The sequence below is a fragment of the Calypte anna genome, chromosome 1 (assembly GCF_003957555.1).
Source record: "Calypte anna isolate BGI_N300 chromosome 1, bCalAnn1_v1.p, whole genome shotgun sequence".
Taxonomy (NCBI): Eukaryota; Metazoa; Chordata; class Aves; order Apodiformes; family Trochilidae; genus Calypte; species Calypte anna.
In genome coordinates, this window is record NC_044244.1 from 174,081,374 (window position 1) to 174,153,170 (window position 71,797).

At 39.7% G+C, this 71,797-nt stretch overlaps 2 protein-coding genes across 8 annotated transcripts; both read left to right on the top strand.

The window, feature by feature from the left end:
• The first annotated feature begins 4,880 nt into the window (after positions 1-4,880).
• SPART (spartin) lies at positions 4,881-20,980 on the top strand. Of its 7 annotated transcripts, none has more exons than XM_030456768.1 (9): positions 4,881-5,056; positions 9,259-10,091; positions 11,081-11,278; positions 12,277-12,381; positions 13,958-14,087; positions 14,839-15,033; positions 16,199-16,357; positions 16,437-16,527; positions 19,391-20,980. In XM_030456768.1, the coding sequence occupies exons 2-9, from the start codon at positions 9,261-9,263 to the stop codon at positions 19,575-19,577; spliced, it is 1,896 nt and encodes a 631-aa protein (XP_030312628.1). In that variant the 5' UTR covers positions 4,881-5,056; positions 9,259-9,260; the 3' UTR covers positions 19,578-20,980. The 7 variants fall into 7 exon arrangements, with proteins under 7 accessions (XP_030312628.1, XP_030312615.1, XP_030312620.1 ...); XM_030456755.1 differs by having other exon boundaries at positions 4,881-5,051; XM_030456760.1 differs by having other exon boundaries at positions 4,881-4,979.
• Positions 20,981-24,809: 3,829 nt separating this feature from the next.
• On the top strand, positions 24,810-55,873 carry LOC103536924 (coiled-coil domain-containing protein 169-like). Its single transcript, XM_030460596.1, has 9 exons — positions 24,810-24,886; positions 25,193-25,243; positions 31,350-31,432; positions 31,877-31,987; positions 32,080-32,120; positions 43,830-43,928; positions 44,135-44,188; positions 48,235-48,311; positions 55,330-55,873. The coding sequence occupies exons 1-9, from the start codon at positions 24,810-24,812 to the stop codon at positions 55,427-55,429; spliced, it is 693 nt and encodes a 230-aa protein (XP_030316456.1). The 3' UTR covers positions 55,430-55,873.
• Positions 55,874-71,797: the final 15,924 nt, after the last annotated feature.

The following is a 71,797-nucleotide window of genomic DNA, read 5'->3' on the forward strand; positions in this document are numbered from 1 at the left end:
TTCTTATGAAAAGATGAATAGACTACATAAAAATCAAATGACTAATCCAATTTATCACAAAAATGTGAAGCCACTCATTGCCACTGAAAAACAACAGGAAAAACAATACTTGCTATCACTAGGGCTATACATATTTTTCAGCTTGACATATGAGTGCTTGATGGTGCTGTAAGTGATGTAAACCACAAAAATGCCAAGATACAAACAGAAAGTTATCTTTCATACTCCCAGACAAGCTAATTTACAGTGAAGTGAAATCAGCATGCAGACATCTGTTTCTCCCCAAAATCAGGATCATTAAAAAGAAATGATTCAATATGGACACCACGTGAGATACACTGCTTTCTAATTTTGCAGTTTTCATTTTGCATTCTTAATAGTCTGTTTAGAATCACCAGGAAAAACAAAACAAAACAAAACAAAACAAAAAAAAGCAAAAATCCCAAACCAAAAAAAAAAAAAAAGCCCAAACCCACAAAACACCAAAGAAACCCAAGATGTTATGTATTAATTGTGTAAAAATTCACTCTCAGTCCATGAACTGCAAAGTCTTTGTTCCTTATTCCCGACTTGTGCCTCTTTTTTTGATGGCAGCATACATTGCAACTCTGGTGCTAAAAGAAAATAAATTTATTTCACCACCTCCGCTTCCTTCTGCAGTCTGGCAGTATGTCAGATCATTCTTAAAAACACCTAGCTGCTATCTAATAAACTGACCACTATTCCAAGTGCCACAAAGGGGCATGACAAAATACTCCATCAGAATTTTAATTTATTTTTCCCCTGAACTGAGCAAGCAGCTTCTCAATATTGTAATCAACATGTGTAAATAACTCGAGTTCTGTGGTGCCCACTTTTCCTGTGATCTGTCCCAGCAGGGGCGCATTTAGCTACAAGCCACCCACGGAGAATAGCTTTGTTACCACTAGTCCTTAAAGAGACAAATGTTTACTTGGTAGCATTCTCTTCAGATCACTTTTGTTAACTTATTTCATACACTATTGAATTTAAAAAATGAACTCCAGTCAAGTTAAGCTGGTCCATCATCTGTCTCCTTAGTTCTTACACACATACCTCCTCTACTGCAGCCTGTGCCATAGCAGATCTTCCAAGGGCCCTTTCAGTGCTTTCCAGAAAAGTTTCCCTTAGGCTTGACTTGAGGACAGTGCTTGTAGCATCTCTGTAGGCAGGAAATGTTAAATCTGAAGTCCCATAACATGGTCTGGCTTTGCTGTGTTTACTCTGTGGTAGCCCTATGTGCCACGGGAATGCAGCAATCAGGGAGACAGTATTTGATAATTATACACATGCAAATGGCTTTGCACAGCAAAAGGCAGGGAAAAACCTTACTCAAGATGGCTTCAGGCTGGCAAGTGGCCAAGCATCACACATTGTATCTGGACTTGCATCTATTTCTGAATTAGCAAAGCCTCCTCCTTCCCAGGACTGTATTAGCATCCAGGTTATTCTGTCAGCCTTTGGGATCAGGCATCCCACACAGGATCTTGAGAGCCTCCTACCCTTTCCAGATGTTTCACGGTCATCTCTCTAGGCTGTTAAGTGCATTAACTCTATTTCTAGTTCAAGCTTATCAGCATTGCACATGCAGACTGGAGATATGAACCTGAGCAAAGTGCCAGATCATTCTGATGTCAGCAGGTGTCATAATTTTAGAAAGCTGCATTATTACTGCCATTTCCTCACATGACTTGAGGACAATTTATCTATAAATGATTATTGGATTTGATGGCAGAAGAAAGGAAATAATCAGATAAGAACACCTACTCACCTACCACAAAAGTAACTCTTGTTACAAGCTGCAGAATAATTATATATTCAATTGTACTCACACCACAATGATTTATTGTGTTTCCATTAGTGTTTCAGGGGTTGCTGACTAAAAGCACTCTGCCTACACAGCATGATTCCTATCAGGAATATTCTCATATATTTTTTATTCACAGCCTCCCTCCCCATGTTTGCTAAATTTTACAGACCAGTTTGACATCCCTCAATGATGTTAATGGTTGAATGACAATGTTTAAATAACTTAGATATATGCACATGCTTATATACCTAGATACATATATACAAAAATTTCCCTAGCTTATGTAGAACTTATATGCTATTAAAGCATTAAAAAAGGAGATTATCTGGGGGAAAAATATGTTTATGAAAGTGCATACAGAAATTAAGCAAACCCACAGTGGTTTCTTATTATATCATAGAATGGTTTGGATTTGAAGGTAGGCTAAAGATCATCCAGTTCCAACCCTCCTGCCATGGGCAAGACTCCTCCCACCAGACCATGTTGCTCAAAGCCCCATCCAACCTGGCCTTGAACACTTCCAGGGAGGGGGCATCCTCGACTTCCCTGTGCCAGTCAGGAACCACAGGGCTCACCACAAATGGAGGTATTATTTGCAAATGTGAGACCTCACCTGGGATACTGTATCCAGCTCTGGAGCCCCTAGCACAAGAAGGTTGTGGACTTGTTGGAGCATGTCCAGAGGAAGACAACAAAGATGATCAGAGAGTTGGAATACCTCTCCTTATGAAGATAAGCTGAGGGAGCTGGGGTTGTTCAGCATGAAGAGAAGGCTCTGGGGGGACCTCATAGCAGCCTTACAATACATGAAGGGGCCTACAGAAAGCTGGGGAGGGATTTTTACAAGGGCTTGTAGTGAGGTGACAGGGGGTAATGGTTTTAAACTGGAAGAAGGGAAGTTTAGGCCAGAGATTAGGAGAAATTCTTTCCTGTGAGGGTGGTGAGACACTGGAACAGGTTGTCCAGGGAAGTTGTGGAACCTCCATTTCTGGAAATGTTCAAGGCCAAGCTGGATGGGGGGCTCTGAGCAACCTGATCTAGTGGGAGGTGTCCCTGTTCATGCAGGGGGGTTGGAACTGGATGAGTTTTAATGGTATTTCCAAATCTAACCATTCTCTGATTCTATGAATACTTGCAGAATAAACACACAGTTCAATTCTTGCAGATTCAGGTGAGGCAGATAAAGTGTATTTCTACAGAACAAGTCCATGCAGTGCTACAGGCTGGGGACAGAGTACTTGGAGAACAGCCAGACAGAGAGAGACCTTGGACTTTGGATTGACAGGAAGCTGAACATGAGCCAGCAGTGTGCCCAGGTAGCCAAGAAGGCCAATGGCATCCTGGCCTGTATCAGGAACAGTGTGGCCAGCAGGTCCAAGGAAGTGATTCTCCCCCTGTACTCAGCCCTGGTGAGGCCACACCTTGAGTACTGTGTCCCGTTCTGGGCCCCTCAGTTTAGGAAGGATATCGAGGTCCTGGAGCAGGTCCAAAGGAGGGCAACTAAGCTGGTGAAGGGACTTAAGTGCATATCCTATGAAGAGAGGCTGAAGGAGCTGGGGCTGTTCAGCCTGGAAAAGAGGAAGCTCCGAGGAGACCTCATCACTCTCTACAACTCCCTGAAAGGAGGTTGGAGCCAAGTGGGGGTTGGTCTCTTTTCCCAGGCAGCTCTCAGCAAGACAAGAGGACACAGTCTTAAGTTGTGCCAGGGGACGTTTAGGTTGGATATTAGAAAGAATTTCTTTACGGAGAGGGTGATCAGACACTGGAATGGGCTGCCCAGGGAAGTAGTGGATTCTCCATCCCTGGAGATATTTAAAAAGAGACTGGATGTGGCACTCAGTGCCATGGTCTGGTAACTGCAGCAGTAGTGGATCAAGGGTTGGACTTGATGATCTCTGAGGTCCCTTCCAACCCAGCCGATTCTATGATTCTATGATACAGGAGAGAATGCTTAGAGACAGAGGTTCAGCCCTGTGCTGAGGCAAATTCTGACTTAAAGCAAAAGCACAAGGGTTTACATAAATTCACAGCAGATAGAAGCTGCCTTGGGGGGAGGGAGGAGCCACAGTATGTCAGAGCAGCACCTGCATGGAAGGAAACACTGTCATGGAGGTTTGTGCCAGTGTGTTCCTGAGAGCTCAGAGTGTGCAGCCAGCCAGCCCCCTCAATACCTCTTGCTTATCTCACATCCTCCTGTGATGCTGCTGTGCCCTTCACCAACTTACAGAATTGAATTAGCAAATCCTGTTTCCACCAAAAAAAAAAAAAAAAAAAAAAAAAAAAAAAAAAAAAAAAAATTGGTAAAAGGGATTATTTAGGCCTATATCCAGAAAACACTGAACACCTGAAAATACTGCAGTCTATTGACTGATAAAAATAATGTAAATCTTTCTCTTTAGTAGTCATCCTCTCAGCTGATCCATAGAAACTACTTGCAGCTTCTGCTCTTACAGAAAGAAAAAATTAATCTATCTATTAATCTACCTTATCACCAACATCTCTCACTACTGACCTGTGTTTTAGCACTACTTCTGCCAGTTTATTTAATCTATATCTACATTCTGATTAAATCATGCATTTAAGAAGGAACCAGGCTGAAGAAGAGCCCTGAGATGAAGAATTGTGTGTTGTTCCTTCTCCTTTCCAAGTGTTCCTTCTCCTTTCTAAGAATCCACTATTTTCAGGCCACTATTTTCAAACTGTTAGCTTTGGGGTTTTTTTTTTCTCTGTTTAAGTATGAGACCAGCATTTAACACAGATATATGGAAAAGTTGAGGTTTGAACAGTCCACCGAAACTCATCTGGCCCAACCCTCCACTCAAAGCACAGCCAATTCTGAAACTACACCAAGCTGCTCAGGGTCTTGATTGGGTTCTGAGCACATCAGGGATGAAGGCTGCGTGGCCCCCCTGGGCAATCCATGCCGCCAAAGCAGGGACCCCGGGGCCGGGGCCGCCTCCTCTTCCTCCTCCCCCTCAGCACCGCACCGCCCCCGCGCGCGCGCAGCCCCCAACCGGCGCTCGCCGACGTCAAGGTCGCGTGCCGGCGGCCCCGCCCGCTGCCGCCTGATCCGGGCGGTGGTGGCACAGGAAGGGACCGAGCGGTTCGATTCGGTCCGGTCCGGTCGGGGCGGGCAGCGGGGCCTGGTTCGGTGAGCAGCGCGGCGGCGGTCGTGGTGTCGGGCCCTGCCAGGCTTGTCGGGGGTTCCTCCCGGCGGGTTGCGGTGAGGTAGTGTGTTCGGCCGGGGTGGGGCGAGCGGGCGGGCTGGAGGTCGCGGGGTGAGCGCTCCGTAGGGTGTGAGCCAAGGGGAGACGGGAGGTGGGTCGGGGCTGGGTCTGGTGTCAGGTACACAGGCGCCCGGCCGGCTTCGGTGTGTCTGATCGCCCCGGAGAAGCCCAAGGCCCCGCCGGCAGGTGTGGAGCCCCGCGTCTGGGTCGGGCTGAGTCGGGAAGAGCGGGGGTGCCCGCGGTGGGCAGAGCTGGGGTGGTGGAGGTGCGAGCTCCGGTGCCATGGGGAGATAGGCCGGGTTAAAGTAGCCATGATAATAGATAATGTTTTGTGTGTCTTCTTATGGAACTGAAATAAACTGCAAGTTTATTTGCCAAAATACTGTGAAAAAAGTGCTCCTGCCTTTTTTGAAAAGATTCATGCCAGACAATCGGGGCTTGAGTTGTTTTTGTATGGAAAATCTGTTGGCAGAGATCGACAACTGGCAGGGGTACACTGCTAATGATAAAGTATTAAATTGCTGCCTTACATAACCTTACATTTTCCACGATAATGTTAGTAGCTTTGGCCACAGAACTGTAGATTCACTTCTCTTTTTAGAGGTGAGCCAAATAGATGCTCAGAGCCTAAAAGCACTGAGAACATGTGATGGAAATGCATACCAAGGATTCAGAAGGAAGGTAATTTATTCAGACAAAAAAAATTAAGGGTAGATCACCACTTAATGAAAAAAAAAAATAAAAGGGCTACTTCAAACAAACTAAAACTAAAAACAAATATCCCATAAAATTATCAACTAGTACCTGGCTTGTATTAATTTACATAATTTAGAATATTTGTTTTAATCTGGTTTGTTCTCTAATTTTCTAAAAGTTGCTAATACCTTAATTGCTCTTTCCCTATAGAAATAAGGCTTAATGTTGTCTGCATGGTAGCTTTCTGTCACCCTCTTCATCTCTGAGATCAGTGGCTGATAGATAAACAGCTGACAAATAGTGGATAAAGGGTTTGGTTTGGTTTTGGTTTTTTCCTTCCCTATACCACCAGGTTTCAAAAACTGTGAGTTGGTAATACTGTCCTTCCTCTGTCAGGTTATTTAATCCTATTAGAAAGCTTTAGGCTTTGTTTTTACCTTGGCAGTAAGCTGTATTTCTTACATATACGTTGTTTTTTAATGAGGTAGAGTTTGTTGCTTCAGAGGAAGGATGGTCAGACAGGTAGTTGAGATGGCAGCTCACAGTATCGAATTGTACTCAAGTTTCAGTGTTGCATCCTAGCCTCCCTTGGCTGAGTTACTTAAAACCAGAGTGTATCTGTACTGATAAATGGAAAAGGGCCAAGGAATTAGCTCAAGCACAGAACTGATCTGTGATTATCCACAGTGCCTGTTAGCTCTTTTCCTAGCTCTGTTTTTTGGATGAGCTTTGTGCAGGACAAGTTCTTCAGAGTCCTACTGACCATTGGATCAAAAGTTGGGGTTTGCAGGATTCTCATATTTAGTAACATATACTTTTCTCATATTTAGTAACATATACTTTGCAATTTATTCCAGCTTTAGAAAAGAGGAAATGAGACTCTCTGCTTTGTACAGAAATGGATTACAGATAAATATTGAAATAGGCAGGGCACTTAAATATTGTATTAAGATCATACACTGAAAATAAATAATGACAAAGGATCTTCCTTGCATGTGATCAGGTTGGCAGAATTTCAGTGAGTATTTCTCAATGTGCTATGAGGAAACAGTCCAGTCATTGCTTTGCTTTCTACAATCCATTATTCCATACTCAATTTAATATGTTAACAAGAACAAATGAAATTCAGGTCTTTGGCCTGACTTTCAGTTATGTTGAAGTTAAAATGTATGATGAATTCCTTCTTCCATTACCAAGTGCTTAGCCACTCGAATGCACAGTTTAGTGTATGTACACATAAAGCATTTAGTGGTAATGTACAGTTTAGTGTATGTACACATAAAGCACATTTGGAATGCTCCAGAGATGAGCTGTAGCACTCTCTTCTGAGTTGCTGAGCCAGCTTCAGTATCTTGCCCATGCACAGCCACACACTAGTGCTGTGTATACACAGATGGTGCTGACATCTCTTTTTCTTACAAACCTTTTTTAGTGTCAATAGAGACTGAGCTTTAGCAAGGACAGCAGTGTTGGTAGTATGATGACCATACAGTAAATGGTAAATTGACTGTAAAGTTGAAATGTAGCTAAGACTTTAGGATTTTACTTGATGTCTCTTCTTTTTATATACTAACAATAGCTAGCAAAACAATTATTTTAAAATCTGTAAACTCTATTTGCCTTAGCCTGCCCCTAGCAAAAACAAATAAAAAAATCCATTGAACAAAGTGGACTCTGGTACAGCAATGGTGTTCACACAAATTGATTGTTTACTTAGAGCTTTAAGATGGGTTTTGTTACAGAACTGGATACACAGACACGAATAATATCACAATGCTAAATTGTGCTCATAAAGAAGTAACCTCTGCTGTTAGGTTAAACTCTGTCTTACTCTTCTAAATGCTTTTTGTTTTTTGGAAACCTACATATTATATAATACATATTATAATTTTTTACTTTATTGATAGACTAAAATAAGAAGAGACATTAAATAAACCTAAATCACAGAATCACAGCATGTCAGGGGTTGGAAAGGACCTCTGAAGATCATCAAGTCCAACCCCTTTGCCAGAGCAGGACCAAAACTAGGGCATATCAGTCAGAAATGTGGGTACTATTTCAGGATTTTGATAGAAGTTTGGATTTCAGTAGTTCTTCTTTCATGATTTACTTTCTTCTTTTCATCTACTTTATTTATAGACACTGATCTAATCTCTTAGCCTTTTGCTTATTTGATCAGTAAGCCAAGCTCTGTCTAGGGTAAATAAAAGTAACTGATTCACTAAAAAATTTCAGTAGCCTTTTGCACGCCTTTTCCTGTTCTGGTGCAGCTTTCTTGAAAGTGGCTCAACATTGTGAGAGGACTCACCAGGTGCTTTGTACAGTGGCATTAAAGCCACTATGTGTAATGGAAGGATTTTTCTTTTCACACTTTAGATTTTACTTGCCCTCATGTTTTTTATAGCTTGCCATTATTGTGATTGCTAGATGCCTCTAGATTTTTCTTCTTTCTTCCATCCAGCTTACAGCACAGATTCATTGTTGTTCCTAAAGTGCATGCTGGTTCATTTTTAAATGGTATCCTGTTTTTGTTGTCCATGATCATTACTCTTTTCTGAATTGACAATGCTTCTCAATACTGTCAGCAAAATACCTCACTGGATTTTTTTTACATTGTGTGTTGTAAACACTATCTTAGTTCAGGAATTATTTGTGTTTGCTGCATTTGGCAAAGACTGAAAACTTAATTTCAGTTAAAACATTTTAAAGTTCAGATAGACCTATTGGATTCTCTTCTGCTCTTCAGTTGTTGGAATATATATGAGGCTGTTTGAGGAATACATTTCACAATAGAGGTAGAACCTGCTACCTTTTACACATACTGGTATTTCAGGTTTTAATTACATGGGAGAAAGGAAGGGAAAACGCCAGTTGTCTTCTTACTTCATAAATACTATAAAGCAAATAAGTTATTCCCTGTTTTAATTTTGTAAGGCATAGCTTTAACTGCTCAAAGTGTTTCTTCCCATTTCTGTGTTGATCTTGGAAGTCTATCAAGTCTGTTGAGTGCTTTTCTTTAAACTATTTTAAGAAAAATATACTTAGTTTAAAAATACAGCCTTTATTTATATAGCCAAAACTAACTGAATTGTTTAATAACCTGGAGATTTTTTTTTAGTATGTATTATCAACAGTAAAGTTAATTTTTTTGTTGTGTTGGTTTTTTCCTCCCCATCTTCTGCTACTCATCTTAATATTTTAAGACTGAAAGACTGGCATCAGAAATATCGATATTCTGATGCTTAGCTTTGAAGAAATACCTGTCTGTAATGTAACTAGATGTGATGATTATAGAGTCCAGTTCCTTGCTGATTTGTAATCATATGTTCAAAATCTGAAGGTTAATATAAGACACCCATAACATACCAGACACTGTACAAAGCAACTTGTTAACTTTCTGCTAATACGCAGAACATAGTAATTATTAGAAACCAGAGATTTTATTCTAAGGTAAATTTTGTTTTGCTTCATCTCTGAATACTCTTATTAATCTATTTCAATTTGCAGTAATGGAACCACTACAGAATCCGGTTGTGCAAGAAGATGCAAATCTTAAAGCTATTAATGAAGAGTACAAGAAAGCTTTTATTTTTATCAATAAAGGACTGAATACAGATGAACTGGGTCAGAAGGAAGAGGCAAGGGATTATTATAAGCAAGGACTTGATCACTTGCTTCGAGGACTTAGCATTCCATCACAGGGTCCTGGATGTGTAGGGTCCCAGTGGGAGTCTGCAAGGGAAATGCAGCAGAAGATGAAGGAGACTCTTCAGAATGTTCACGCTCGACTCGGTATTCTAGAACAAAACACTCCACCTGTTCAAGCAAGTCCTGTTGTGATGGATGCCCCTCCTGGGGTGCCCAAGTTGTACCCATCTATTCCTTCCAAAGAAAAGCCAGAAAGACCCCCGCCCCCTGGTTCTCTGTTTGTACCAAGTCGGCCACCTGCAGGAAATGGAAGTGTTACAGCTGTGAGCCAGGGGCAAATACCAGCCATGAGTCCATCATCTGCAAAACCCCTTTGTCTGCCAAATGAAGCACCTCCTGCCTATACTCCCCAGGCTACCAATGGCCATTTCACTGTGTCTTATGGCACCGACTCTGGGGAGTTTTCTTCTGTTGGTGAGGACTACTACAATAAGTGTACTCGGCCACCTCCCCTTGAAAACCTGGGAGTGGATGCAGATGAACTGATCTTGATTCCCCAAGGAGTACAAATCTTCTTTGTGACTCCTGATGGGCAGGTCAGTGCTCCTTCATATCCTGGATATCTCCGTATTGTGAAGTTCTTGGATACAGGTAATGAGGCGGCACAGAATCGTCCACCTGCGTTTCTTCAGGTAACAAGAACACAATTTTCTCCTTTAATTAAATTTCAAGGGCTGTCATAAAACTTTAAAAGGCAATCTTCTTAGTCTCTTGCTCTTCTGAGCCTGAATACCTGTGTGATAATATGAAGGATGTTGTTGCTGTTAGAAAAACGTTTTCTTCAAATATACACTGCAAAGTTATTTAGTGCTGACTGTTCCAGTGAATTACATTTTCTACAGGAGCTAACATGTCTTTTTGCTTCATAAAGTTAACTTCCCTTTTCTCACACAGAAACTCAGTTTCAACTAGTTATAAGCATTGCAATTAGGACAACAAGTTTGGAATTCGAGGGCCTATGTTAATCGAGGCTCTGAGCTACAAATAAAAAAGATGCATTTTGGGGGTTTCTTTCAGTCTTTGTTTGCTTCATGTGAGCATGTTCTGTAATGTACACTGCATTTCTGGCCTCCTTGCTGACTTCGAATCTCCTTGTTGCTGCCAATGTTGGCTGTTAGAAGTCTCATCAGTGAAGGAGAAAGTTGGAGGAACCAATGAAAACTCTTTCCTAGTTTTGGAAGCCTGGCTCACCTCCAATAGTCAGGCAGTGACAGCCAGATGTTGTCTTTATCCTAGAATATAAATCTGTCCAAAGATCTACAGGAAGTTACAGATACCCAACTTGTTTAGCAGAGCTTTTCATCTGCTTCTACACTTGGCCCTCAAGACTACACCTCAGTTAAGAGCCTACAAGCCTGAATTATAGTCCTGTGAAAAATAATATGTTCTGTATCTTATACTTCAGACTGTCTGAACTGATCAAGAATGGTATTTCCACAGTCATGTGGAAATTATTTCCTTTTCGTTGTTGGTTTTTTTGTTTTTATGATGACATAAGGCTTTTCTAGTTTTCTTTTTAATTTTTATGGAAAATCAAGATTTTGGTGCTTATCAGTACGTTCTACTTGCCTTTCTTTTTAAAAAGATCCTTTAATTTTTTTCATGCACTTACCTTTTCTAGGTCTGTGACTGGTTGTATCCTCTAATGTGTAACCAGTCTCCTGTTCTGTGCTGCAACACTGGAGTCTACATGTTCCCTGATACGATGTCCCAGGTACCAGGGTCCTATGTGGGAGTAGTTCTGTCCTCAGAACTTCCAGCAGCTGACAGAGAGCTCTTTGAGGATCTCTTAAAACAGATGTCTGACCTTCGAATCCAGGTAAATTCCTGGGCTGCCTTTTTAAAGCCAATAAGGAAAGGTGGTGATCATCAGTACATTCTCCCATTTCCATTCAGTTGTGTAAAATTGTGAAGTTCTGTGTCTTGCTTGGGAAGCTCCCCAGTGAGAAAAAAATAAAGTATCAAGATTAAGCAACCTAGAAATGAAATTATGCTGTGTGAGATGGGAGGACGGAAAGTTTTGAATTGTAAGCACACAGAGGAATCACAGACTGTTTTCTGTATTTTCTATATTTTTCCAAAAGAAATAGGACCCAAAGTGAAATTATCTGTTGAGGAGAAAGCAGGTTGTTTACCAGTCTGTGTACCCACACAAAGAAACAGTCTCTGTGTAGTTTTGATGACACCATTCATGGAATATTGTGCCCAAAGTTATTTACCCTTCCAAAATATTAAGCCACTTTGGAGAAAAGCTGTGAAAATAGTGTGTACCTCAAAAATCTGCCTTGAAATGGGATCTCAAAATAGATAAATCTGGTGCATAATTGCAGTCAGATATCAACTGATAGAGAAAATAGGAAAAAAATACCTACAGTCTAACAGAGGTGAAATAAGATATGGTGACTGTAAACATGGTAAAAAATATTACTCAAAGAGCACTGGTGCGCCATTTTAGCAAAAATGATAATCTATAGCTATTTAAAAGTTCTTAGCAAATTTATATCTTTTAATGAAATACACGGTCTTGTTGAATCACCAAGACTTGAATGCAGTGATGGTGAAGGACCAGTTTGCAGTGTGCCATGTAGGCAGAGTCCTGTGGACTTCAGCAGAGAATTTCACTAGCACAGGAGGCCACTAATTTTTACTTTAAAGGGAAAAATACTAAAGAATTGTGTGCTGTTTCAGTGCAGGACTTAATGGATAAAATTCTGTAACATATCCTGCATAGAAGTAGCTCAAATTGGATATCTCATTAGTTCCTTGTTGTCCTAAAATTCCATGTTTTTGTTAATGTTCCCTGATATGATGTCACAGGTGCCAGGATCCCATCAGAGAGTAGGGTTATCTTCAGAGCTCCCAGCAACTGAGAGAGCGCATTTTGAAGATAAATTTAAACAGATGTCTGGCCACAAAGTCCAGGTAAATTCCAGGACAGTGATTCCATAGTAAAAAAAAAAAAAGAATTGTCACTGAAATACATATTAGAACTGCTGACTCAGTTGTAAGCAGCAATGTATGCTGTGCCCTGTGTTTTGGGTTTTTTTAATTTTTTTGCACATTTTGCATATTAGTTGCAGATTTCTGGAGTGTAAAAAAAATATGATAGAGCACAACTATTTCAAAGCTTAGTCTGTTGGCCATTTAAAGTATATTTTATATAGTACTCATGAGGATCTAATTAACAAGTATATTTAATGTAGTTATAGTATAGAATCACCTTTTTAGAGAACCCATTTCTGTTCCTTAGAAGTCTCAATGTTTCTCTATGTAGTGACCCAAGCTGCTCTTAGTTGTAGCTGTGTGTTGAGGTAATTTCTCCTGCCCAGCCCCCAAAGTGTTTTGGTCCCATGCTAAAGACATTTCTTAAACATGAAATTCTGTGCTGCTGTCAAGCAGGAACTGATGGTACAGGACAACTCAGTAATACATTGTTAACCTAGCAACTTTCCAAAACTGACTATACTCTTTTCTATAATGTTGTTTTTGTTTTATTCTACTGACACAGCCATTTTTATGTAATACTCGATTTCCAGGAAATATTTCAGAACAATCTAAGGATTCCATGCAGTGTCAAATATTAATCCATATTGTGTGTTCTATTCTGTTCATAGGCTTCATCTATGAATGCTTTCATATAGAGTCTTCAAGCCTAAACACAAAGGGGTTTCTTACTGTCCCTCATTAACAAGAAGTTTTCAATAACTGAATTTTGGTTTTTTTACGTTTACTCTTGGAAAAGTCTTAAAAATAGAATCCTAACCAAAACCTAAATCTGTTACTTTTTTTACTTTCTCTAGAGTTTAATTATACATTGTCTGTGAACTGTGTAAAGTGATGGTCCAGTTTCTAAAACTGCTAACCAGAATGTGGTGGTGGTTGCTGTGTTGCAATAATCAGAAACTCTGGTCTTTGACTTGAAATCACACCAGGCCTAGCCCCTCGATGTTAAATGGGAAGCAGTATCATGTGTTCTTTGGCTGTGCCAGTCTGCAAAAGCATTGACAGCACATAGAAAGAATAATCTCTTTTATTCTTGAATTTGGGAGGGCAGGATGAGGAGCAAAACAACCAGAACAGCTGCATTCTTGTAGTGCAGCTGGATTCTCAGGCTCCAGTTCCCATACTGAATAACAACAGAGTTGACTTCCCTCTGAGAACATAGAAATACTAGAGGGACAAGTCTCTTACTTTTAGTTATATTGTCCTGTAAGTTTTTTCTACTTAGTTAGCTGATCACATGGCCATGTTGGAATGAAAACTGCAGCATTGTTACTGGGTGAAGAAAACGTAGAGAAAGTGCTGAGCTCTGATCAGCTTTTTTTGAATGTACAGTAGCTGAATCACAAATTTCCTTTGAATTTCTGTATGCTTATTGGAATAATACATTGCATTAGTGTTTTCTGAAAATGGATCTCTATGATTTAAACCATGTAAAATAGAAATCCTGATGTTATGTGTCTAAGTAGATTCTCAGGTGTTTACTTTCACTTGTTAGCCTCCAGAAGCCTCTGGTGATGCATTTAACTTGCCTCAAACTGTACATATCCAACCACAACCTGAAGAAGAAGGAAATAAGAAAGAGTTGCCAGAATGGAGTGAGAAAGTTGCTCATGGAATCTTATCAGGTACTGTTGTAGTAAGAGAATTGTGTTGACTGTAAACCTGAGTAACATTTAACCAGTGTTTTCACCTAAATGCATGTGTGTCAGGTGGTCAGAAGTTGATGTTTACTTGCTCTAATTGTAATCTAAAGGATACTTTAGTGGGCTGTATGAAAACAGGGCAGAATATAAATCCATTGGCACCAGTCTTGTTCACTGCAAGTGAGTTGGGCTATTTATTTGACTATATTTTAGGATGGTAACCCCTGTGACTCAAACTGCTGTGTTAGAACAATTCTAGTCCTGTTTGAACAGGACATTAAAGCAGGCATCTGTTGTGATTTCTACAGATGAACATTTTTTTCCTCAGAGAACCTTTGGCACATAACTAATGACCACCAGCTGGTTGTAATATATATGAATCTGCTAGGAGGGCCAACAGGCTGGTTGTACATTTTCAAATGTTAATAGCATTGAGAAATACAGTTATATCACTTCTGACCTAGCTGGGGCTTGGATATCTGTTAAAAAACTCTGTTTGTATTAAGCTGACATTTGGATGAGGGCTGACTTGATTAAACTTAAATAAAGTCAACTGAAAAAACATGTGTGGTGTACGAGCAGAAATTACTGCAGGAATTAATGCTCAGGGAAGAGTGTAATTGCAGACTGTGCCATCAGGAATGTTTATAAAGTCAGTGTTGGAGGGAAAAAGCTGCAGGAATCGTAATCTGTAAAATGACACATTCTAAGAAAAACAATTTTTGCCTTGAAGGTGCATCTTGGGTAAGCTGGGGCCTAGTAAAAGGAGCAGAATATACTGGCAAAGCTATCCACAAAGGAGCTTCTAAACTACGAGAACACATTCAACCAGAAGAAAAACCTCTTGAAGTCAACCCAACTGTAGCAAAGGGGCTTCATGTAGCAAAACAGGCCACTGGAGGAGCTGTGAAAGTCAGCCAACTCTTAGGTAAAAATTCCCATGCCCATAGTATATATTTTTGCCTTAAATATTCTGTAAAATGAGAGATGGTTTCTTCAGCCAGTGACCTATAGCAGGGACTGACCTGATGAAATCCAGTGTGCCTAGCTGCCTCCTGCAAGAGACATGATTTGGGACCATTATGTGACCTTGAGGCATATTATTTTACTTTCTTAAAAGAGTATGTCTGTACAGTCTTAAGTTTGAAATGTTTTATAAGTTTTATAGAGTTAATTCAAAATAGTCTCCCTCTTTCTTCCTAAGTTGATAGCCATGTATTTTAAGAGCTGTACATATTAGGCCACTAGAGAATGTGTATGTGCATGGTTTTAAATATGCACATTTGAAACAGGTATATATAGACTGTGTAGTGTAAGGAGGCAACCAGGTGCCACTAATTGCCAGGGAGTGAGCATGAGCTTGTGTCAAGCCCAACTGTGCCTAGTTAGGGTGGGCCCCCACTGCACATGAGCAGGACCAGGGGGCCAATTAAAGGTGAGTCCTGAGACACAAGCTCAGCTCAGTCCTGAGCACGCTTTGCAGAGAGGTCAGTCGCTCTTGGAGCGCTGTATTATCTTCAGCTATGTATAAAACTTCATCTGGAAGTGGCTTGATGTTCAGAGGTGCTTGGTAACCCTAACAGCTCTCAGTAACTTCATTCTGTTATGTATTTGCATTAATGTTTATATTTGGTGTCCGGTTACTCCTCTGAGTTTAAAAGCAAATTGTGCTGGATGATTTAAAATACTTCCAAGAGCTGGAATTATGGAAAGAGATTTCTCCAGAAGACAAGTCAGAAAAGAAAGACAGATTTTTCCCTATGTACAAGTTTGGGGATAAAAAAGCAATTAAAGCAGATTCTTGAAGTTAAAAAATATGATGTGTATTTATTTCTTTTAAAGACGTTTTTAGTTGTAAGTCCAAACTTACTCATTTCTTGGGAACTGGAACTGCAGAATCTGAAAGATAAAGTTGATTTTCTTTCAGTTGGATACATAAGCATGGATTTAAGTCTGTCTTTCAAATAAGCATATTTAAATAGAAGCAACACTGATGACTTCAGTGAAGTTTATTTTTAATTATAAGTAGGGACTTTTAAAGAAAGGTGTTCTGTTATCACTAAATAATCTGCATACTGTTTGTTTTATGGTAGTTGAGGGAGTGTGTTCTATAGCAAGCTGTGTTGGAAAGGAGCTGGCACCACACGTGAAGAAGCATGGCAGCAAATTAGTTCCAGAATCCCTTAAGAAAGATAAAGATGGCAAATCTACTTTTGATGGTGCTCTGGTGGTAGCAGCAAGTGGAGTTCAAGGTAATAAAAATCCCATATACTCCTTTTTAAGTACATACTTTTCAGTGCAATGAACTCAAACAAGCTGTTCATTTTACAGGGTTTTCAACAGTGTGGCAAGGTTTAGAAAGTGCAGCAAAATGCATTGCTAAAAGTGTTTCAACTGAGACTGTGAAAACTGTCAGATACAAGTAAGTTATGTTTTTGTTGATTTCATCTTCCAAAACATACTGTTACTTTGAATACTGGCAAAAAAAATCTGAAAGTGTGGGGAAGTGAACTGAAACACTTGCTTTGCTCTAATTGTGCAGCACATGATAAGCTGCTAAGTGCAAGAAAAATGTGTAAGGAAATGTATGGAATAAATAGGAATAATAGAATAGCCTTGACTTGCAAAATACAAATGCTCTTAGAAGAAGTTAATGAGGGGGAAGAGGACAGCAATGTTTGTTACTTGGAGTTGTCACTAAGATGATGAAAAGAAAAAGAATTGAGTACAGTGGAGAGTAAGGGAATATAATGATGAAATAACTGCAAAATGTAAGAAATGCACCCCTGAAAAAGTGTAGTGGGTAATAACAGAAAGTGAAGAGTAAGCAAAGGCATGTAGGTTAAATGGAATCCCTGATAAGTAGCAAAAGAGATGTTAAAAAGGATTACTGAAAGTGCATACAGGCTGCTAGAAGGTAACAAGATAAGCATCAGCAGTATTAAGTGGATTGGCATTCAGAGTTGGGTTGGGATACATTTCAAATAGGAAACTTGATTGTGCAGTTCTGGTTAGTGGTGCTTTATTGCTAATGTTTGTTTCCAGGAGGAATTTCAGGAAGTATTGTACTGCTACTCATCACAAATTCAGATTAATGTTAATGTTTTAGATATAAAAATAGAAAATACAAGGAACAGTCAGCAGCCTCTATGAGTAAAAAACAATAAGTAATGAAGTATTGTAGTTAATTACAATTCAATTGAAAATACTTGATTTTTGATCTTTAGAATTTATCTATATAAATCTATTAAAATTCTACTTAACACCCCTTTTGGAAGCTGGTTTCTGTTTCAGTGACAAAGATCTCTTACACTCAAAATGCTTCAGTAAATGAGCTAGATTCCACTTAATAGAAAGAAAGCTAAAGGGGCATCATCTAAACATCTCTAAATTACCAAAAAACCCTCAGCTACAACTTAGCTGTGATACCTCTGCAGGTTAAATTATAAAGAGATGCTTATTGTATGTTGCTCAGAATCTGGGGATGTGTAGGCCAACTTTTTTCTTTAAAAAAGAAAAGGAAGTTACAAATGATACAATTGAGAGAGGTAAACTGAAAAATCAATGATCAAGTTTGAAATTGTCAGTGTAACACAATGGACCACCTGTAATGGATCAGTTTTAATTCAAATAGCATTAGCTGCTTTGCTGATGTTAAATGAAACTGGCTTCTGATGTTTCTGAGGTGAAAATAACCAGTCAAATTGACAAATACTACACTTGTGCTGTGAGATTTATTCTGTGATCTGCAAACCCAATGTCAGTGAGTCAAGGCTGTTACTCTATCAGAGAATTAAGAGCAAAACAAAAAAGCACTAATTCTTCTTACTCAGTTTTGTTCTTGTTTCAGCCATAAGCCATGGCTGCTGTACCAATAATTAAATAGATTTTTTGATTCTTTGATATTGTGTGCTTCTCTCTAGCCTTATTTTGAGATCCTCAAAGAATCTCTGGTCCAAAAAAGCTCAGGGAAAAAGAAACTCCCTTAACTGCTGGGGTTCTGATACTGCCAGAAATACTTTCCTTTGGCCTGGTTTGTGTGACTGTAGTGCTCTCTGGGGAAGCATCTGCCTGCCTCGAATAGAATCATAGAATTGGCTGGGTTGGAAGGGACCTCGGAGATCATCGAGTCCAACCCTTGAATCACCATTGCGGTTGCTAGACTATAGTTGGAGTTGCTGCTCTCATTGTGCTTTCATCCTCCTTCAGTATGCTCTTTCTACTGGTGTAGGTGTATCTTTCTTCACACTTGAGTAATTAATACAAGAGTTCTGACTTTCCCCTAAAACAAAAAGCTGGATTCAGCTCATTGGATAGACCAGAGTTTTTATCTCTTGGTAATTTTCAACAAATCCTCATGATAGCTTTGAGTGTTTCAGGTTACTTTTCCTCCTCCTTCCCCCCATCCCCTCTCCACTTTGCCACTGTTTTGATTACTTCTATTACTTCAGATAAATTTTTACTGGAAAAATTTTTTGGTAGGGATCTTGCTGTCAGCAAATCAGCCATTCTTTTTATGTGGGCAACCTATTAGACTGTCTGGGTTAATTTACTTGAGCATAGTGGTGGACTACTTCAGTGAGTCTGCTTTTGGGATTTAGAAATAACATGGCAGTGTGGTGCTGTTACACCACACACATTGTATCATATTATGCCAGTTAGACACAGGCAAAGGTGATAAAGGACAAGTACTAACCAAGCACTATTCTGGCAGTGGTAGAACCAACTGAGAAAAAATACACCTGAGGTGATTCTGGTCCCTTTTTCTCTTAACAGGTGGGAAGGCAGGACAGTGTTTGCCCTCCCTCCTCTTCAGTGGTGCCACCCATGGTACAGACTGGGAAGGTTAAGGAGCTGGAAGAGACTAGCTGTGAGGACCTAAATGGAAGAATAGAGAGAGGGTAGTAGGAGTTCTACCTAAGAACATAGGTTAAAAAGTATTTAGGGGTTATTGCACACAACTCCCTACCTCCCTTCTTGTGGTTCTATAGACAAGCTTTCTGCTCTTCAAAACTAGAGGGGAAGGAGGGAGAAAGACAGGAAGGTTGTGGGGTTTTTGAGGAAAAAGAAGAGAATCATATTGGTGTCTTTAAAGAATAATCCATGTGATAGAGGAGCAGCCCTCACTGAGATGGTTTGATAATTTACAGTTTTATTCTTTAAGCATTCAGACTGTGTGCTTGTTACTTGTTCTTAGTAATGCTTAAATTCTTGCTTTCGAGATAATTCTACTAAAATGGACAATATTAAATATACATATTGACAAAACTGCTGTCTTTCTTAAGGTATGGAGAAGATGCTGGCCATGCTACAGACAATGCTATGAATTCTGCAATCAACGTTGGTGTGACAGCATTGAACATCGACAATATTGGTATCAAAGCTGTTGTAAAGAAAACTGCAAAGGAAACTGGCCATGCTGTGTTAGATGAATATAAAGTATTGGATAATGAGAAGAAGGGTAAAAAATGAAAGCAATGAAGTATTTCTCAAAGCCTTACACTAGACAGGAAGCTTCCTCTTTAGAAGTGACTAATCCACAGTTTAACACAAATCACGCCGCGCTTTTCAAGCAATTGTTAATTTGACTTGAAAATGTAAAAGTAGGGAGAGCACTCCTAAAAAATGAAAGTTGTCTTAACTCCTTTTTTTTATATTCAGCAAGGGTCTCAAATAGTTGGACTGGGGCTTTAGACAACTGGAAGGCTTTGAGTTTGTGGTTAAGAAACTTGTCTCTGTAAGCACTTTTTCAGAATATAAAGTGGAATAATAGAATAATACTATGAATATTTTTTTATGCTTTATATAATTGTCAAGAAGATGGCCATACAGAGTAAAGGATTATTAATTCTGCAACAAATAGGACTACTAGTTTTGTTTTTTAACTGTCCTTAAGAGTCAGTTTTACTAAAATGGCCTTGTCTTATTTAATATACCCTAAAATAAGCTTTATGTTTCTATGTTTTGTAGAGAAATTCCCTTTTCGGCTACCAAACAGCTAATGTCACAAGTTCATGTTAGAAGAAATAAAAGATGAATCTCAGGTAACTAGATAGTTATTTCCTTTAAAACTTTTTTTTTTCATCCAACCAAAGATATTAAGCATTTTTTCTAAAAAAGAGTATTTACAGCTCTAGAAAAATGTATTCTCCAATTGACTCTGTAAGAAATATACAAAGATACTTTGAAATTGAGATTTTTATGTAGAGAGGACAAGTATGTTTTTGCATAAATTAAAGTATTTTTCTGTAAAAATCTTCTGTAGAGGACACTAGGGGCTTCTATGCATTCTGACCATTCAGCCAATGCAGAAAGATTCAAAATATATATTATGGCCTCCTAATGAAAGACAGTATGCATTTACTTCAAGTAGTTCTGGCAATCAGCATCTCTATTCCATTAAATCCAGAGTTGCACAGGATATTTTTTTAAAGGATATGAAGATGAGACCTCTTACTGAAGAGATGTGGGTGGAAGAGAGTAGACACTACTGTGTAGGTTTTTCATCCTGTTCCCAGTGCAGTGTGAAAGAACTATGTAGAACCCTTGATGTTTTTACACTGCTGCTTATTTAACAGCTAATTATTGAGTTTTAAAGCTGCTACATGTTCTAGTATTGGCTGGACCTGCAGTTAACAGAACACTGCCAATTTACATCTTATCTCCATGTCATGTACCTGGAAAAAATAACTATAAATGATTGTTAGTAAATGATATTTGCATCAGATTGAAAAAACGGTGATAATTAACAGGTGCACATCTTATGGTAACTACTGTAGGTGTTTATGTAGGGTAAGAAATGTGACATAAAGGATCTAACCACTTGAAGTGTAACTTTGATTTATGGAAATAAAGATGAAATTAAAATTGGTTAATCTGTGCTTGGCCTTTGTATGCTGGGATGCTACCATATGGATCAGTGAGCAGAAAGACTGGGACTGCTGAAGTAATTAAAGAGCAGTATTGGAGTATTTCTACAATAGAAACAAGGTTATTAATTAGAGCTTAAAATAATTCAAACAAAAAATGTCCATCAGAAAAACAGCAATTTCTGTTACTACAGTCTGGCACTTGCCAGTAAGTGTACCCAGATTAAGGCTACTCAAGGCTTCACTAGCAAAAGGAGTTTTGTATGAACTGCATTTACAATATGGATGTCTATTTTTGTATTTTCCTTCCTCCTCCCATTTGTTTTTGCTTGTAGCTCACATCCTCTACTTTTATGTATAAAATAGTCCTGTTAAAACAAGTTAAGATCAAAGTCTTCAGGAGATCAAATTGTAGCATGATGAGAAAAAAGATTTAACTCCTGTCAGTGTCAGGCAAGCATTGTTCTGTTTCACTCACTGTTCTCTTCACAAGCACTCAGTCTTCCAAATTCATCTCAAAGTAGATTTTCCTAATGCCTACCCCATTTTACAGTTTTTAATGTAATGCATTTATGACCTTCTCTTTCACCTTTTCCCCAAATTTAGTTAATCCTCATTGCTGAAAGTATTGTGCTGTTGAACCTCAATACATACACATCCCTCCAGTTACTCTACCAGATACAGGGGTATCTGGTACCCCTCTAGGAACCCCTGTGTCTTTTAATGTAAAGCTGCATTCTGGTTAACACCCCCAGCCTGTATTGGTGCGTGGGCTTTTCCCATCCCAAACATCAGACTTTTACATCAGTTTTTTGTTATTTGTTCTTCTCAGTAGCTGCTTTCTCCAGGCTCTGAGTGGCAGTCCTGCCCTCCTGCACAGCAACTGCTTCCCCTCAATTCAGCACTGTCAGCAAACCTGTTGAATGTGCTCAGTCCCCCAGGCTGTGAATAAAGAATTAACAGTATTGGCTCAGGTACTGATCCCAGTAAAGCAGTCATACTGTGAATCACCACACTGTAAAGCCTGATGGCACATCCAGTTTCCCAGCATCCTTATTTCCCAGTTATTCCCCCTACAGCTCACCAGTTTGGCTATAAAGACACTATGGTAGACAATATCCAAATTCTCAGTAAACTCAAAATATGCAACATCCCCCTGGCTCTTGGCCACACTGCCAGTCATCTCATCATACCCTAGTTATTGGTGCTACAGAAATTACTACTTTGTAAAAATTAGTTTATCACAATCCAAACATTTGTCTTCAGCAAGTGATCTACCTTGCCTTAGGCACCTCTAAGTGTTTACTCCCTTCACATAATCTGAAGATATGTATTTAAGCATAAAATTCTGTTGTCAAACTACACTGTATTGTGACCAAGTTTACTGACTTTAACTACACATTTTAGACTCAAAAATAACATTAAAAGCCTTAAAGCAACTGAAGTACATTTATAGACACCTATGTATCTAATTTTAAATTACCAGAAGTAAGAAGTGAAGGAAAGCTCTTATGTGGTACACCTGTCACTGCCTTGATTAATACAAACGTTGATGTTTCAAAGTTTTACCCACTCACACAAGACCTCAATCCACAAGACATTTCTGCTTTTCTCCCACTCCAGTTCTCAAACCATCTGATGGAGCACAGTTAGACCTGCTGTCCTGTGCCAACCCAACCAGTGTGGTCTGGACTCATCCTTGTGAGCTAACCTACTTCAAGACACCTAGTAATCCCTGAGTTGAGGGTGAGACCTTAAAGTACCCTGGAAAGGAGATCAAAGAAAAGTCTCAAGGGGCAGAGAGAGTATGCTTCTCAAACTGGAGGGCACATTCAGCATTTCACACCTCAAGTGATAGTTCACTGATTAGATGATGAAATCAATTATAACTTGAGACTGTCAAAAATCACCTCCAGCCCTTGTATATACAGACAAGTGAAATTAAAATGGCTTTTTCTTTTTATGATCAAGCTTCTCACTTTCCATCCTACTACTCTACCCCCAGACACTATATCTCCCTGGATTACTGACCCTGCTGTTGCAGTATCAGAAAGGTGTTAGATTGACCCATTTCAGTGTCACATACTGCCATTTTAGGACTATATGCACAAAATTTCAGGCCCAACTTTTGTATGGCAGTGCTGATCTATACTGTGTTAAAGTAGTGGTAGTAGATAACCCTTGGTTTTAACTTTGAAAGCAGTGTCTGTTACTCCCTAAGCTGTAGGGTTATTATATTAGAACTGTTGTGCAAACAGAATTACTTGAGTGACCGAGAAACCATAACCTCTGTTTTTTCGTAGTATAACAGTAAAGCAAAATTGCAGCCCATCTCTTTCCTGAGAAAATCAACAATTAGTTTCTCTGTGTGAACACCAGGTCCCACGAAACAGTGAGTCGATCTACAACCACATTAATTGCTCCACACTAATTCCTCCCAGTTTCACAGTCTCTTCCATCAACTCCTGTGCCTTTCTGAGCAGCTGGTGAGGAGGCATTTTAGCTCGCTAACCAGAAGAAACTGCAAGCATTTCCCCTAATAAAAGTTTTCTAGGTTTCTTGAGCTGTACTGGCTCACTGGGGATTTGCAGCAATGTCAGTGCTGGCACTGAAACAGGCCAGAGAAAGTGACAAGAGTATGACAGAGGTGGTGCAGTATGAAGCTGTTGGATTATTTTGGTCTACCCCATAAAGCTTTACTTTGAGAAAGCCATGAGCTGATCTGCAATTCCTTGTTTGAAAAATGCAACATCAAATATTTTTTAGCATGAATCCAGACCACTGCAAGATAATTAAAATATTGGACAGTCTGTGTTGACTAATTGTCTCCATTATCTTGATCAGTGATGATTAAGACCAACTATCCTAAACTCTTCAGTCCTCTGTCAGGTTAGGTACTTGCAAACTCGTTTATCCACAGCACAGTGCAATGAGCAAGCATGGCAATTTTAAGACCAGGACCTGCCATGGTGTGCCTGCCTTCACACCTGGGTCAGTGCATATATTTAAAACCATGCGACTTTCCTTCCAAAGAAGTGTTTAAATAAAATCTGCAGGCACTTGTTTTTCCCAGGTCATGAAAAGCATAGCAAACCAACAGTTCATCCTACATGTTCACAGCTTTTTAACTGGGCTAAAACTGTCACCATATTTAGCATGGTTTGGGTTGGAAGGGGCCTTTAAAGGTCATCTGGTCCAACCCCCTGCAGAGTGACCAGGGACACCTTCAACTCAGATCAGGTTTCAAGGAGCCCCTTCCAACCTGACCTTGAATATTTCCAGGGATGGGGTATGTATCACCCCTCTGGGCAACCAGTGCGTGTTTCACCACCCTCATAGTAGAAAGCTTTCTCGTATCTCATCTGAGTCGGTACCCTCTTCCAGGTTAAAACCATTACACTCTGTCCCATCACTACAGGCCCGTAATTTTATAGTGCTGGTGAGCCACATGCTGGAGACTTCCCTGCACAACGGGAAGAAAATCCCCATCAAACCAGAGGCCGTTACAGCAGCGATGGTGCAGAGCTGCTACACATGCGGGAAGGCCTCGGCCGCAGGGGGTGAGGGCGACGCCGGCTGCCGGGCGGGTGTTCGCCCCCGACCCCCGCTTTTCCTGAGAAGCGAGAGAGCCACGGCAGCTGCGGGGACCGGGGCCAGCAGCCCCCAGGGGTGACCGAGCCGGGGGTCGGGACCACGGTCCGCCCGCCTCCGGTCACACTACGGCGGCATCGGGCCGCGCTGATCCCTCGGGCCGCCGCCGGGCGCGCAGTGGCCGTTACCCCGCGCAACGGCCGCCGCTGCCAGGGCTGCGAGCGGTGCGGGGGCCGCCGGCGCCATGGGGGAAGGCGGCGGCTGGCGGGGAGCAGACACCGAGCTGCTGGCGCTGGAGCTGGGGCGAGAGAGGCGCAAGATGTGAGTGCCCGCCGGGCGACGGGGCCGAGGGCAGGGACTCGGCAGCAGCCACCTGCTCCGGGCCGGCTCCGAGACGGACCCGCCCCGAGTCCTGCCGCCTGCCCGCGGCAAAATGGCGGCTGTGGGCTGGGGTGAGGGTGAGGGTGAGGAGAACCCTGAGAGGTCGTGTGTGTCCGGCAGGTCCCACAGCTCCTCTCGGCTGTGCTGGGGAACACGATGGGAGCGGTGAGACAGCGTGGGGCATGGGGCACGGTGAGCAATAGGAACAGCTGGGAATCGGGCTGGGGCTGGCACGGTGAGCAATAGGAACAGCTGGGAATTGGGCTGGGGCTGGCACAGGGAGCCGGGAGATGTTGGGTAATTTTAGCCGAGAATGAGGTTGGTACTGAGCAGGCCTGGAAAACAGGACTGGGTGTCACGGTTTAACTGCAGCAGGCAGCTGAACAGTGCAGAGCTACTTGCTCAGTCCCAGTGAGATGGGGGAGAAAACAGGAGGGGTAAAAGTGGTAAAATCTAGGTTGAGATAAAGACAGTTTAGTAAGGTTAAAAAAAAACCAAAACTAAAACCAAACAACCAACCAACACCACAAAATTCAAAACAGAAATAAACCCAACAAAAGCAAATTATATGAAAACCTCAGTTGGTTACCACCAGCCTACCAATGCCAGTCCTCAAGCAACTGAAACCCTGGACGACTCTGCATCCCTTCCCAGTTTTATTGCTGAGGACATCAATAGATGATTTGGAATATTCCTGTGGTTGGTCTGGGACAGCTGTCCCGCTATGTCCTGTCCCAACTTGGAACAACCCAGCCTGCTCGCTGGAGGTGTGGTGTGAAAAGTCTTTGATGTGCAAGCAGTGCTCAGAAGTAATAAAAACATCGGTGTATTGCCAACCCTGATTTCATCACAAATCCAAACACAGCACCACAGGAGCTACTGGGAAGAAAACTAACTGCATCCCAGCCCAAACCAGTACACTTGAACTACAAGCTGTGATGGGGGAAGAACAGCAAAGACATCATGTTTTGATGAGGAAGACTCAAATGTGATGAGGTGCTCTTTAAACATGCTTCTTTCCACAATGTTGAAAAAAACTGGAAAGATGGATTTCACTTTACTATTAGTAAATATATCTGAAATGCACAGGGAAGGTATGGTATCCTTCTAGTGCAGTTTGCAGAGCAGATGAGGACTTGTTACAGCTATCAGTCCCATTGCTTATGCAGCAAAAATGTCAGTGCTCTGATGATTGTTGATGCTCACACAGTGGTGGAGTTACAAGTCATTTTTTCCCCCCTTGTTTGCTTAGGAAGTTGCACATTTTTCCTTGTGTTAAAGGATTGCCTTTTAAATGTTAATCAATTAAATGTTAGAAAGTACCAAACGGTCCTGTGCTGCCTTAAGTCAGACCCTTAATGTTTACACTTACATACCATTTTCCAACATTATATTCCACACTGATTTTTACCCTGTAGAGTGTTTCCTTCAGTGTCTCAGCTCCAGATTCTGTTCAAAATAGTGTTGCAATTGTGGATTTCATAAAATGTTTATTCACTATCAGAAGGAGGGCGGCAGCCAGTATTGACAGAGTCAAAATGGTGAGGCAGCTTCTGCATTCAAAATGGCACAAAAGGTGCTTAGACATATTTAAATCAACACATAAGCAAATGTTATTTTACTAAGTCTCCTGAACAGTAGTTTGTTGGTGTAATGTATCAATTATTCCTTGTGTGCAACAATTCTTTTACTGACAGATGATCCTGGTAACATTGGTGTTTAGGTAAAAAGCAGAAAGGGGGCCACAATGAAGGAAACTCCCTATTTACAAGGAGTCACCTGGACAAGACAAGGGGCAATGGACACAAGTTGCTCCTGGCAGGATTCCGATTGAACACAAGAGGAAAATTTTTCACTATGAGGACATTCAGACATTGGAATAGTCTCCTATTCTCCCATTGGAATCCATCACTCCCCCACTTTGGAAGGTTTTAAGTCTCAGCTCAATGGGGTGCTGAGACATCTCATATAAACAATAATATTAGAAGGGTTGGGCCAGATGATCCTTGAGGTCTCTTCCAACCTGACAGTCTATGATTCAATGATTCTATGGTATTTGCCTTGTTTCACTGCTCTGATATTTAATTTTTTTAATTAATGAAGACCTTATGTATTCTTTATGTATCTTAAGTTCTTGCTAATCTCCCTAAGGATCTTCTGCAAGACTGGGGTCAAAGCCTAGGACACATTGTGAAGTGGTGGCTTACTTACTAGTGAAAAGAAAATACGTATTAGGTTTATTTATATAATTATTTATATTAATAAAAAAACTTTATTTTGATGCCATGACAGTGAAAGACTGTCACGCTGCTTCAGGTAGATTGTGCACCTATTTCTTGTGTATATCTTGTGTGTGTGAGCAGACTTTACCATTTTTGCCTTTTTCATGGAAGTTATTCAACCCAGTTTTTAATGACCAGGGTTGTCAGCAAAAGCATCTAAACCAGTGGCACATACAGTCAATGAATACAAAAAAGACACTTTGAAGGTGTAAGTCACCTGACCTGCTTCAGCTCACTGATTTAGCATGAGAGGGTTCCCACCCTAGGATGTGCCTATTTCTCTTGGGTATAAAGCAGGATTCCTTCACAGCCAGTTCACCCTTGTCTTCTTTTTACTGTTCTATTTGATTATTGTGCCAGTTAGGCAGCTGGTTAACAGCCCACCTACCTCTCTCATTTAACATTCATGAAGAGTAAATTGAATCATCCATGTTCATATGGAATTTGTACATAGAGTACCTGCTGATTCTCAGTGATCGTAGATGTATTACTGGGAGATCCTTCAAAGGCTTAATGAAAGAGCTTTAATCTGACCCTGAATTACTGTAATCAAGATTCAGTACAGGTTTTGATTGGTGAATGTCATGGCAAATGTTACTGAGAAAGAGAAAGTATGTAATATTGCAGCATACTACTTAATAGACAGAGGTCTTAAAGCCATATAGTTATGGATGTCAGCTAATTGTTCGTGGAGTTGTGTGTCATTCAGCTTCTGTGACTTTCCTGGCAAGGAAAGCTGCAGCATTTCCCCAGCACACTGCTGGCTGCAAATACCAGAAGTCTGTAGCTCTCAGTACTGTATATACCTTTCACTGTGATGCCTTTTGCACTGCACAGGATTTTTTCTGCTTTGTTTATAGGTTCTGAAAGCATCTCTGTACTTAATATTCTACAGAAATCAGTAAAGGTCTCCTGTGTTACAGAGCTGATGCCCTGCCTTTAGGCAAACTGATGATTTGCCTCAAGCTTCTCCTCTAATTTTTCACTGGTTTCTCTCTACTCTAGCAAATGGCTTCAGGCAGCCTTTTGCCTGATAATGTGCACCAGCTATCCAGATCTGGGTAGCAAAATGTGCAGGAAAATGTCTTTCATCCTAAATGACTGTCACTTTCAAGTAAAGCAACACCTGCAAACTGTCTTGAAAAGAAACAGCAACTTTTTCTTTTGTAATTTCAATCACAGCCTTCTTATATGAATCACACTTTTTCCTCCTTCACAAGAGGCTTTCTTGTTATGCTCAGTATGCAAAGCTACAGTTAAGTTCTCCTGATGACTTACATGTGAGCTTCCAGGATTTCTAGCTTTCTTCTGTGATGACTATAAATTGTCCATTGACATGGGAAAGATTCATAGGCCTTGAGTAGGTCTAATTTTGTTTAAGGTGAGGTTGTAGGTAAAATCATACCACATTGATATTAAGTACAGACCAAGTCTCTGGGCAGGCAGCTATACACAGCTCCATTAAATTCACAGTACGTGGCATGACTGTCACTTTCTATCACAATTAGAAGTAATGCCAGAAATGCAAAATGCTCTGGTACATTAAAAAGCTTAAGTATTTACTAAGTTGTTCAAAGTGATTTATTTCTACATTCCTTCTCTGTCAGTACAGGGACTGTAATTTACTGCATATACACTGACTAAACCAGAGAGGTTCCTTCATCTCCTTTCTGGGTGCTAGTAGAGTATTAAATGTTTAATAATAATTAGACTTTTTTAAAACTGGATTCGGTTGCCAAATGAAAATGAGACTTTCTGTCAGTGTGGAAACTACAGTCTGACAGCTGACAATTTATCATTTCTGTACACATTTGCATCAGGACAAAATATAATTGGAAGCTGGCTGGCAGTTTTGCTAATGGTGCAGAAACAATAATAAAATCTAATGTGAAAATGCTGTATATAGTTTTGGAATGGTAGCAGAAATTAAAAATTGAAAGCATAGGATTTAAAGAACTCATTTATCTGCGCTGTCCCTCTGCATCCATCTAAGCACCTAGTTAGGATTTGTTTGAGATGGAAAACAAGTTCAATATGCAGCTACAGCTGCAGCTTTGACTGTGTCTAATTTACAGTATTATTTCTTTCCAAAAATCCCATTTTAACACTCACTGTCATTTTCCTTTTTTCCAACCACAGTGATATTGATTGGAGTCTACTTTATAAGAACCTTATCTATTTTTATTGGAATTATACCAGCAATATAGTAAGATTTTGTCTTTCTTCATGTGCCTTTTTCACTTGGAGTGGGAGTAAATAGGCAGTAACAATCAGATTTCCTTTGGTTTTCATGCATCTAAGCTTTCTGACTCATATGTTTCAAGTCTTATCTTTACCTGGGGCTTTTACCTCACCCTGTTATCTCCAGCAAGTTACCAGTGCTTCCATTATTTCTTTGCCTGTGTTCCCACCATCAAATTCAATGTTGGTAGGGGCAAAAAGATCAATAAGGCAAGGAAGGATTGGAAGACCCAGCTTTCCCCTGCCATTTGAGATGTCTGTCTTATTGTACTCCATTGTGTTTCTTGCATTGAAAACTTGAATTACCTTAAATTACTCTTCTTTACCTTTCTTTACTATTTCAGCTCTTCCACCCTCCCTACTCCAGGCGTACCTTTTCTATTTCTTAAGATTGGTTGGTTTGCTTCTGCTTCTCCAGCTTTCAATTGAAATCTGATGATTCAAGCTATGGAAAAGAAATGTCACCAACTGTATGTGAACATGAGGAGTGCAATGGTTGGTACCATTTCTATGTGCTCAGCTCTACTGTCAAAGTATTTGTCAGATTTTTTGTGGGCTAATTAACTGTTTTTCTAAGAGCATTTCTCATTAAGAACATGTTTGGAAACAGAAGTTCCATATTGACATGGAAGTACCTCTTTAAAAAACAAAACAAAATATGGGACAGTGCAATTATTTTCTGTCTTGCATCTTCTAGTGACCTAGGCTAATATTTAAAAGACATCGTTTATCATATTGGTATTGTAACACATCTTCCAAAGGGCTGCATGTGCAGAATTGTGCTCCTAGTTCTTCTGAAGTATCTTAATATGGGCACTGACAAATGGAGGCACCCAGTAACCATCTGTTGGTTGGTTGGGGTTTTTTGTTTGTCTTTTATCGTTGTTTTTTTTTTTTTTTTTTAAATCTTGGCCTTTCAAACTTAACTTTAAAGGACACAAAAATAACCCACAAACTGCTCTTGCATTGTGTTGCCCTGTGTTTTGTAAGCATCTGTGCTGGTGTGGGCTGACCTGCTGGGATCTCACAGGCTGGAGCTTTTCTCCATAGACACCTGCAGAAGAACCAGGCTGCTGGCATAAATATGGTCAATAATTTAATTAGCAGCAGTTTCCCCTTGGAGTAATCAAAGTGACATGATTAATTGTGGCACTACCATCTTACCACTTAGAAGGATGAGGGTGATTCAGCACACTGTCTGATGCATGGGAGTGGGATGTGCTTTCATCACTCCTCTGCTAGCTTCTGCTTCTGGTCATCACTTCCAAGGCAGAAAGAGCTCAGTTTCCATGGGATTTGTCAGCTGTCTGGCTGCCCAGCCAGTGTGTACACAAGTAATCAATGGGCAAAATTTTTTTCCCCACAAATGACTGAAAAAAGAGTTGGTTTTAGGACCTGGCTTCCTTTTCTGATAGTCATAGTAGGTGCTGTGCTTTGATTGTTTTTATTGTGGGCACAGTTTTGAAAATTACTGCCATCCAGCAGGGAATCAAAATCCAGAAGTCATTTTGAATTTCAAATAGCCCATTTCTTGGGCATATTCTTGTTTTCAAAAAGATAGTTCTTAGGCATCTTTAGATGAAAAATTAAAACCAGTGAATTCTCTCCATTTGTTTAATTCTAATGATCTGCTAGACAGTTATTACATTTTAGGAAATGTCTGTCTTGGTTTTTCTTCATATAATTTTATTCACAAAGTAGAAATGCTTCTACTTTAAGGCACACAGTATTCACAGAGAAAAATATATGGGCAAAATAATTGAATTAAGTAGGAAAGATCAATAGATACTTAATCTGAAAATATATTCAATTTATTCTTTTCAATGTTAATAATAAGTTTAATGCAGCAGCCAATTTATTGACTTTTTTAAATACCACAGAAAAATACTTGAAACCTCAATATTTGGACTGAGAAAAACAGTAACAGAACTGGAAAAAAGACTGAGCAGTGTTGAAGATGGAGGTAAGTGAACTGCAACAGAGTCTTGCTAATGGATTAATTATTTTGGGAATAACCTCCAGAGGTACAAAACTTTATTCAGAAATTTATATACTCCCTCTGCAAATGTGACTGTTACAGGTGTGGTGTATTAAAGTTTATTAATTAAATTAAAATTAAAGTTTACTACATGTTTCAGATTAGCTTTAATTATTAAAGAATTCATGAATAACATGAATTCATGGAGTTGGTTAGTATTCTGACCACAGTAAGCCCAGTGACAAATTCTTGATGACTTGATTTGTATTTTCAAGCTCTTTTGTATGCAGATATCCTCACTGTAAGGATTACTAACTGGACACTTTTTCAGTCTCCAAAAAAAAGTGGGAACAATTTGAAAAAATGCTGCCTTTTACTTGAAATGGCACAAAATAACCTGGGCAGAATAATACTGTATTTGTTTTTAAGGTAATGAGTGGAAGACCAGATATGAGATACAAGTAGAATTGAACAAACAACTGGAAAGGCAAATCAATATTCTTCAAGAGAAGATGGAGCTTACTTGTTGCAACCCAGCAGGTAGAAATGGGTATTCATAACTGGTTTTCTATAGAGTGACTGTCCATATGTTGAAATTATATCAATTGGGCACATTTTCTGCTTATTTGTAGATAAACTGTCCACTGTCCGCACCTTTGATCAAATGCCTTTGGTGAGTACTATGGTATTTGTTTGGTTAACAAAAAATAGCAGTGTAATTGAAGTACTTGTATAATCTTTGTTTTATTCATGACAGAAAATATCAACAGTGTGGTCAAGAAACACACATGAAAAATCTGCATTCTATTTTTATTGTTTCAGATATGCTGTTGCATAGATAGTTGCAAAATAGTAAAATTGTTAAATAGGAGGTGCATAAGGTCTGAATGCTGTCACATGAAATTTTTGATGAGTGAAGGTTGTGTGACTGGACCTGCAGTAAGACATATGAGGTGGTGTAGCTGGATTAGTTCCATGAAAAAAAGAAAAATATTAAACCTTGATCACCAAAAAAAAATGGAAGAGCCCTCTTTGACATCTTCTAGCTCACCTCTCCTACTCAAGCAGGGCCAGCTACAGTAGATTGCCCAGCGTCATTGCCCAGGCCAGTTGGGTTTTTGCTGTCTGCACACAGAGACTCCACAACTTCTCTGGGCAACAAGTTACACTGTTTAACCACTCTCACAGTAAAAAAAGTGCTTTCTTATGATCAAATGGAATTTCACATATTTCAGTTTGTGCCCATTGCCTCTCATCTTGACAGTGGGTACCACTGAGATGAGTCTGGCTCCCTCTTCATTCCCTCTCCTAACATTTATACACATTGCTGAGATCCCCCTGGGCCTTCTCTTTCCCAGGCTGAACAGTCCCAGTTCTCTCAGCCTCTCCTCATCTGTCAGATGTTCAGTCCCTTAATCATCTTCATAGCCCTGTGCTGGACTTGGCACAGGAAATCCATATCTTTCTTGTACTGGGGAGACTAGAACTGGACAATAGATCTCTGGATATGTCTCACAAGTGCAAAAGAGAAGGGATATGTCACCTCCTTCAGCCTGCTGGCAATGTTCTTCCTAATGGATACCAGGTGGCACTGGCTTTCTTTGCAGCATTAGTACATTGCTGGCTTTTGGTCATCTTGTTGTCAAGGGGCTTCCTGGCCAGCCAGCCCCCAGCAAATGGTATTACCTGGAGTTATTTCTCCCCTGGGACAGGACTTTGCATTTTTTTCTGCTGAACTGAATTTCATGTGATTTCTCTCTGCCTGTTTCTCTAGACTGTCTCCCCTGAATGGCAACAGAATCCTCAGGTATATCAGTCACTTTTCCCAATTTTAAACCAACTTTGACACCATAGATGAATAGCTGTAGTGACATTTTGCTTAATATAGTTACAGGAATATTCCTTGTACAGTTAATAGACCATTTTTGCAACACCAAGGGAAGTATCTGTTTCCATTTAAAAATGTTATTTCTTAATAAGTTTATAGTTCATGACCTGTCTTTCAACAAAGCACAAAACATTTTTCTGTGATCTTGAGAAAATGGCAAGAAAAAAACAGCAAATATTTTGGCCTCTTAGTCTTCTGAAGCAGTAAATGAAAACAATTTTAGATTCAGGACTGCTTTTTCCTTAGTCTGTCATCTGCTGAAATCTTTGAGACCTTTTTCTGCTTCTTACCCACTTTGAGAAGTAAGTCAGATAAAAAGGTGATAATGCCTTGTAGTATAAGCAGGAATAATGAGCATTATAAGGCAGAGCTCTGACAATTTTTATTCCAATTGCTTATGCTTACAGAAGTGTTTCCATCTGACTTTTTTATGCTTCAGATTCTGAAGATTAATGTGAGTTTACTGAGCCTAGAAGAGGCTGTGTGCCCTATTAGTGGGAATGATTATCTGTTGTAAGCAGGGTATGAATAATAACTGCTCTTTCTGATTTGATCCATGGCTTTCAGATAATAAACATTCTTGCCATTTTTTAATACTGTCCTAGAGATAGTGGTATTTTCTAGGTTGGCAAGGTATTTGATTTTTTTTTTAAAGCCCCTAATTAAAAAGAGAACAAAATCTTTCCCATCCCACTTTCCTGATTCATGGAATTGACTTGAAAATGCATCTGGGATTAGATTTGAAGGAAAGTCTTGGAGGCAGAACACTGATCTAGAAAATTTACAGTAGAGCCTGCTTCAGACTGTTATTTCTGTCACCCTGTAAAGCACAGTCTGGCAAGCATTCTTACAGTGTCACCAGTGTTTATTTCCATCCAATTGCTAGTCCTCTCTTACCCAGTCCAATTACACCTTGCCAAGCACTTGAAGAGTCATTACCAGAGAGATAATCTCCTCTACCAGCAGCTCTGCAGCATCAGTCCAGTATATTTCTAATCCCTACTAAATACTGCCTTGTTTCCTCTCCTATGAGCTAGGTCCTGAGAGGTCTAGTAACAGTTCCCACAAAGAAAGAAGGAGAGCACAGCTGGAAGATTCAAACTGCTAGAGGAGTCCAGAAGAAAGTTTCAAGGCCCCTCAGTTTCTGGGCCCCTCAGTTTAGGAAGGATATTGAGGTCCTGGAGTGGGTCCAAAGGAGGGCAACCAGGCTGGTGAAGGGACTCGAGCACAGACCCTATGAGGAGAGGCTGAGGGAACTGGGGCTGTTCAGCCTGGAAAAGAGGAGGCTCAGAGGAGACCTCATCACTCTCTACAACTCCCTGAAAGGAGGGGGTAGCCAGGTGGGGGTTGGTCTCTTTTCCCAGGCAACTCTCAGCAAGACAAGAGGGCACGGTCTCAGGTTGTGCCAGGGGAGGTTTAGGTTGGATATTAGAAAGAATTTCTTTATGGAGAGGGTGATCAGGCATTGGAATGGGCTGCCCAGGGAAGTAGTGGATTCTCCATCCCTGGAGATATTTAAAAAGAGACTGGATGTGGCACTCAGTGCCATGGTCTGGTAACTGCAGCAGTAGTGGATTAAGGGTTGGACTTGATGATCTCTGAGGTACCTTCCAACCCAGCCAATTCTATGATTCTATGATAAAGAGTCCTTGGCTTACTTACTTTTTAAGTCTGGAGACTGTGAGCCATGCCACAGGTTTTTCTTCTTCAGTTTTGCCATGAAGTTTCTTCTTCAGCCTTCCCATGTAGAGTGAATACATTCTTCTGTTTGCTAGCTAGAGGGGAGATAAAAGTGCTTGGGGATTTAGTGAAATGCTTCATTTCCCCTCGTTTTGGTTTTCAGGACATGGAAAGAAGAGATGAAAATAGATGTATTTTGTGGGCCTTAATGGAGTTTTTTTGCACTGAAGCTTTCAGAAAAGTCTATTTTTACAGACAGTCTTGAAGGATGGAGAGCTGTTTTGTTTTTTTCTTTTAAATTTTGGGAGATAAAACACTGGTTAAAAAGATACAGGTGTTTAAGCATGTAGGTTTATCCAAATCCTTTTTATGGTTTTGAGAGTTATTCAGGGGAGCAGTAGGAAATATTTAGCTTCTCCACAAAGAATTTAAGAGCAGATGTGGTGAGTGGGTGTGGAAAAACAAAAAGCTTTGCAGCCATTCATCAATCTACGTTTGCTCAGAGTAGAAATGCTGAGTGGGTATATATAGTCATGTGAGTGTGTTAAATGAAAAGTACACCATGATACTCACTTTTCAGCTTGCAGTTGTGTAAGAAGCTCTGTGTAAAGACACCAAAATTATTCTTCCAGCAAGATAATACAATTTCTAGAATATGGCAATATTAGACAGTAGATTTTGTTTTGAGCAGCATATCTAGAAAATTAAATAGTATTTGCCAGTCTTATTAGCCTGTGTTATCAAGGAATTAGACTAATGTAATTGGAGTAATTACAAGGACCTCCAATAATTCTTAGCTTCTTGAGGATTTTCAGCTGTATTTAACAGAGGAAATATTTTAAAGATACTGAGGAGATTTATCTCACTCAGCTAGTCATTTGCAGTCCTACCCTAGTAAACAGAAGGAGAAAAACGTGTCAATAGAGTAATTAATCCTGTTTAGAGATAGGTAGCATAAACTACATTCTCAGAATCAAGCACTACAGAGAAAATAAAATAAAATTAGTCAGCAGGGACCCTGGCAGTCAGCAAGCTCTAAAAGTCTGAATAAAAGAGAATAATACAAATGCAAATTCTGGAGTGATGAGCAAGGAAGCACAGAGGATTTTCTATGTTCATAAATTGCAAAAATTGTTGCTGATGGCTTGTACTATTTTTGCTTTAAAATTAAAATTATACTGATGAATGATTCCTTGCTATTAAAACCAACCCTAAACCATTTAAATATCTAATTGCCAATCTGTAGTCCTGAGATCATCTTTATTTGTTGTTTAAAAAAACCCATGGAGGTGTCACATGACAGTAAGTGTAGAACCACTACCTTGAACACACTAATTTTTACAGCCATATTCTAGAAATATTGTTTTTGGGTACTGAGAGTGGATTAAAAATAACCTAACAGTGATAAACACAAGGGATTTCCATTTAGTTAGTGATTTCCCTTATGTCATACAGTACTTCAAAAATAATTACAGAAGGAATGCATTCTCTCTGAAGTGTAACATGATGTGAATTTTAGTTGCCTCTCTTAAACTTGCTGCATTCATTTGTTCCCATTTTGTCATTAGATGATTTTTGGTGAAATACATGCTGTGTGCTAAGCATAATTTTCCATAGAAGCAGAAAGGAAATTATTCCTTTCTCTCTCACCATTTCTGAAAGAAAAAAAAAAAAAAAAAAAAGAATCCCTAGATAGAGGCTTTAGTATGCAAAATCAGTCCAGAAGAGCACAGTCCTGGTAGCATTGCCTTAGCAACGCTCTAGTTAAGATTAGCCAAGGAACCAAGGTTTCTGTGATAAATCACCAGTTCCAGGAATGTCCAGTGCTGTAGCTGTGAAAATTCTGACATTAAGGGCCAGATACTTGCATTGCAAAGCTTCCTTTCAGAGAGCATGGTGACCACAGAACAGAGAGCCACACATGGCCACCTCAGGGGTTCTGCTGTCGGTTTTAAACTGCAAGCAGAATGTGTGGAAGTGTCACACTGGAGAAGGTGTTGGGAACATGACAGAAGGAGGATCTTAGGTTCATGAAAAGATGTAACAAAGACTTCATGTTTCAGTAGGTGTTGATAACTGCTTATAGGGAACATCAGCACTTTATAATGGCATAGGAAATATTGATAATTCTCCCAGCAAGTCACTGTTACATGAACCCTCTTGCTTTTGCTGTTTTAAGTCACCAGTAGCTCTATAGGAAGAAGAAATCCATTTCTGAAACTTCGAAGTTTTCTGAAACTTACAAGTATTTTGGAGAAAGTTCCTTAGTGTGGTGTGCTGCCCTAGGTTGCATCCTGGCTTTTCACAGACTTCCCCTTTCTACCCCTTTCATTTGACCTCAGACAAGTATTTTGAATGCCTACAAGAGACCTTTTCAATTTGCATTTTTTCCTTTTCTTGTCATGTTGGCATTAGTTTTCTTTCTGGTGGCCCTGCACAAACCAGCAAACTCTTATTCATATCACTTTGTTTTATTCCCAGAGGCAGAGTACACTTTGTATTTCAAATAAAACAATAGGGGAAGAATCTTTCACCCAAGTGACTGTATTAGCTTGCTGTTCTCAAGAATTCCTTAGAAGCTGACTGGGACCCTGGGATATCATCTTCCAGAGAAAATGTACAAGGAAGCAATCTACAGCCTTTTTCAGGCCTAGCAGGAGAGGTACTTGGTGAAACATTTCAGAGTCAGCAACAACTTGTTCTGTCAATCTGAACCACAGCAACAAAGTCTCCCTTTTAACTTTCTTCTCCCCAAGTCAACAGATAACTTCAATGAGCAATGCTGTGGATTTAGGGTACCAGTGTCCCACACCTATTACACTGAAGGACCCTGAACTTTCCAACAAATCTCCAGGGTGATTTCTTTACCCTGGCCATTGCCAGTGTCAGGTTGCACAAGGAGGTTGTGGATGCTTCCTCACCTGGAGGTTCAAGGCTGGGTTGAATGGGGCTCTGAGCAGCCTGATCTAGTGGAAGATATCCTTGCCCATGGCAGGGAGCTTGGAACTATATAATCTTTAAGGTCCCTTCCAACATAAACCATTCTTTGCTTCTAGAACAGGGTATGCTGCATTCATGTGATTCAGCTCTGTCTGGTTTTGAATAAGAAGATGATGGTAACCACAAGGGGGCTCTTGGCATTTAGAAAAGTACTGAGAGCCTTTCCTCACCTGTAGTAAAGCCCTTACAGGATCTAGGGTATAAATATATATATATATATATCTGTATAAAATACCCTACACTAAATAGTTTTTATCTATCATTTTTTTCAGTAGTATATGACTAGTGAGATTTTGATGTCAACTTAAATTCAGCTGTGGTAAAACTGAAAATGTAGTATTTGCTCTTAATGAGTTTGAAATTATATGTTAAAACATTCAGCTATATCAGCTGATGAATGTCAGCTCCTAGCGTTGGAGAGAAGGGAATTTATTTTCTAAAAAAGACAATTTTCTAAACAATCCATTTGAGTATTTTGGATTGCAAAGGCTTTTTGTGGTGTGGGTTTTTTTTTCTACACAACTGACATGTATTGCCTCTGCTCTAACTCATGGAGAAGAGGCTTAGAAATGAAGCAAATTTCCATAAGAATCTATAGTCTGCATGAGCTGGGCTCTGATGAAAGCAGTTTTGAGCCTCCTGATGATGTCATGGGTTTGTCACCTTGTCTGCCGTGAAATGATTGATTGTCATTTCTTTTGCCAGTGGTAGAAGGACAAGGAAAAATCCAGAATGAGAGACATTTCTGTGGGTGGCCTTAAAATTCAACTGCAATATCACTCAGTTTAATTTCATTTTCTGGCAAGTGCTAAGCCAAAAATATAACTTCAGTCAAATGAAAAGGCAAATGTGTGAAAAAAAGAACTGGAGAATTGGTGTTCCTTTTGTGAAGCTCTGTGCTTTGGTCTCTGCTGGACACAAGACAATGTATAATTGCTCTGAGAGAATTGCCAGGCCCTGCAAAATTCTGTTACATAAAGAAAGTATTAATTTAAAATCTCAGTGTGTCTTTTAGCATACAAGCCTGCTCAAAGTGGTTTGACATGGATGGCTTATTGAAAACTAAGGATCTTAAATTCAGGTTAAATCCCTTAGTCAGCTTACATCTCCTTTTCAAGAATACATTGTCCAGCTATTCAAGGCTTTGTAGAAGAACCTGTAATAAATACAACTTTCTTCTTTTTTTCTTATTCAGTTAAATCTCTTATAAAAAGCTTCTACAGATTTTGTCTTATTGGTTCATCCTATAGTTCTGCTGGAAATTTCTTTTTCTGGGGGAATGCTGTATAACTGGGAGGCTACTTCTGGTTCTTTTGAGCTCTCACTGGTCCTTGCTTTGAAGTGAGGCTTTTCTGTGGTCCAGGAACTCTGTTTTACTATATGCTTCAACCTGACTTTTCTGTGAGCTTTTGCTTTTATGTTATTTTACTACATTAAGGACTAAGCTGATCATATGACCATAAGCATTGAGATTTGAGTCTGCTTCAGTGAGGTTTCTTTCTGTTTGCTTCCCACAGGATTCAGGAAAGGCAAATCCAGCCCATAGTGGTTTGACTGAGTTTATATAGTGGTCTTTCTTGCTGCTTGATTTTTATTATTGTGCAGCAGCTGAAGACTTCAGATACATATGGTCTCAGCTAGTTCTTTAATTACTGCCGGGAAAGTAGTGGTGGGAGGTAACTTAAAATGAGTTCTGGATGAAGTGGTCCTCTATAACCTCTTTGAAGTTTTACCATTTAAAATTTTCTTGTTTCTGCTTTTGAAATTCCATTTTATAGTTTTGAGGGACTTGGAGACGTCTTTCAGTTGAGTAGAAACATCTGTGTTGCCAGGTCCCCCTAAGAACTTCAGTATTGCCATACTGAGTTCTGTATCATCAACGAGGTGTATGGACCCAGGAACAGAAGCCAGAAAGTTGAGTTAGTTGCCTAAGTTTCCTAGGTATTAACTGGGAGAAAAGGAGGTAGATTGGGATTCCCAGGAGAGAGGATAATAGAGATGGAAAACGTATGGAGAATAGGTAAGAAACACCCAAGAATTGTGTCTAAAATCCTGCCTCCTTTCCAGAAGAAGGCATGGCCTTGCAGCCTTTCTCACTTGTTCCTTCACCATCCACATAAATGTTCCACTTCTGACTGATTAACAGCCTGGCTTCAAAAATTATCTCAACTCCAGTTAAATGTGATGGCAGGGGCATTCTCAGGGCATGAATGCTGTGAATTCAAGCTCTGAGGATGTCAGAGGACTAAAATGTGACTCATCTGATTTCTTTGTGGGTTAATTTTGAGTCTGTAAGATAGAAGAGAATTTCCTTCCTCATGTAATATGGGTGGAGCATGCTTCTTAGGCTGTGCCCCGTTAGGGAACTGAGCACTGGGAAGCTTTGCTTTGAGACTCCATAAAGGCTTTCAGCAGCAAACTAAGCAGCTTGATTAAGCTTGTGCTTATGGGCAACCACAGCAGCAACAGCTCAGATGGCTGCCTAACTTAAAGGACAAAACCAGATGTGAAGAATGTAAGACATTGCATAGTTTGCTTTATTAGTATTAGAATATTAAATTCTGCCTGAAGTGCAGTTTAGACTCTAATGCCTTTTTGATTCTGCATTTCACTTCCCAATCTGTAAATCTGGAGTAATTTCTGAATTTGTTACTGAACTATAAGCATAGGTACACTACAAATTATGAGGCAGCCAGATACTCTAGGGTTGATAACTGCATAGTTTAGTCACATTAACAACATATTTCTGTCTACTTGCTCCTCAGAAGCAGTGTAGTGCACCCTTTGTTTGTTTGCTGTTGGATGTCATCCTTGCTTCAGAGCTGAATGAGCGCCCAGGCAGCTGCACTGGATCAGCTGCACTGGCAGCAAAAAATAGACAGCACTTCTGAAAAGATTAAATGAAAAAAAGAGCTAAAAGTAGTTCATTTTGTAGGTCAAAGAACTCAAATATTTTAGCTGAGTACCATCACCAAGATGACACCAAATTGCTCTGTTGTGACTAACAGCTGCAACACCAACTCTTGCTGTCTTATATAACACTGATGGACAATCTAGTGAGGAAAGGCTGTGGATTTACATAGAACAAATCTGGAGAGCAGCATGAACTTCTATATTTATTGTATTTAAGCTTACTGTAGTGGTACAAAATATGTTGTAGGTGGTACAAGTTGTGTTATACAAAATATCCTGTTGTGTGGTTATAATCTTTAATGTGCAATCAGGTCAAGAAGGAAAAAAAAATACTTCCCTTATTTGACAGTGCTGACACCTTCTCTAATTGTCTTGTTTAATTCTGTACAGATATTGATGTTGTAATGAAATACCACATGACCCTTATGGAATTTAGCCAAATCTTCTCTTTAATCTGCAGCTTACTTTTTCTCCTTGAATTGGCCAATGTTGACTGTATTGGCTGTAGGAGGCTTCTGTATTAGGACAAAGATTTCATCTTCATCCAGGTTATTTGTGTTTTAATTAGGAAAAATCCCAGACCCCCAGTTCTTCTCATGTCTGCAGTGTTTCTGTTACAAAAGTTTAAAGCTACTAACTGTTCAGTCATATGCAAAACATTATTGAAAGATACAGCTTTGCTGCATCTGTTTTTTTTTAAACAGTGGGAGGGGTTATTCTCTCTTGGCAACATGTTTTAAAAGTGTTGGGTCTTCTGCCATGCTTGTGCATCTTGACTTCAATGGAAGTTATTCCTAGGGAAATCTCAGTAATAGCCAGAAATGTTTTTGTGTAAACTAAAATTTGGAGCTGAGTAAGTAACATGTTGTACAGAAAATTATGAAGAAGAATAAAAGGTGCAATGACCTGCAGATGCTAGGAGGGAGTACAGTCAGCTGAGTGTAGAGAGTTGTGTAAAAAAAGAGATTTTCACATGTTTCAGTGCAGAGTAGCCTACTGCTGCTCCAGAAGGACATGTGTCTCCTGTAACACTTGTGTCATATCAGCCACTCATTAATGTCTTGGACACTCTAGGGCATTTCAGATGGCAACTGAGTTGAGCTTTTTAGCTGCTCAGCTGAATCAATCTCTTCATATTGATTTTATTGACTGTGATTCCTGGTAGTTTAGTTCACATATGAATGTTCAAATGTAGATATCCTTACTTCAGACTGACTCGTCCATACAGTCAACTATGGGTATAAATATAAAATTTGGATGGATTAATTTGGATATAATATTATTAGATTGTTCCCAAAAAATGTATCATAAGTAATACTTGTAAATAAAGAATGAAAACCCAGTGCTAGTAATAATGATGAGAGGCAGATCTCAGTGGATGTCATAGTTAACACATTTTCTCAGAAAGTACTTGATAAAAAGGAGGGAATGCTCATTTAGATTTTGAAATCTAAGGGAACATTAGAGAAAAGCCAGTCCTGAAAACTGTCAGATTAAGTGATCAAAAATTAATTTGTTTTAAATTAACCATGTACTCAAGTACCATGTGCAGTTTTGGGCACCACAGAATAGGAGGGACATCAAGGTGCTGGAGAGGGCACAGGGAGGGGCAACCAAGCTGCTTAGGGATCTGGAGGGAAGGTGTTAACAAGGAGAAGAGGAGGCTGAGGGGAGATCTTATTGCTCTGTGTAAATACCTGAAGGGAGGCTGTGGTGAGGTGGGTGTTGGCCTCTTCTCCCTATTGACCAAGGATAGGACAAGAGGTAATGGGTTCCAGTTGTGCCAGGGGAGGTTCAGATTAGATATTAGGAAAAATTTATGCCCTGAAAGAGTAGTGAAGCATTGGGACAGGTTGCCTTGGGAGGTGGTGGAGTCGTTGTCCCTGGATGTATTAAAAAAATGAGTAGATATGGAACTTCAGGAGATGATTTAGTGGTTAAGGTTATGTAGGACTGATGGTTGGACTTGATCTTGAAGGTTCTTCCAACCATGATGATTCTATGATTTCTATATATAGTTTTCAATAAAGGCAGAAACAGTAAAATGCAAGACCAAGGAAGAAATAGCTAATGTCAGCAAGTGCTTGGAAGAGGAAATAAGAGTAGCCAAATCCCAAGGAAAACTCAAGGAGCTTAAATTAAAGGAAATGGGTAATCTGTACCTTAGGATTCTTAAAGAACTTGCTTGTTACATTGTTGATTTGATAGCAAAATGTTTTGATAAAGCTGGAGATGATGGCATTGTGTACATTGGAGAAAACAGAACCTTTTTGTTATTGTTGTTTTAAGATAGAGAGGAATAACTCCTGCAAAACCAGAGTGAAGTACAGATTTACTGGAAGTGGCTCATGATGGGAAAACCTGTTGACATTCTGTGATGAAACAGTAGATTTGTTGTCACAAGGAGCAGTAATCTTGCTCACTGTGACCTCTGATAATGACAGTGTGTTACGTGGGAAGTGACTTGACTTGGATTTATTTAATTTGGGAAAAATTAAAATTAGTAGGTTTGTTGCAGGAATAAAGAGCTGTCATATGAAAGATAACAGTGATAATAAATGCACCTACTTACAAGAGACTTAGCTGAAAGCAAAATTACAAGATAGAAAGTAATCTGTATCCTGGCCTAAACCAGGACACCTATCAAGGAGCAGCAATGTGGAAAACCATATCTCTATCATTTTAACACAGTGAAAATGTGCAGTGCATAACTGGTAACTGTAGCATATAATTAATTGATTATGTATTTCTAGTGTGCCAGCTGGAGCCATGTAAATAAAAGGTGCACAAGAATCAAATAAAATGCCAATCATCATAATGCTTGAAGAGTAAGGACTATGGTGGTGATATTTTTATACAGAATAGAAATATACATAAACCATTATTTTATTTACTGAACAGAGTGCCTTAAAAGAGGTTCTTAAACAACTAGAAAAAGAGAAGAAAAGTCTCCAGTATCAGCTAAAAGACTATGAACTTCGACTGGAACAAGAAGCAAAGGTTTGTAATGACTTTATATATCTCTAATTTCTTAAAACCATTATGTTGTCTGACAAAGAGACAATGTGTATGGAGCACACAGTAGAATAGTTACACAAAATAAGTCACTGGAAAAAAGCTCAGCTATATATTTGTTTCTTCCTGTATGATTCATCTTTTAAAATCTGTTGCTTAATGGTAGCCCATATCCCTTATTTTGACTGTAGGCTTATCACAAAGCTAATGATGAGCGGCGCAGGTACCTCTCAGAGATCTTAAAGGTAAGAATAAAAACTGTGTGGCTCAATAACTGTTAAAAATCATGATTTCTTAATATAGCAGCAACATCTGTTAATGCCATTAGATGAAAATCTTTTCACTTCATTATTCTACAAAAAATATTTCAAAAGACCTAGAAATTAAAAATTAAAAATTGCAGTTTATATCTTTTCAAGCTTTTTTTTTTTTTGGTAACAATTGGTATTATGTTGTTCTCAAGGGTAGGTAAAGTGCCTTTAGCTGAGAAAGTGGAAGCAATTTTCTATTACTAGCTTGCCCCTCCATTGGTCAAAAGACTGCTAAGCAAGATTCAGTTGAACAGTACCAAATTATTAGCAGTAGTGACACTAACCTTAAGTACCTTAATTCCTCTTTTCTGTGTTTTCATAGAATCATAGAATTGGCTGGGTTGGAAGGGACCTCAGAGATCATCAAGTCCAACCCTTGATCCACTACTTCTGCAGTTACCAGACCATGGCACTGAGTGCCACATCCAGTCTCTTTTTAAATATCTCCAGGGATGGAGAATCCACTACTTCCCTGGGCAGCCCATTCCAATGCCTGATCACCCTCTCCATAAAGAAATTCTTTCTAATGTCCAACCTAAACTTCCCCTGGCACAACTTAAGACCTTGCCCTCTTGTCTTGTTGAGAGCTGCCTGGGAAAAGAGACCAACCCCCACCTGGCTCCAACCTCCTTTCAGGGAGTTGTAGAGAGTGATGAGGTCTCCCCTGAGCTCCCTCAGCCTCTCCTCATAGGGTCTGTGCCTTTCCCTTTTTTCTTTTAAAGACAAACTATCCAACCAGCTCAGAATGACAATACAGCACATCAATTAAATGTTTAGGATCAGGGATAAATATCTTGTTTTTCTGAAGTCAGAGATTAAATTGTATTGCTTCAAATTGTGTAATTCATAAAAGTTGTTACTGCAAACTGGAGGAACCTGTGAAGGAACCTGTAAAGATTTCTTGTACTTTTTATTGTGAAAGAGTCTCAGTTCCTGAATAATGTAGAATAGCTTAGCATGATACTTGAGACTGACTGTCACTGAATCACTGTCATGCAAACTGGGGTGAAAGGTTGTAATTAGCAAGTTTTCCATGTGTTGCATAGCGGGCAACTGTTTCTCTTTTGTGGTTCATTGCTGATTTGGGAACTCAGTTAAACTAACTTTCAAGCATGAAACCAAGGAAGAGCTCAGGAAATGCCCATGATAATAGTCAGTATCTTTGTATCAACACTGAAACTGGGAACTGCTAGAGGAAGACGGTAGGAAATCAAAGATATTATTACTGAACATGCCAGCAGGAGGAGTACCCATGTTCAGCTGCCTAGAAAAACACTTCAACATGCATAAACATTATTTGAAGTGAGGCACATGCACTGGCATGCTGCTTAAATGCTGTATTAGGGCCTGGAATTTTGCCACCAACATTCAAGGTAGATATTGCGTTATGCTTTCAGTAATCAGTTATTTGCCCCCATGATCTCAGAATCACATGAAAGCAAAATAATCATCTTGAGTTTCATCTCCCTGTACTCAGTTCTCTCAGTGTTAAACAGCCAATGTAAAGTAGTTGTAGAGAGATTCTTTGTAATCTGTGGAGAGAGAAGCATATTTAAGGTGCAAACTATCACACCTGTTTTATGTTAACATGAAATTTTTTTCCTAAGGACTTAACTGTCTCTCTTCCTGAGCCATAAGCACAGCCTAGGGGAGTAGCTTAGATTAGACATCTACCTTTTACATTGCTAATGTGAACATGGCAGTCAACCTAATCATGGTTTATTGTTGGTTGCAAAAGAATCAATGGCTCATCTGGTTCCTTCAGGTCCTGTTCTGCTATGACTTAGATTTGATTGTTGCTTTTACATTCTTTTAAAATGCCTTCCCTTTTTGCATTGAATTTTAACAATAGAGGTAGAAGAATAATTACATTCAGTTCAGACTCTTCAATGTTCTAGAGTCTGCACAGTAATGTTGGCAGTAGGTGAGTTGAAAGATTTACCCACATGCTAACCTCTTCCATACATTCCAAAGGAAATATACAGCAGGATACTGCTATCCTGTGACAACAGTATATTCCAGTAACACTCTTCTAGGTACACAGAATGGATGTAATGATTTTTGTAGGCTTGTTTGTTGCTCATTATGTTTGTGCTTTTCTATAGCTCACAGTAAAAAGCAAAAAACCCCAAAGTAGAATGTTTTATTTGTAAATGTTAAAAAATCCCTGATGTTTTAGGGTTTTTCCTACTTTGTTTAGGATCCCTCCTGAAGCCTGCAGCAGCAGCAGGAGAGAGACATGCTTCTAAGCAGCCATTGATTTTGCTCACCTTTTTTCTATTGGGTTCTTTTCTGCTTTTTTACAAAATATACTTATCTTCAGAGTTTATTTATCTTTTGTTCTTTGTCTTCCTGGATTCATAAAAATATACTAAGTTTAATTGATAGTTGTAGAATAAATGGTAGATTTCACAAGCTTGAGTTATTCTTTGCTTTTTTTGTTTTGTTTTCAATCTGAAAATATGTTGGCTTGAGATTCAGATTCCTCAAATCTCAAAGCAGTTTCTGGTGGCATTCAGCAGTTGGTTTGAGAAGCAGGCAAAGAGGAATGATAGCAGATTTTTAAAAGTGCCATACTTTCAGGTCAGGTTTTTACCACACATTTTTAGTAGAGTCTGACTTGTGAGTGGGATTTCTGTGCAGAAAAAGCCCACAATTATCTAGATACAGCTGGAAAGCTGCTTGTGTAACAACAGCTCGTTTTAGTTGGGATAGACCTGGAGTAAACTGCCAGCAAAAACAGTGCCATAGATATTAATCATGTATAACAAAGCCCTTTATTTATATAAATTTTAAAAACCCCACACCAACACAGCAGTCAAGGCAATCCTAGCATAGGTCTCATGTGTCACAAAATCACACCTGCTCAGAAAGATGATAAATTAAACTTGTCATCACCTTCAATACAAGAATTCCTTAAGAACAAAAACTTTCTTGCTTTCAGGGAAGTAAACCTGTGCAGATCCTATTCCATTTTTACTCTTGCACTCTAAAAATACTCTGCTTTCATTAGGGATGACTTTGCTATGACTGGGTCAGGAATACTTTCCTGGTGCCTTGCATACATGCAAGCACAGTAGAAACCATTGTCCTATAAGCAGTGACATCATGTTTGTTTTCAGTGCTGTATTTTTTTCTCACAAGTGCAAGATTTTTTCTTACATGCTATAAAGTGTCTTGCTGCAATGTAATATGGAAGTTTAAGATACTGTAATAGTCCAAACTGAACCTTGTTTAGATAGCCCCAAAATCTAGCTCCAGGGTTTCAAAGTTTTCACTAGCTTGGCATAGCAAATACATCGTGTACTAAAATTATCATTTATTTGTGACATGTTCCTGATGGTTCTGTTCAAAGGGGCTGAGAAAATTCCATTCACTTCCACTAGACACCAGACAAGCCTAAATGTTCCATGTTTTCTGGTTTTCTATCTGTGATATTTCCACCCTTCTCACAAGTAATCCTGCTCAGATTCTGCTAAATGCAATACCACGAGTAACAACTGGGGTTTATTTTCAGCATGTCCAGTAATATCAACTTCCAAGAGTATGCAAAGATTTCCATGCTATGTTGATTTTTTAAAAGTAGTGCCTGTTCTTAAAGGTTTGATCATTCAAAAGTACAAATAAGTCACTGCAATTTGTTTTCATTCCCATTTAGGGAAGAATATTAGCAAGATAATGCTGCTTCATTGAAAATGGAGAGCTATAGGTGGTATAACAAAAAATACACTGATAGAAATTACATATTCTTTGAATGTCCAGCTTAATAAATAAATAATGGTATTTTTGTATGGCCTAGATTCAGTTCTCCAAAGCAACATCATCAAAGCAACATCAAAGCAAAGGCATCAGTATAATCTTTGCTTAAAATACTTTATGGCAGTAAGACCATTTTGGGTCAAAATTAGTTTGGAAAAAATTACTTTAACTGTGATTATTATTAGAATTTAACTTATTTTGTAAAAATCTGCCTATTGCAGACCTCAGCCACACACAGCATTGTTGAAAGGCAAAAACCACATGCTCTGACAGGCAAGGGAGAGAACCAGCTGCTGAGGTAAATTTCTTCTATTTCCCTCTATCTTCTGATTTATTATTTTTTGCCAAGTTTCCAATATGGCAACTCTCTTTGTGGTAGATATCACAGAGCATAACCCTGGCAAAGTATTATTCTTCACATCATTTTTGATACTGCTTTTAATCAGTTTTATTTAATACTAGGTCTCTTGGAATATTGAAAATATATATATTTAAGTGTCTAGGTTCAAATCTTACCGTACTACTGATGTTCTTCCCCTTCAGCCTGTGTTTAAAATGGATTTTTTTTTCTGTATTACTGCAGTTGGGAGCAACAAGTATACCCTTTAGTCCATTAAGAGTAATTCAATTAAATAATGCCTTGCTTGGTCCTTTTTAGTCAACAGAGATTTTTGTGGATGATTATGTGACTGACTTTACGTGACAACATATAAGGGCTTCATTTAACAGATTTCTATTTAGTTATATGGGTTAGAAATTTAAATTTGAAAGAATTCACCAGCTTGTAGGTACATAAAAGTAAAATGAGTTTCTCATTGTAGTGCTCATGAGAAAGCTGAAATCAGAGGAAATTTATTTTTTGACTGAACTGAAAATGTTAAGAATATAAAGTACATATAAATAATACAAAGACTAGAGGTAATAACATCAAAAGTGTGTTGGGCCCAGTCTCCTACCTCCAGTGGCCAAAATTGGATGCCAACAAAAGCAGGCAGATTCAATATTTGCTTTTGGAACTCTCCCAAGTACTTGATATTTGGAGACTTTCCGAGCGAGTATGGTTTCTATTTAATATCTCACAGAAAATTCTCTTCCATGAACCCAGCTACCTATATTACTAAAATGAGCTTGGACAATACATATTGGGAACATCTGAAAATAAAATGAGTAAATCATAAGCATAAATTGTGTAGACATATTTGCTTCCCAGCTTTATACTTTATACTGTCGTTCTGTGTAAGCATGGAATCACAGGATTTCATCAATTTCATAAACTGAAACAGTGGATCTTTGTGCTCTGGAAGAGGATTAGTAGAATATGGATTAATGTAGTAGAATTTAAATGAAAGTCTGTAACTAAAGTTTCTCAATACAGAAAAAGCCCTGTATTAGTCTGAGGTGCCCGTACATAGCCAATGGTTGGCAGAAATGTGTTGCTTCTTGTCCCAGTGATATTTAACATAGCTCATGTGGAGAAGGTCAGGAAGTTAGAACTAGAATTCACTGTCTCTTCTGGGAGATTAAGTATTATTAGCCAGCTATTTACATTTGCTGAGGGTTAGCACTGATATGTGATTATGCCATGGTTTTGGTTTGTTTGTTTTTTTTTTTTATAATTTATTTTGGTAGACCATTATGTACCCAGAAATTATATGACAGTGTGTTTCTGTTGTTTTCTTCTATATATCAAACACAACAAAAAAAAATCTTAAAAAAAAAATTAAAAAACAGTGTCCTGTAATTCCTAGTCTCAGAAGTGGCATATTATAAGAAAATACCCCCTTCCAACCAATATTCCTTCAGAGGACTTTTTTTTTTAACTTGTAAAAGTATGTAACACCCATGAAGGGAATTGTTCTTCTTTTAAATTGTCCTTAGTTGAAAAGGACCCAGTTTGCAAAGCACTGGTTTTTCTGACCAGTGACTTAGAACCTGCAGGTCAAACTTTGGTCTTAAGAGGCAACATGGAGATTAAGAATGTGCATTTTGCATAGTTTGTATTTTAAGGAAATACTAGAATGTAAGTAAGTACCCCTTGATCATCACAAGGTGGTTTTATTATTCCTTTTTACTTACATTTTGATTTAGAGCCTGGAGGTTGTTCATGCAAACTAATATTAATGAGAAATAATTTCATTCAAATAAGACAAGACCTGCGTGATTGAAAATATAAGTATTCTTAAGCATAATTTTAAATTTTTCTATCCAGAGTTCTTATCTCCCTTCTCTTGGCCTTTCAGAAAAATCTCCCCTTCATTGAACTTCAGATCATACTAAAAAACTATGTTTAATGTTGGGTTTTTTTTAACTATTAGTACAGGTACAGAAAGCCCAACCTGTATATTAAAGAAACACTGAAACATTTTTGAGTAGTAATGGACATTAATTTTTGATGCATTCAGTTTCCTCTCCATCCAAACATAGAAGTCAAGTTCAACAGAGACCCTTTTTGTGGTATTTCACAGGATAAAAAAAAGACAGGCTAGCTGAAAATTGGGAAAAATATGGATGTCTTGATGACTTCTGTCCCCAGTGCAATCTGAGGAGCCAATTTAATGCCATTCTGAGCCCTTAGTGCTATAGTGAGGCACATAGCAGAGCTTCTTAACTCAGTTTCAGCACTGCACTGGCTGCCACTACCTGGCACCTAAGTCCATTGAGTCCACCTGACTTTTAGTGGAAAGAGCTTTTGCTGCTTTCAGAATTCTATAGAGACATACTCTATCTTCTTGGTCCATCTCTACAGTGATCTACACATTCAATTGATTTTGAGTAATTAATTTATTTGAATTTGATTGATTGTTGAGTAAACTGGGGCCTTTGCTTCTCATCTTCTCATCAACTCTGAGTGGAAGCAGCTTCCAATCTCTGTGGGGAAAGCTGTCCCTTCAAGACCATGGCTGTTTTTAAGAGCTGGAACAAAGGATGTGTCAATCTCAAGAAGACAAGAGAGTCCCAGGGACCACTTTGCTGGCTGTTTGCCCAGAAATTCAAAGCTTGGACAGATCGTATCATCACAGCTTCTACTGCATAACAAAGTATTGCTCTGCCTGCCATCATGAATGTAATTATGTGATGTTATATATTTACTTTCAGAATGCCCATTGCTTAGGAAAGACACTGAAACCCTGTTTCTCCTCTTGGAGAAACAAATGTACATTTTGTAAGAGTAGAGATACATGCTGCTTGTTCATGAGAATGACCCGTAAGTTAGTGGAAATCACAGATGTTCCCTTGGAGATCAGTTGACATTCCCACTGATTTTTCTTAGATCAAGATGAAAACAAGCTCTAGTAGGGTGCATGTAGGTGGTATTTGCATGTCTGATGAATACCACTTCAGAAGTCTGCTGGCAGCATTTCCTATGTAAGATCATGGGCTCAAGAAAACCAGGCATCTACATAAAGTGTTTTTCCATTTCTGTCGCAGTGAGAGTTTGATGCAAACAGATGCGAGACGGAGACTCAGTTTGATGCAAACAAATGTCCAACTTTATTGAATCAGAAGGCAATATTTATACACTAATCTAAGAGCTAATGCCACGTATACATATTGCTGATTGGTGATTTCTACATCTCGTTACACACGTTTTAACTTGATTGGCTACAAAACCTTTAGCAACAATTAACTAACAAAGCTTATCTTTCACACATTCGAGCTTCTTCGTGGATGTTGCTATCTTGCCGAGTCCCTTAATCTAATCGTCTTGCTTACTCCTTAACCTTCGAGTGTTCTAACGTGCTGTTCCTTGTGGTTACAAAATATGCTTTAAGCAGCACTGTCCTTGCACACAGCCCAAAGCTTATGTTGAAATTATCAGCAATTGTTCGGTGCTGACAGTCTGAGGCTGTACTGCCTCAATTCCCCCTTCTGACTGAACAAGATAAACTCTTTTCATGACAGGATTGAGCATCCGTTGAAAACATTGGAAGATACAAGGTAGCAATGTTAGCAAAAGCAAGAAAGCAAATGTGATTGCAAATGTGCAACCCCTTCTTTAAGTGATTGTATTGCAGCATGTATAGATTGAGAGTGATCAGAAAGATTCATACAACACATTCCATTAAAATCTTCACAAATATGACCTAAAAGCTAACAATAAAAAGAGCAGTACAACAGAATAGCACAATCAACAACCAACATATAGACGAGGGATCCCTAAGTCGACATATAAACGATCACATGAATTACAACATTAACAAAACATGTTATCAGTACAACACAATACTAAAAGGACATTTCACACTGCAGTGGAAGGACTTTAACAACTTTTTAGTATGAGGAAGTTCAGATGTCCACTGGCGCATAGAACCAAGGGGGTAGAGGAGGCTTATCCGACAAAATTGGTCGGGGGGCCCCAAAAGCGTCCCCAGACCCCTCCCGGATCACAGCACGGTGGAGTCCTAGTTTCCTCCATGGTTGCCAAATTAAAACCTAAAAAGCCAAATAAAATTATTTACAGACAAAATTCCAAGCCTTTAAATAGCAAAGGCATACACACTCTTTTTTTTTTTTTTTTTCTTCTTCTTTTTTTTTTTCTTTCTTTTTTTTTTCTTTTTCTTTTTCATTTTTTTTTTCTTTTTTTTTTTTTTTTTTTTTTTTACTCTGTGTTCTCTGTACGAGGAGCAGTTCTCATTCTCCTCAGCAACTTTCAGGCCATGGTCTATAAAAAAAAACCAAACCCAGGGAAAGCAATAAAAGTTTGTTGGTGAATTTAGATACATTTTTAGAGGTATGGTGGGCTCGTTTTCTGAGCAGCAGCAGTGTGTGCGGGGGGGGGCGAGAAGCGGCTGCGGAGGCAGGAGTGGGAGTGCTCTCCGTACCAGGAGCAGCTCTTGCTCTCCACAGCAACTTCCAGCCTCCAAAAAGGAGTACTCATTCTCATAACTGTGTTTTTTGTCTTACTTCTCACCAATATATAAGAAAAACTAACAACCACCACTAGAAGATTAAAAAATGAAATGATATTGCTACTAAAATCTGGTAAAGTCACCCTGAAACAAAATGAAATGGTACAATTTCCTAAATCAAAACTGCAAGTATAATTACCAACCAAGTTTTTTATCTCTGTATGAAACACCAGTGTACCATGCACCACAATATGCATCAATATTGAGAACTATATTGCAATTATTGAGAAGGAATTAACAGAATATTAATGAGCATTTTTGTGTCGTATGGCATCAACAATTGAGCAGTAAAAAGATACTGCAAAGGAGATGACTCAAGCCGATTTCAAACCGTACTGCGCAATGACAACTTTGGCTTCTTTTACCATTTTCCAATCTAATGCAACCCATTGACCTCCTCCTCCGGGTCCCACAATCACTGGAAAACCATCGGACTCATATTGGGAACCATTTCTCCTTCAACTATAGCATTTTGAATAATTCCCTTCCATCTAGTTACTGGATACACATTACCACCTCCCCCACTACCCTCCCCTCCCCATGCTGGATCTGGAAGAGGTAGAGCAGTGGGTGTTAAAGGGTTAAGGGAAATAGGAGCAGGAATAGGGAACGGATCAGGGGGTAAAAATGGATTAGTGCTCCCTTGTTCGGGATGTTCCCTGGAGCAAAAACTAGAGTTTTTTCAGGGGTATACTCATCCTTGGTTTCCAGTTCTGTCAGCTTCTTCAGCAGTTTCCTTAGTTGCTTGTCTCCGAGTCCCAGTTCCTTCCTTGGCTGTTGCTCTATAGCAGGCACTGATGGTGTTGACAGGTGAAGCAGAGGATTAATTGATGGCAACTGTGGTCAAGAAGATAAATCAGGCTTCCGAGGTGGAAAGGTGGCAGAGCAGTCGGGAGCCGCGGTAGGCAGGCACGAGGGAGGGAGTCTGCATTCCAAGATTCCTCGCCTGTGTTCTCCGGCTTCTCTCCCTCTGTGAACTCCGATGATTCTGGTGGTGTTTTCGGTTGCTTTTGGTTTTGCTTCTCAGTCCCATTTTAGTTTTCATCCAGCCCCCAGGGTCAAAGGGTTCTGGGTCCAAATCCGCATTCACCATAGAGGCAGTGGTTGGCAGCGGGGGGGCAGAAGGGGGAGCAGATGAAGTAGTAGACTCTTTTCCTTTTAAAGTTTCAAAAAGTGTTCGCCAAGGTACTAAGAGTTTGGCGGTTTCATTATTGCCCCGTGTAGTGGCATCCCATAATTTAACTCCGACCTCCCAAAATGTAGGGTCATAAATAGAGACCGAATTGATGTCAGAAAAATGCTCACGAGTCCATTTTAAAAGCAGTTTTAGATCATGGCCAGGTATAACTTTTTTATCCTTATTAAGTAAAGTCTTTAAAGTATAATAAACGTCTCGTTCTTCTTTTAAAATATTTGAACCATAACAAAAGTTTCTCCAAGCTCACCTGCCAATCGCGAGGAGGTGATGAAGGTGCGCACCACAATTACCGGCTTCCTTTCAGCCTTTTTCTTCACTCTCGAGTTCTTGGAGACCTGCGACCGGATAATCTTCTTTTTTCTTTAATATTTCTTTGGCAATTTTTAAATTTTTATTTACAGTCTCTAGCCCGTTCTACGTCGGGGTCACCATTTGTCGCAGTGAGAGTTTGATGCAAACAGATGCGAGACGGAGACTCAGTTTGATGCAAACAAATGTCCAACTTTATTGAATCAGAAGGCAATATTTATACACTAATCTAAGAGCTAATGCCACGTATACATATTGCTGATTGGTGATTTCTACATCTCGTTACACACGTTTTAACTTGATTGGCTACAAAACCTTTAGCAACAATTAACTAACAAGCTTTATCTTTCACACATTCGAGCTTCTTCGTGGATGTTGCTATCTTGCCGAGTCCCTTAATCTAATCGTCTTGCTTACTCCTTAACCTTCGAGTGTTCTAACGTGCTGTTCCTTGTGGTTACAAAATATGCTTTAAGCAGCACTGTCCTTGCACACAGCCCAAAGCTTATGTTGAAATTATCAGCAATTGTTCGGTGCTGACAGTCTGAGGCTGTACTGCCTCACATTTCCTAACAGAATTCTGTACTTAAAGAAAATGTCTGCATATCCAGTTACCTTTCTCCTTGTGCAAATGTTTAGTATTCTGTTCATGTTCTTCAAATGTCACCGTTTAGGTAACAGGAAGTAGTCAGGAACCATGAGATGAGGACAGAGTTTTTATGCAGAATAATTAGCTGCTCCGCTAGCCTGCAAATCCAGAAATACACTTGCTTTTTCCTCTCTCAAGTTTATTAATTCACAATAGTAATCAGTTATGCAAATATACGAAGCATGCAAATTTCAAGCACTTAGACAGGAAATGCCACACTTGATGACTAACTTCAGCTGTTTTATTTCAGAGGGAGGTTCAGTGTTCCAGGAAACCCGAAGACTGTTAATCCTCAAAAAGGATCGATTAAAAAGACTGCAGGAGTGAATCAGCTTCCAAAACTGATTTAATACTAATGCCAAGAATTTCCAATCATGGTTTTTTTTTAAATTAACTGAAAATTTCTAGATTGAAAATGAATGTATTTGTGCCTTATTATAATACCAAACCTAGGTTTCCATGTCTTCTTAGCTGTAAGTGTTCCTCTGCCTAGAGGAATTGCTCTTCCAGTTGCCATCTTTGTTCTGGTGATCTCAAACTCTTCCTGTTCTGGTTCTTAGCAGATCTGCATGTCAGGGAGTTGGAAGACTCAGGAATATTTAATATCTTCATATGCTGGGTAGATCCTTGAACTCTTTGACTGCACAGCAATCACTGGAAACAAACAAGCCTGTAACATTTTTGACCCCTTAACCAAGAAGAAGAAAAAGGCAGATTGATGTAACCTGAAGTATTATCTCACCACCCAAAATGGTCAGTCTCAAAAAAAAAAAAAAAAAAATTCCATCCAAGGGTATCTCCACTTAGTATAGGCAGCAAAGAGACTCTAAAGCAGTCTGAACATGCCTTTCATTTGTCTTTTAAAAAGACTGATAGCGTAGTTTGCTAGCCAGTCTGATTTCTTATGTGATACCATACTGCAGAGTGCTTTTACAGTATGATGTTGTTTTATATTCCAAGAGCTTTCTTACTCTAGCAGATAAGACCGTAGTGCTCCAAATATAAGTTTTTTAAAAGCTGGCTTGTCACACGTCCTGTGTGGGCCACCACTTTCTGTTTGCATCATTTAGAAGCACAGCACCATTTCCAGCTACTTTAGGCACTGGTAATGGGGACAAATAAAAGGAAAACTGAACAGTTTTTATTAAGGATTCTTCAGAACCTGTCTTGTGGATGGGTTATTATTTTTAAACACTATATATACATCATGTTTCCTGACACCGTTATGTTGCTATTTGAAATCTGAGCTCTCAGATGAACTTTTATATCCACAGTCTGTGTTCCATAAAAAGTATCTATCTATTCTTCTGTGGGAGTGATCCATGTATTTTTAGGATACAAACTAGTGTCAGTCTTTTCATGTCATCTCTTCAATGAAAGTAGAACTACTTTGTTTTTTTCATTTTTAAGCATGCAATTATTGTTGCAGTTTCATTACTTACATTGCAGTCATTAAACTTCAGCAGAATTGTTTTAAGTGGCAACAGGAAAAATGTTTTAGTAATGAAGCTTCAAGCCCATGCGTTACGTCTTAAAAGCTCTTCACAGAGAAAATGTGATTGATTGACTGCCTTTTATTGTTTTTAAGAGCATCTCTAGCTCTTTGCAGTATCTAATAATGCTTTTTGCTTCTTTAAGAGCAGTACTATTTGTTCTGTATTACTGGCAGCTGTAATTAAACTCATGCAAAAAGATCAATGATGTCATTCTGAACTGCAGAGAAAGAAGACCTGCAGACTGTACAGCATATTGATTATGGAACCCCCTTTTTTTTTTTTTCCCTCTTGCATAGTATGACATTTATTACAGGTATTTGTCATGTTGACATGATGGCCCTTTTATCATTCTTTCATAAATGGAGGGGTCTTCTGCCTGGGCAGTTTTTTTCCCCACAGTTGAAAAATTGAAAGCATAGCACAGCTGATTAGGTTAGCACTCCTCTTTTCCTGTTTTTCACATGGAAAGTTTCCAGATTTTGATTGTGCTGGCATTTGTCACTGTGAAGAAGGGAGTGGGAAAAAAAAATCTCCATAATGGTCCTGTTGGCATAAAAGGCAGTGGACATCTGCAGCAGTGAATCATATCCAGCTCTTGGATTCATGCAGCAAACATTTACTACTGCTATTTCTGAATCAAATGGGAGTCAATGCTCTCAAGTCCAGCCCCTGTAGCACCTCAAATAACTGGAAACATAGAACAAATGTGGCAGAATGGAATTTTTTCACAGCAGGAGACTTGGATGCTTCCCCCATGAGTAGTCCTCAATGAAGAATTAGAGACATATTTTTTTTTTTAAGCCTAAGAAGAGACATTTATAGTTTATTACAGTAATGGCCTGAGGAGAGGAGCAGGCTATGTCCTTCTTAGTCCCTGTTGCAGCTTGCCAGAAACAAGCTTAGGGTTTGAAATTAACCCTAAAATGTTTGACCATGATAATTGTGTGTCCATCTGTAATGTTTCCTGTGCAAAATGGTTATTAGAGTTCTGCACTCTTACTCTTTAGGTTACACATTTCAATTTCCCCCCTGCCTTTCTGAAAATAAGTGCACCCCAATGATTAAGTTGGTTGACTCAAGTTTCTTCCCAACAGCAAAAATACAGCTTTTGGTTTCAAAAATGTTGTGTTATTTCTTTGGACATAATAAAACCTTTGCATTCCTAGCTTCACTCCTAGCTCTCCCAAACCCTGTTAGAATTTTTTGTTTGGTGGTTTTGGATGGATGAACATTTTGAAATTCCTGGATTTATCTTGCACACTTTTCCCTCTAATATTATGCTGTGCTGAGAAATGGGGTTTGCTCACATCTGCAGCAGTCATGTTTCTTTACACAGTATCCTGTATATGGATATTTCAGTGCATTTAGGAGTAATGACTCCTTCAAAGCCCAGTGCATGCTATCATTCTCATTTTAGACATAGAAGGATGAATCACAGTGAGGTTTATTGCATGTAGAAGTGGGAGTGTAGTGGTGTCTGTATTTTCCCTGATTTCATGACTGGCTGATCTTTTGTAATGTTGCTAACTGTCCCAAGGTAAATTCTGTCTTCTCTGAAGGCTCTTTGCATCCTATTTTAAACTGTGGATGAATCTGAAGACAAAAATGGGAAACTGAGTTGCTGGCAGTTGTGGTCAGTGACTGTATGGAGCTCAATGTCAGAGGAGTAGAGCTAAAGGTTTGGCCAAACTTCCTGCAGCACAGAATGTAATTGGGTTCCAGGTGTACTGGTTGTAGTGTATAAGTGCCTTTGATTGATGGAATGAGAAATTAGATATCCTAATTCTTAGGACTTGGGAATTGTTTCCCTTACATGGTTAATTGTCTAACTCCACTGATTTGAGCTGTCATGAGTTTGAGATAACTATTAAGTTATTAACTATTAAGCATATTAAGTATTTACCCATATTGCTGCTGGAAAATATGAATTTAAACACACAAGTACTGCTAAGCAAACATTTCTTATTTTCTGAAATGCCTTTAAAAAAAAAAGTCTGATGATTTAAGAGGGTATCAAGTCATGATTTCATGATTTTTGGTTTTATTAAGTCATTAGAGCACAACTGAATTCCTCTATGAGAGGATAAAATTAAAATGTTTCCTGGATAGACATTAACTGTTGTGGTTGATTATTATGTAATTATGCATAACCACAGACTCCAAAGAACTTGGGTGATGCACTTCTTCCTTTTCAGGATACTTTTAACAATAAGCAAAATAATTCTTTGCTCAACTACTTAGTTTAGTTAGTTCTTTAGATAAATAACTGACTAGGTGATATAGTTCACAGCTTCCCTGATTCCCGTGATACTCCATCTCCCCTGATAAAGACAAGATGTATACTTAGGTGTTAATACATTTCCAGTAGTGGGAGATGCTGTGCAGGCATTTTTAGAAATGTGATGCAGATACTGTATTGAGCAAATAAAGAACCAAATAAATAAACCTCCATGTTATGAAGCATCAGCTGTTGCTGCCAGATTGGTGTCAAACGTAAGAAGTAATTTGAACAAACTGTGGTTGGAAGCAGAAGTAAGGAGCATGGATTGAAACTCACACCTAATTGCAACAGTTGTATGTCCTTACATACAGGAGTCACTGTAGTGAAATGAGGCAACCAGGTGCCCCTAATTGCCAGGGAGTGAGCATGAGCTTGTGTCAAGCCCACTTGTGCCTAATTAGGGTGGGCCCCCACTGGGCATGAGCAGGACCAGGGGGCCAATCCTAATTAGGCACAGGTGGGCTTGACACAAGCTCATGCTCACTCCCTGGCAATTAGTGGCACCTGGTTGCTTCATTTCAGTACAAGTCACCCCAGTGGACTGGGTAATGTGGCTTTTTGAAGGTGTCAGTACATTCTTCAACTTGACTCATCAGTCTGACCCTCTCTTCCAAAGATACAATTCTTGTCAGGAGCTCCTTTCAGGTTACAGCTTGGAATCAGTTTTCCTGAACATCACTGCTCTGTCCCTTAAATTATTGACTACAAACCACACAGAGCCCAAATGAGTATCTGACATGTACAGGAGCAGGGTGCAGATGGGCCAGGCTGGGGATCCACCACTCCACAAGAAGGGCTCATCCAGGCTCTGCCATCTTCTCAGTAAGAACCACCGATAGCTGAACTGTTGGAATGGCTTTAACCTCCAAATCCATTCTGGGTGTTGCTGTCACACAGGTGGCTTCCAGCACAGTCCTTTCTACCACACACTCCCTGTAGCTGATGGCATCCTCTTAAAGGACTCCACAAGTTTTCTCATGAAGGGAAGAAAAAAATACCTTGATTCTCTGCTAGTAACGTGGTAACAGGAGTTGTACTCTGCCCATCCACTGCATAGAGCTGAAGACAGGAGTTTATTTCCCTTGGCACAGGACTGCTTGGAACATCTTTGTTTCTCCCTTTGTAAAAGCAGTTTATTTGAAGAGAACTACACCCAGCTGAAGTTACTTTGCCCCTTATAAGCAGTGAGAAAAGAGGGCTGAGAAAACAGCACTGACTTGTTGCAGATGCTTCAGTGCACCCAGCTAGGAGAGGCTGATCAGCTCCTTCTGCTTTTGTCTAGGGTTACCTGGGCAGTCCCTAAGTTAGAGCTGCCCTTCCAGGTGCAGGCAATGCAATTTCTTCAAATTTTGCAGCTAGGAGTGCTCTGTTTCCATGCCTTGGCCAGTGTTTGAGGATTGCTGCTACTCCATCAGGATTCCATACCAAAGAATTCCTTAGTGCTGCATTCCCTGCTGTAAGCAGCAGAGCTTCATTTCCAGTCTGGTAAAGTTCCTACGCTCTGGTTCCCATATAACTTCCTCACCCACCCCTCCCTTTGTTTCCTGGGAGATGAACTCAGCTTCAGGAACCCATCTGTAAAGAAGGGAGAACAGTCTGTTTCTGGTGCTACAAAGTGATATGAAGATAAATACACCAGCACTGGAAGGAAGCCAACTGGTAAGCCCACAGTGAGCCTAAGTGAGATCTAAATCAAGTGGCTTTTCTTTTGTCTTCCAATGAAAATGAGTAACTTTGCTGAAACTTAACAGCTGTGGCTGCTGCATCTTACTGAAAAGAATGACCTGTAAGGATCCATGTAGGGGTATTTCCCAGCAGTGTCACCAGTTGCTCTGCAAATCTGTCAAAGTTAAAAATGTCAACAGTGAAAAGAGAAGGAGCCCTTGTGAGGTATGACCCAGGACACACTTCACTCTCCCACTCTGTACAGCAGAGAGCTTCCTCCTGCAGCTCTCTGAGCTCCCCTCACAACCAGCAAGTGTCCTGTGGGGACTCTGCTAAGGAATGATGTGGTGGAACAGAGCAGCACAGCCTGGGGGGCAGGGGCATCGTGCACAGCTGAAGGGTTATTCTGGGGGAAGGATGAAGCAACAAGGGTGTCACGTTCCAAATGCTGGAAACATGGAGATTCTTCTTGGATCCCACAATGTAAAGATAGCACAGTATCAGGTGCAGCTATACAATTTAATTGAACACAGCCAGAACTGGGAGGCATCAAAACTGTAGTTGTTAGTCTAATCCTATAGTGAGAGAGAAAAGAGAAAGGGGAAGGTAGAGGAAAAGAGTAATAGGGAGAGAAAAGAGAAAGCCACCACCCAAGGATCTAGTAGTGTCCCATAGGTCTCATGGCAGAGAAAAAGGGGGGGGGTGGTGGTGGCCCCATGCTGGGAGAGGCACAAAGGGTTAGAGTCTCTTTTCCTTTTATGCTCTCCTTTTCTTCCAGCACCACAGCCTTTAGCCAATCTTTGCTTGGCCTAGCTTGGCCTGGAAAGTTCTGTCTAGTGGTCGCCTCCCTTGTAGTTTGCTGTCTGCTGTGTCAGCAGAATTAACAGTTTCTGGTTAGGTGTTTTCCCCTAATTGTCTCTCCTAATTAACAGTATCCAACTTTGGCCTGTCAAGGAGCTTGTTTTCGCAAATTTTATAGCTTCTCATCTCTTCTCAAGCTGTCTCTTCACAAGCTTTACAGCCTCCCCTCACATCTCTTCTCAAGACCTTCAGACTGCTTGAATCATAGAATCACAGAATCTTAGAATGGTTTGGGTTGGAGGGGACCTTAAAGCTCATCCAGTTCCAGCCCCCTGCATGGGCAGGGAAATCTCCCACTAGACCAGGTTGCTCAAAGCCCCATCCAACCTGGCCTTGAACACTTCTAGGGAGGGGGCAGCCACAACTACTTTGGCCAACCTATTCCAGCATCTCACCACCCTCACAGGATAGATTTTTTTCCCTAATGTCTGATCTAAATTTCCCCCCTTTAAGTTTGAAACCATTTTCCTTCATTCTCTGTCTTGAGACATACATCATTTATCCCGCTTGTTGCAGAGAGAGAAGGACAAGAGTATCTTGCAGGCTACCTGCAGGATTCTGCAGCCTGGGGTGTGGGCCTGTGCTAAGCAGAGCTCCAGGCAACATTTCTTTTCCCCTTTCCCTCCCCCCACTATTCCATGCCATTTGTTGGGAGGGGGGGGCTGTGCTTCAAGTTTCCAATTGCCATTTGAGGCAAAGTCTGACTGGAACCTCCCAAAGGGGGTGCCCCCTTGGTTCCTCCTGTGTTGATTCAGAACAGGATACTGAGGCATCTTGAAAAAGAGCAGAAAAGGAAAAGAAGTAAATATGAGCAAGGGAATCATCCCAGCTTTTAGGCACCAAGTCATACATCCAAGTCTGAGCTAATCACTGTGTATTCCATGTGAACCCAATGGAAAGAAACAGATGTCTTCAGAGAGCAAAGAGCAGTTCCTCTCATTCTAACAAAGATGCTAAAAATGGATCAGATGACACAACTTATGGATTTCTTCCCATTAACTATAAAGACAATATAAGATGAAAAATACAGACTAACCTGTCTAACACATGGCTAGGGAGGTTGAACCCCTTTCTTGAAAGTCTTTTTCTTGGTCTGGTTTAGGAGAGTGACACCCGAAATAAGTAGAGAGTTTGAGCCAAGAAGAAAAACTGCAATTTGACTCTCCTTTGGGCTGATCTTTTCCTCTTGCAGCAGCCCAGCACTCAACAGAGGACCTGTTCTTTAAGCACTGTATTTACAAGACCCACAGATCTATTCTCATGTTGCATCAGTACTTACAAGGGAAAATTACCTTTTTATTTTCCTTCCCTTTGAAGAGATTTGGCAAGCTCCATGCTCTTTTGAAATCAAAACAACAAGCTGCTGCATTATTCTAAAAAGCCTTCCCTAAAGCCTATGGACCTCCAACATACAGGTGGGAAAATATAACCCATAGATAATTTCCTGCAGACCTTAGAAGAAATCTAATGCAATCATGATAGAAATCAATACCCAAAAGATCAATGATTTTTGTGTGTTCCTGTCTCTTAAAAAGCTGAGCTTGTAGTTTCCTAATAACAAGACAAATTATTGGCTGTTCTTGAGGATTAAAATAGTTCACAAGTCTTGCCAGGCCTGCAGTAGCTCACAGTGCAATTTCATTACTGTAATATACATTCCAGGGCAAGATACTTTGTCCAAATACACTTAAAATTTTGGGGTGAAATAATCTCTGTGTCTTGGAAAGGTGTGGAAAGTGTGCATCCTTTGTGTGGCTGCTGAGGAGGATACTGGAAGACTATAGAACTGTGCTGCACTGTCCATTCTGCTGTGAAACACCAAGTCTGTAAACTTGCTGAGTTGTGCTGTGCTCACTGCTGCCTTGGCTAATGCTGCTTCATTTTCATGACTGCCTCCCCAGTAGCTGCTGTTTGTTGTTTTTTTTTTTTTTGAGTGTACCCTCAGACATGCTAAACTGGACAAGTAATGGGAATTCCTAACAATACAAATCAAAATTCTTGTTGGAGGGCAAAGAAATGCCTCAAATGCAGTCAAAATTAAAGATCAAAAACTTGGTATTACAAAAACACACTCAAATTCCTTGGCTGGATTGGCACCTTGGCTGTGTCTGACCCTGGTTTTTCTCACCAGGCCTGATCCCCAGCCCTGCCTGTGGTCAGATGTCCTATCCCAGCCTCAGCTGTCACCATCCTCAGGAAGCTGCTCAATGTCTCTTGTCTGCCCTGTTTCTGGCCAGGGCAGTGGGACAGGCTGGGCTGACAAACCCTGTCCTGCCCTGCCCTGCCCTGCCCTGCCTGGGGATCCCCTGGAGCTCCCAGCCCTCAGTAGCACAGGTCCCCAGCTGCCACCAGCCCTGTCAGCTTTGCACTTGTTGATAGCAGTGACATAAATAACAACCTGCTAAAATGCAGGAGTGATTTACTTTAAGCACTTGAGCACCTGCTGTTGCTCATTAAGGGATTATCATGCCCCAGATTGTTACTGACAGTCCAGGGTTTACAGTTTTAGCCCAGTGACATGTGTGGATGAGTTACCTTCCCCTGGTGGGGTCATGCACTTGCTTTGTCCTCTCCTGGGATCCCAGACTTTGTGTTAAGATCTCACAAGAATCTTGAAGCCACACATTTTGGAGGTGAGACAACTGGGAGAAAAACTCAACAATTACAGCAGCAACACACATGTGAATGTCATATGTATCAGCATATGACAGCATTTTATCACTCAGAAAAATCTCAGAGCACTTTCCAGTTTTGGCTTATTTCCTCACTGTGTGGACACCCTTGCAATTAGCATTTTTTGGAAACAGTAAAAAGAATAGAGTTAGAAGAGATGGCAACCTGTGTTAAAGAGGGAGATGAACGTATGCTAAAGCACAGAGATCATAGAATCATAGAATCATAGAATTGGCTGGGTTGGAAGGGACCTCAGAGATCATCAAGTCCAACCCTTGATCCACTACCACTGCAGTTAACCAGACCATGGCACTGAGTGCCACATCCAGTCTCTTTTTAAATATCTCCAGGGGCAGAATCACTTCCTTGGACCTGCTGGCCATGCTGTTCCTGCTACAGGCCAGGATGCCATTGGCCTTCTTGGCCACCTGGGCACACTGCTGGCTCATGTTCAGCTTGATCTGGCACTTCACATTGTTGCTCTGGTATTTGGTAGAGGGATTTATAGCAGTTTTCATGGCAGATATTCCAAAAACTTTGGAAAAAATACTTGTCTTGCTCCTCCTAGTAGTCTCCCCTGTCTACTTAATTGCTTTAATGTCTTGTTCTTCTGTTCTCTGCTACCTGCAGCACACACTTTCTCCCTGTAGCATTTCACAGTACTGTAGATTTACTCCTTCATCTCAGATGGTGCTAGCCTGAGCCATAGAGGAGTTCAATTATTATTTTCTGGCCTGGTAATTTCCTAGCACCATCTGTTTCCTAAAGCTGGAGCTTGCAGCAGTGGTGCTTGCTATGCCCTTTTTAACTTACCTGCCCTCTCTCCTCTCCCCATCAAAACTAACTAGAAATTACTTGAATTTTACTGCTAAGTACAGCTCCATGGACTTCAGTCTGGTCTTGGGGGAATATCATTTAGGAGCAGTGCCCATGGCAATTACCAAGGAGGAAAGAGGGAATGGTCTGTGCTCAAAGATTCAGAAAATGGAAAAAAAACGCCAACACTACAGAGGACAAAGCAGAAGCACCCTCCTACTTTCCCAGGCAGAGGTTTTTTGATGATGTGCAAAAAACCCAACAATCCATCAACAAAAAACAAACAAACCCCCCCAAACAAGCAAACAAGCTCCCCCCCAATCTTAATAATAGATTTCTGCATTAAAAGACAAAACTGGTCCATACAGCCCTTGGCTTGAGTTATTTTGAGGAAAAGGTCAGCATTTCTATAAAAACATTGTAGTATCAAACTTTATATAAACTTCAATTTAGAAGAAGCATTGGTACAAAGCAGAGAGGGAGGAGGAAGGTTACTCTATAAAAGTCTTTGAAAGGTTTACTTAAGCAATGCCTTGGAGGGATTATTTTAAATCTAAAAATGTGCTCAGAGGAAAGGAAGATACTCTGCTACAGAAGAAAAGAGGCTCACTGAGGGCATTGTTTACTTGCAGAGATAAAGCTTAACAAGTTTGATGGACCATTTGAATTCTCATATGAAATAAAAAGAGAAACAAAATGTTCCAAAGTAAATCTGTATGTTTTTGGCTTTTAAGATGTGGAGTGTAAGCATAGCTGAGTAACTTGCCCAGTATATCTGTAAAGCCTCTCCAACAGTATCCTGCAGATTCCCAGGCCCTTAAAAAGATGGTGAAACAGAAAATAATACAGACTCTGTTAATGATTACATTAAGAGACAGATTTTCAATGGACATCACAGAGTAGGTTCAAAGAAAACCTGAATTATATGCAGGGCTTCAAAGTTAAGTTCCAAAAAGTGAATCTGCCACCAATGCTCTCTCTTTGTTAATGGACAAAGAAGGATGAGAAATTAGAAATCAAAGGGTGAGATTTGCAGCAATCAGATGCTGACTGGGGGAAGCCTAAGGCAGTCAGGCTGTAGTGGAGGTATCAGAATGATGAGCAGGCACAGTGGAAAGCATCATCAGCTCCACTTTACCTGATCCAAACCAAGCAAGGAAGCTACTTCTGGTGAAAGCTTCTCTTTCACTTTATTGGCTACCTAATGGTGAAATGCAGCATTACAAGAAAATTCTGTGCTGCCATTTCAGATCCCTCAAGTATCTTGGGAAGGGTTCAGCCTTTTGATGGGTCTTGTTAATAGAGCTTTTGGCAGTACAGAAATAAATGCATCACTGGTGTCATTGTGTGTACATCACAACCTGTGTCTTCCACAGGCATCCAGAATTCATCGGTGTTTGAGAAACAGAAAATGCTGTGCTGGAATGGTTAAATAAAGCAGTTCTTATTTTGTTTTGTTTTCTTTAATACCATTTTTTGTTACAAAATGTGTACAAGAAGACTGGGAGCAATCATAATCAAAGGAAAAGAAAAGATCTCTTTAACAGGGAACTCTTAAGAGGTTTTGTGTGACCTTTTTACCCTCTCCCTGGCAAATCAACAGCTCTCACGTGTGTGTCTCTGGGAGTGATGCTCTCACCCAGTCAGCTTTCTCTTTGTTTTCGCCTATGAAGCTTTAATGGGTCATTCTCCCTGTTCTGCTTTTTTACTGACCTTAAACACAATTGATACTAAAAAGCCTAAGGTTATAATTTTGACAGTTTTCACAGTATCAAAAGTATTGTGTCTCTGAGCTGATTATTCAGGCTGGTGACTCTGAGGAAGGTTAAATTTAGGCTTCTTCAGTGTGTGCAGAAATTCTGGTAGATTTGCACTCCAAAACGACACAGTAGTCCAGTAAGACTTTTCTTTTTGGGCACATCTTGTCCTGCAATTTTAAACCAAAATTGTGGTGAAAGCATTAAAGACACCACTATCAGAGTTTCTTGCTAAAGTTACTTTGATGCATCTGGCTCTTAGCTGGATAGTGGCATCACAAACTGAGAAATGCAGATGGCTTTGGAGAAAAGCTGCTTGAATTTTCTGGTGGAAAGGCAGGCAATCTAATTCAGCCTATAGAACATGTGCCATGTCTAGGATTGCAGCTTCCCTGGAATAGGCACACCATTTGCTATGGGAAAAAATGGAAAGATGCTTTCAAATGGTGCTGCTTTTTATTCAAATTCCAAAGGGTTTTAGTAACTCCTTTTTATGAGTCTTGGTTTTGTGTTTGAATTTTCAGTTATCAGACAGCATTTCAGGTGTGGAAAGCAGTGTTTTCAGCATGGGGGAATTCAGGTATTGCTTTCTGTGGCTACCTACCACCATCACTACCATCAGTGTTCCCAGTGCAGCAGCTTTTGGTGGGAAGCAGATCTTCAGGCAGGCTGTTCACTTGGAGGAGATTTGCACAGTTTGAGACAACTTCAAGTTAACACCTGACAAGCCACCAGAAGCTGCAATACCTGTAATTTTTTTTCCCAGGTAATGTTAACCTAACTGAAAGAGGATTTTATTGCTTTTGTAACATGAGGATTTTCTTTCTTTTTGCTGTATTGTCCCTTTATTAACAGCCACCTTCTCTAGGATGGTGGGTGGAAATTCCAGGCAAGCTGTGTAGCTCCATAGTTAACATCCCATTCATCTCAGCTGAGGTCTTGGGAACCCAATTTTGAAGGGAGAAGTGGCTCAGCTAAGAACAGATGATTACTTTTAAATTTGCTTTCTGAAGACCAATAAGTCATCAAATTATCTTCTTTGACTGGGAGGAAGGCTCAGTAAACCTGAATGGTGGCTGAGTCAGAATGTGTATTAGTGACCACAGAGGAGGGAGCTCTGCAGGGCTGGGTGGAAAGTTCCCAGCAATAGTCATTCCCTCTTTACTGCAGGATAAGGCACTTCATGAGGGGAAAATTGAATACTCTTTATTTTGGCCTTTATTTTGGCCTCCTGATGGCATCCTGCAGGCTGTGATCTAGCTTAGATGTCAGTAATGCAAATGTGAGACTGCTGCTTGTGCCAGCAAGGCTCCACAATGTGAGGCTTTGCTTCTTTAAGGCTTCGTTTTACTTAGATGATTCTGAGTAGGGAATGATGTTATAATTAGGACACTCAACTGGGCTGTAGGAGATGATGAGAATGTGATGACTCAATTTCTCACTTGCCTGTGGGATAACAACTGTTTCCTGTGGGTGTTGTAAGCACTACAATTCTGTCATGTTCTAGATGTGTCTCCATCTCAACATGACAGGCATCACCAGTGAAAACCTGCAAATGAGTCCATGCCTTCTAACTCAGAAGCAAGAGAATTGAATGAATGGTGGAAATTGTTCAGACTTTGATTTTTTCCTAAACTAAAAGCTCCATTATTTGAGTTTATTGGCAGCCACCCATCAAGCTGTTATACCCAGGTTTCCCCAGTGACTTGTGTCCTGCAGGTGGCTGGGCCTGATTCTTTGTGGTATTTCTATCAGTCTAGACCAAGTCATGAGAGGAATAGTGGGAAGTTAATCAGTGTTTTTCATTCTCCCTTCCTGAAGGCTAAAAGTCTTCTCTGGAGGCAGAAGGACCCTCCAAAAAGGAAAAATTACCAATCCACCTTTGAAAGCAAGATGACAGCCACAAGTAGGAATCCTTATTCTCTTCTTTAGTATACCATGGGCATAGTTTGAAATAAATGGCTTCAAAATCTGCCCATGTTCTGCTTCAGTAATTCATGGGGGAAAGGACCTTTTATTTTCCTCTTTTACTGGTATGAGAACTGGAAAAAAAATCTGCTATTTTGTCCCAGCTGAGTTTGATACAGAACACCTATTGTGACTGAATCATTGTAAAGAGCTCTGGGTTAGAGAGACACAGCTCCATGAAACTGTTGACTGTACTCAGAATATTTTCATTACTGTCTCCCCTGCTCTGCCTTTCTCCATAACTTTCTAAGGAAGAAGATGAGATATTTGGTTCAGATTTCAGTTGTCATCCAAGTAGATGTGGTGACAGGAGCCTTTCCTTGTTGTCCAGTGTGAGACAAACACAAAAAACCCCCAAATTTTGGAGAATATTTGTATCTTAAAATTGATTGAGAGCAAATGGAAAGTGGTAATAATATTTCTATGTGTTTCTTCACTTGAAGAACTTCTAAAGTAGGAGGTTATGCTTTAGAGCTTAGCAGTATCTGATTTCAGTTTAAATTCTGCAGGCTTCTCAATCTCAGCAGAGAGATCCACCCACAAGAAACAGCTTGCAGACTCAGACCTTTAGCAGGAAGAGTTAGCTGACTTATGTCAATCAGCTTGCCTGGATATGTTTTCCCTACTCTCTTCTTAAAATAGCAGTAGCTAGTTGAAAATTTATCTTCATGGAGCTGGGGAAGTGATAGGAATAATAAAATGAATTAATAAGCCCAGCTGTGCATCATTTCTGTGTATCAACAATTCACATGTGGCTGCAGAGTTCACAGTAAATACCATTCAGATGATTTTGACATTTAAAGGTCAAGTAGCACCAACATTCATTGAGAGAGCGTGATCAAAAAAAAAAAACCTACTTTAAAAGTGAGCCTCAAAAACCTCAGAAAGAGAATTTAGGAGACTGTTAGTGTGGTATGATAGCTTGTCACTTCGCTGGCAAATTATTTTGAAAATCAGTAAGGAAAGTTCTACTTGCCATTCACCATGAAATATAGTTCTAAAAGTGATATATATACAGATAAGGCTTTTGCAGAAAAATGGCTACAGCATCCCTCTGCTAGAGATCAAATAGCTGAGGTACTTTGAAAAGCAGAGGAAGCAATAAAAAGATTGCATGACACAGCTCTGCTTTTGCTGCCTTCTGCCTCCTTTGAAATGCTGGCAAGTGAACTAACCTTGCCTATTGACCACACTTCCCTCCATCTCTTAGCTTCTCTTTTTTCCTTTGAAAATTTTTTGGTCAGACAGATAAATGGGTAGTTTTAGGAGAATGTGGTTATTTAGCAAGGAGAACCAACTGAGTTTTATTGGGACTGTTATTGAGCTTAAAACTCAGGGAGCTGTGCTAGCAGAGGATGTGCACACAGTGATGCCATTTGTACAACATAAGGGAAATGAAACATCTTTTTCTAAGCTCTTGTTGTTATAGCAGCTTTATAATACCCACAGTCAGAGCAAAAACCCTCAGGAAGAAATGTAAACATTTCTCTAAATTTATTCTGTTGCATAAGACCTGAAAGGTGAAACCAAGTTTTCTCTCATTCCAGAATAAAAATAGGCTCAAAGTACAAAGAGGAGATTAAACTTTTCTTGGTGTCCATTTGGGATGAACACAGAAGCTTTCTTTCTCAGCTTCACAACTTCCCCATGGTATTATGCCTCTAAGTCTCTCTTTGAAATCTCCTTTTCCACACCACCCAACTCACCTGAGAATCTGCCCTTAACACACGCTGTTTAACTGAATCTTTCAGCAGGAATTTCAGAAGGCAGATGTAGAGCTAAATGTGAGGAAGAGCTATGTGGCTGTGATGATAATATGGACTCTTTCTCCCCCAGGTTTTGGAAGGACAAAAGGAAGGGCCTGTCTTGCTTTAAGGCATTTTCAAATTTCCACTAATGAGTTAGCAAGAAATGTATTCCCATGAACAAAAGCCCATGACTGCCACAGTTCCTCACAAAGCTGCCATGCACATCAGAAGCACTGGTTTCAAACTTCAACACGTGCTGGCAGGGAAAAGAGACAATGAACCTTAAATAACTTCAACTATAAAAGACTTCTAGAAAAAAAATCACAATGGAAGATCTCTGATTGGTAGATTAGGACTTGTCACTGCATTGCAGAGCACAGAAAATGAAGGATAAAGTATTCTCAAACTCACAATTGATATGGCTGTTTTTTTTCCCAGCTTTCTAAATGCTGGTTTTACAACCCCATATTTGATGCAGAATAATGAGAAGAGTAAAGAGCAAACACTACAGATGAGTGTTGCAGTGTTAGTGTCTGCTTTGTAAAACACACAGAAGAGGAAGCAATGTATTTAACCTGCTTTAACCTGAAAAAACTTGGATCATACTAATTAGGGGGAAAGCAGTAAAACACATGGAAGCAAAGTAAAAGGGTAGCAATGAGAAAGTTTTCCATAGGGTAATCATTTAGGTTTTTTTTTTAAATAGTGGGCTCTGCTTTCTGATGCACCCCCTCATTTTTAAGACTTATGTCTGTGTGACATAAAGAAAACTAAAGAAAATATTACCAATTTAATATAAACATTGTAATTTATAATTTCTATGAACATTAGGCTTCAAGGAACATCATAATATTCTCTATGAGCTCATCCACTGGGGTACCTGTGTGAAAAGGGACTGCATTCCTTGGGAAGAGTTTCTGCTGCTTTCCTCCTGTTAGAAGAAATTACAAAGGTGAGGGTTGTTGTTAATGCATTAAGCAACTACTGCAACACAGCTTGCTTTCAAAGGGAATATACATTATTCTAATTATTTTAACTAGAGGAAAAATTAAGCTATTATGAACAGCTGATTGATCTCCTACAGCAAATAAAGTGGGAGAAATTCTTTTATATTAATTTTTCAAGCACTGTCTGGCTATACAAAGTATATTCAAGATGGGATTTCTCTAGCACTGTAAACTCCTCCTAGGACGCTTTACAATACTGTACACCCTGCCTAAAAATACTTTCTTGTATTTCAGGAAATACTTTCCTGTGCTTAATTGATTTTTTCCTCCATATCATTTACATGATAAAAACACTTGACAGCAATGAAAGGACTCATAAGCAGCATCTAATGCCTGGCCATCCATCATCACCAGCCCATGTCATGGCACAGAGGTATTCCAGACAGATGTGTGTCCTCTGGGACCTCTTTCTCAGTCATTTTTCTTCACTGCTGAGTGTCAAAGCA

Excerpts from the sequence above, each read along its gene's own strand:
- SPART (XM_030456768.1), top strand. The coding sequence starts at position 9,261 with ATGGAACCACTACAGAATCCGGTTGTGCAAGAAGATGCAAATCTTAAA. Across the intron at positions 10,092-11,080 it reads GTCCACCTGCGTTTCTTCAG|GTCTGTGACTGGTTGTATCC; the intron begins GTAACAAGAACA and ends TACCTTTTCTAG. Across the intron at positions 12,382-13,957 it reads TGTCTGGCCACAAAGTCCAG|CCTCCAGAAGCCTCTGGTGA; the intron begins GTAAATTCCAGG and ends TTCACTTGTTAG.
- LOC103536924 (XM_030460596.1), top strand. The coding sequence starts at position 24,810 with ATGGGGGAAGGCGGCGGCTGGCGGGGAGCAGACACCGAGCTGCTGGCG. Across the intron at positions 31,433-31,876 it reads GAGCAGTGTTGAAGATGGAG|GTAATGAGTGGAAGACCAGA; the intron begins GTAAGTGAACTG and ends TTTGTTTTTAAG. Across the intron at positions 32,121-43,829 it reads CCTTTGATCAAATGCCTTTG|AGTGCCTTAAAAGAGGTTCT; the intron begins GTGAGTACTATG and ends TTTACTGAACAG.